This window comes from Podarcis bocagei (assembly GCF_964188305.1).
Source record: "Podarcis bocagei genome assembly, chromosome: W".
In the NCBI taxonomy this organism is placed as follows: Eukaryota; Metazoa; Chordata; class Lepidosauria; order Squamata; family Lacertidae; genus Podarcis; species Podarcis bocagei.
In genome coordinates this window covers 53,913,752-53,985,840 of record NC_138131.1, presented here as the reverse complement: position 1 = coordinate 53,985,840, position 72,089 = coordinate 53,913,752, and the positions used below count along the sequence as shown (strand labels likewise).

Sequence of the window (72,089 nt, the reverse complement as noted above, 5' to 3'; positions counted from 1 at the left end):
TGGGAGGGTGTAGGAGTGCAAATATCCAGAGATGTAGTGATCAGGTGGGATTGCTATGAGGAATTATAACAGATATAGGGTAAGCCATCTGTGTCAGCAATGAAAGCATTGCGTTGACTGGGTTTATGTTGGATTCTTAAGCCTTATCAGAGGGAAAACTGGCCACTCTCCAGGCACTCGGCTTAAGATCCTTGTTGACCTCCCCGTCTGCGTCTCCCGGCAGGATACAGGCTAGGTCACTATCGGCGATCCCACTCAGCGTGAGAGGGACACACCACTCCTCCCTCCTCCCTGCCTCCCTCAGGGAGGGGGAAAGAGACAGACAGAATTCTATTTACATCGCTTTATTTCTGTCTTTGCAGCAGTACAGAGAAACGCGTCTGCACTCATCAGACTCCAACAGTAGAGAGAAAAAACTCCACCCCTGTACTTCCAGTCCAGGTCAGATGACACTCTGAGCTAACATCCGGTGCTCAGAACAGTGAATAGACTGCCCCTTCGTTCCCATGGTACAGTCCCAAACATCAACATCCTGTTTTGCTTTGCAGCCACCTGCAGCTCGCTCTCACATTGCTGCTTTTTTCCTGACATATCATATTTTGATATGATTCTTGATCAATCTACACCCCTGCATCCCTGTTCCATTCCTCTCTTCCTCACATGTCACGTACACAGCAGTTGCTTCACCAGGCAGGCATCATGGGCCATAAAGATAGTGGGCAAGTTTCTTTGAAGCAGTTTCTTATATATTAATCTTAGGATGTTAATCTTAGGGCCAGGAAACAGATCTCACATGAAGGTGATAATGATCCGCTGTCCTCCTGGTCATCCTTCTTATCATATGTACTGATTGTTTATTACCTCCGGGGTTGCCATATGCTCTTTGTAGTTCTGTTCTTTGTTTACCCCAGAAATATTTGTGCTTAATTAGTTTTAGTAGTTTAACTTGTCTCCACGTGGGTTTGTGGAAATGCTCAGAAGAAATCTGATTGGTTCTTACGAACACTCTGTAAAAAGTTCTTTTGTGAATAAAACGGCCTGGGCCAGGGGCTGCACATGGACAGGCACAGAGAGAGAGAGAGACGATTTATATGCACCCTTCCCAGAGTCTTGCTGGTTCAAGCCTCTGTGTGTATTCTTATTAATCAGAGTTCAATCCTTCCTTTACTTTGCGAACGCAACAGGAGGGGTAGTAGGGTTGCTGGGTTTAGGGAGTTGACCCGTTTAATAGTGACATTGTATGGAGTTAACAGGAGGGCTTCATAACGGTTTAGACGTGGGTTTGAGAAGTGGTGGCAGCCCCTTAGAGCTAGAAGGGTTGAGACTGTGTGGGGAACATGTATTGTGATCTTATGTCCCAACACTGTCTCTTGAGCCTTTTGAAGGAGGAGTGCAGTGGCAGCAATGGCTCTCAAGCAACTCACTGCTCCCTTTGCAGTATTGAGTTATAGACTGTAATATGCCACTGGCCTTTCTTGATCTCGGAAGGGCTGGGTAAGAACTCCTGAGGCTACCCCCATTTGTTCATGAATGAATAGGTTGAAAGGGATGCGATAGTCCAGGAGGCCCAAGGCGGGGGCAGATCGTAATTCCCTCTTAAGGCTTTCAAAGGTGTTATAGGCTTCCTCTCCCCAAACCAGTTCATCAGGATGATCTTGGCGGGTCATAGTGGACTGGGGTTTAGTTATTTCGCTGTAGCCGGCAATCCAAGCTTGGCAGAAGCCTGCCATACCAAGGAAGCCTGGCAATTGTCTCTTTGTTTTGGGGAGGGGGATTTTGGTGACTGCCTCTATTCTGTCAGTTGCTAGGCTTTGGGTGCCTATCCCCAGGATATGTCCGAGGTATTTTACTTCCTGCTTGCAGTATTGCAGCTTCTTAGGGGACACCTTGTGTCCTTTATATGCTAGCTCGAGAAAGAGGTGTTTTGTGTCTAATTTACACGCCTCCTCGCTGGTAGAACATATTAAAATGTTGTCTACATAGAGCAGATAGGTAGACCAGACAGATGTACATCCTGTAAATCCTGGTGTAATATTGCAGAAAATATAGCAGGTGATTCCGCATAACCCTGGGGTAGTCTGGTCCAGGTTAGTTAACTAGGTCCCCAGGTGAAGGCGAAGAGGAATTGACTCTCAGGGGCTAGAGGGAGACTGAAGAATGCAGAGCATAGATCTGCAGCGCTGTACCATGTAGTTCCTGCCAGGAAGGGAATTTAGAAGGGAATTTGGGTTGCCCACCACTGTCTCAGGTCCTGAACAAATTGTTCATTCACCCACAAATAGCAAAGCGAAGTGTAATAAGGCTAAACAAAGCAAAACAGGTTGTTTTGGGTTCCATCTACATAGAAAGAAGAATCCTCTGTGGGCCTGAGGTGTTTGAGATGGCCTGAGCATTGCTTGCACCTGAAGCAGCTTGCACCTGAAGCAGTCCAGGCAGCTCCGTGGGACACGATTCAAGAGAAGCTCCGCAACCACTACGCGCCAAAGCCATCCAAGATTGCTGCCCGCCATGCGTTTTACCACCGGTAAAGACTCCTGAGAGGCAACGCGATCCCTTACAGGTGGGAGTTTCCCCAAGGCCTATCCTTTAACTATAAAGGAAAGAAAGTTAAAATTAAAACAATAGAAGACAACAAGAAGTTCCTGCACGACTACGGAGAGGACTTGCAGAAGGGAGCAGCAATTCCTTGGCCACCGTCACAGCCTGGTATAGTACCAACTCCCACACCCCCGGGTTGGGACGAAAAGAAGGACACCCCATAAAGAGAAACAACAGATTGATTCAGGATGTCTCTGCAGCTGTATAGTTGGAATATTCATGGAGCAAATTCCCCGGAAAAAAGAAGAAGGATCTTTCATATCTTGAAAAAAGAACACTTGGATATTATTTGTCTGCAGGAAACACATGTGACTAGACTCCACAGGAAAGTGTTAATCAACAAAAGACTAGGCCAAAAATTTATTTCATCAGATAGAGTTAAAAAGAGAGGCGTGGTGATCTATGCTAAGGAGAACTTGTCACCGAAATTTTTGTTTAAAGATGAACAAGGAGGAATTTTGGCAATTGAGATACAAACTCAAGGAGAAAAAGTTTTGATATTAGGAATTTATGCACCAAATGAGGGGAAATCGGAATTTTACAAGAAGCTACATGAGACATTGCTGGACTATCTGGATTATTCCAACATCATTATGATGGGAGATATGAACGGGGTGGTTTCTACCTATATGGATAAGTCACAAAACCAAAACTTAACCAAGGAAGGCAGACTACCAAAAACTTTTTTTGAACTAACCGACAATATGGATTGGATTGATATCTGGAGGACAAGAAACCCCTTAGGTAAAGAAGGAACCTTCTTTTCTGAGGCCCACCTGTCATGGACAAGAATCGACCAAATTTGGACAACTAGAGGGCTGGCTCCTAAGACTAGAAGAGTGGAAATCTGCCCAAAGACTTGCTCCGACCATAACGCTTTGAAAATGGAATTGAGACTTACTCCAGCCGGTTCCTTCAGATGGAAAATGAATGACAACCTACTAAGAGATCAAGAGATTGTAAAGAAGGCCCAAAAAACTTTAAAGGACTATTTTGAAATCAATTTGAACACCTCGGTGGAAAAGAGAACAATCGGGGACGCAAGTAAAGCTGTAATGAGAGGGTTTCTGATACAACAGAATACGATCAAGAAAAAACTCTGGAATGGAAAAAAGGATAAGATATTAGAGAAGATAAGAGACGGAGAGAAAAAATTGAGATTAAAACCAAAATCAAAAGAGATTCTAAGAGAAATTAAATTCCACCACCACCAGAAATTGACAAATCAAGAAGTGGAATGGAAAATTAAACAAATGAAACAAAGATCTTTTGAATCGGCAAATAAATGTGGGAAACTGCTAGCATGGCAGTTGAAAAAGAGACAAAAATTGAACTATGTTACCAATCTAGAGGTTGAAGGGAAAAACATTCAGAAACCAGATGAAATTAGAAAGTGTTTCCAGAAATATTTTAAAAAACTGTACACGCAAGGACCCGAGGAAGTGTTTGAGATGGATCAATTTTTAAAAGCAAATGGCCTACCAAAACTATCTCAGGAGAAGAGATCAATCTTGAACTATAGAATAACACAACAGGAAATTGAGGATGCCATTCAGAATATGCAGCTGGGCAAATCTCCAGGCCCAGATGGACTTACCTCCAAGTATTATAAGATATTAAAAAATTATTTGACACAACCACTAATGGAGGTTTGTAATCAGATCATGGAGGGAGGGAGGGCACCGGAAACGTGGAAAGAAGCTTTCATTACATTGATACCTAAAGTGGAAACTGAAAAGAATCAGCTTAAGAACTACCGTCCCATCTCACTCCTAAATGTGGATTACAAAATATTTGCAGACATTTTGGCGAGTAGATTTAAAAAGGTATTAAATGAAGTAATTCACAAGGACCAGGCAGGCTTTCTCCCAGGCAGACATTTGTTTGACAACACTAGGAATATTATTGACATTTTGGAACTTTTACAAACTAACATCAACACTAAAGCAGTGTTAATTTTTATTGATGCGGAGAAGGCCTTTGACAACATTTCCTGGAAGTTTATGAAGAAAAACTTGGAAGGGATGGGAGTGGGACGGGGGTTTGAAAATGGTTTAGAAGCAATTTATTCAGAACAAAAAGCTAAGTTAATAGTGAACAATGTGGTGACAGAAGAGTTCCAAATTGAAAAAGGAACACGGCAGGGGTGCCCTCTCTCCCCCCTATTATTTATTTCAGTCCTGGAGGTGCTCTTGAATATGATTAGGGAGGACTGGCTGGTACAAGGAGTACGGGTCGGAGCGAAACAATATAAACTGAAAGCTTTTGCAGATGATTTGGTTTTAACATTACAGGAGCCAGAATCTAGTACAAAAAGAGTTTTAGAACTGATTCAGGAGTTTGGTCGGGTGGCGGGATTTAAGTTGAATAAACAAAAAACCAAAGTTTTGGGAAAAAACTTGACATCTTCAGAAACAGATGGGTTTCAGAGGGAAACAGAGTTAAATGTGGTTAAAAAAGTGAAATACCTGGGGGTTAACTTGACTTCCAAAAATTTGAATTTATTTAAAGATAACTATGAAAAATGTTGGTCAGAAGTTTAAAAAGACCTAGAAACTTGGTCAAGACTGAAACTTTCCTTGTTGGGCCAAATCGCAGCTATAAAGATGAACGTATTGCCAAAGATGTTGTTTTTGTATCAAACCCTACAGATCTTGGACAGAGTGGAATGTTTTGGAAAGTGGCAGAAGGATATCTCAAAGTTTGTTTGGCAGGGCAAAAAGCCCCGAATAAAATTTAAAATACTAACTGATGCAAAAGAAAGAGGGGGGTTTGCCCTGCCAGACTTAAGGTTATATTATGAAGCTGCAGCCTTCTGCTGGATGAAAGATTGGTTGCTTTTAGAGAACACTGATGTCCTAGATCTGGAAGGTTTTAATAACTCGTTAGGATGGCATGCTTATTTGTGGTATGACAAGGTAAAAACCCATAAAATGTTCAAAAACCATATTGTCAGAAAAGCAATATTTATGGTCTGGACAAAATATAAAGACTTACTAGAAAGTAAGACCCCGAGGTGGCTATCACCAGTGGAGGCTAAGGCCCGAAAAAAACCCCAATATGGAGGCCGGTTGGCTGAAATATTGGGAAATAGTAGAAAAAATTGGAGATAATTGGAGGTTGCAGAGCTATGAAAAACTAAAGAATAAGGTGCAAGATTGGTTCCATTATGCTCAAATTCAAGAGGTTTTTAAGTTGGATAAAAAAATAGGATTCCAGGTGGAGAAATCGAAACTAGAGACAGAACTGTTAGAACCAAGGACCAAGGTATTATCGAGAATGTATAACTTGCTGCTTAAATGGAACACTCAGGATGAGACAGTTAAATCAGCCATGATAAAATGGGCTCAAGACATTGGGTACAACATTATGTTTGAAGACTGGGAAAGGTTATGGACCACCGGTATGAAGTTTGCGGCATGTAATGCCTTGAAAGAAAACATTATGAAAATGATATACAGGTGGTACATGACCCCAGTCAAGCTTGCTAAGATATACCATTTGTCTGATAATAAATGCTGGAAATGCAAGGAGGCTGAAGGGACATTTTTTCACCTTTGGTGGACTTGTCCAAAAGTGAAGGCCTTCTGGGAAATGATCTACAATGAGTTAAAAAAGGTGTTTAAGTACACCTTTCCTAAGAAACCAGAGGCCTTCCTCCTGGGCATTGTCGGCCAAAAGGTGTTAAAGAAGGATAGAACGTTTTTTATGTATGCAACCACAGCAGCAAGAATTCTTATCGCCAAATATTGGAAGGCTCAAGATTTGCCCACACTGGAAGAGTGGCAAACGCAATTGATGGACTATATGGAGCTGGCTGAGATGACTGCCAGGATCCGAGATTTGGGAGAAGAAGCAATGGAGGAGGATTGGCAAAAATTTAAGGACTATCTGCAAAAACTTTATAAGTTATATGAATTATAAGATTTCGCATGATTTTGAAAGGCTAGCTCCAGCAACGAGATTGGACGGTTTATGAAACTAAATTATATTAATGAAAGGACTAATGTTTAAAATAACATTTGTTTTTAGAGTAAATTGATAATAAGGAATTTAAACACAAAAAGCAACTATCTGAAAGTACAAAAGGAACGCATGAAACAAGGTTATAATTTGCTGATATTTTTATTGTTAAGAATGCATGGTGAGGGAGATGTGGGGAAGTCCGGTAGAAGATTGAAAAAAGTTCTGAAATGACGAATTTTTCTTTTTTCTTTTCTCTTTGTTCTTGTTTCTTTGTATAGCTGACTGTGTCTTTATCTGGAAAAAATTGCAATAAAAAATATTATATAAAAAAATATAATAATTTACACGCCTCCTCGCTGGTAGAACATATTAAAATGTTGTCTACATAGAGCAGATAGGTAGACCAGACAGATGTACATCCTGTAAATCCTGGTGTAATATTGCAGAAAATATAGCGGGTGATTCCGCATAACCCTGGGGTAGTCTGGTCCAGGTTAGTTAACTAGGTCCCCAGGTGAAGGCGAAGAGGAATTGACTCTCAGGGGCTAGAGGGAGACTGAAGAATGCAGAGCATAGATCTGCAGCGCTGTACCATGTAGTTCCTGCCAGGAAGGGAATTTAGAAGGGAATTTGGGTTGCCCACAACTGTCTCAGGTCCTGAACAAATTGTTCATTCACCCACAAATAGCAAAGCGAAGTGTAATAAGGCTAAACAAAGCAAAACAGGTTGTTTTGGGTTCCATCTACATAGAAAGAAGAATCCTCTGTGGGCCTGAGGTGTTTGAGATGGCCTGAGCATTGCTTGCACCTGAAGCAGCTTGCACCTGAAGCAGTTCAGGCAGCTCCGTGGGACACGATTCAAGAGAAGCTCCGCAACCACTACGCGCCAAAGCCATCCAAGATTGCTGCCCGCCATGCGTTTTACCACCGGAACCAGGCAGCGGGGGAGTCAATCAACAACTACACCACCACCCTGCGACAGGCTGCAATGCACTGCAAGTTCTGAGACTTAGACGATGCCCTGATGGATCGATTCGCCTGCGGGGTCCGGGACATCTGTCTGCAACAGTGTCTCCTCGCCAAACCAGACCTCACGCTGCAGAAAGCCATTGAGGAGGCCGTGGCCTCGGAAGCTGCTGATCCTCAAGCCAGCAGCCCACGTCTTGCTAGGAAGCCAGTTCCAGTGCATCATGAAGAGGCCAGCAGTGATGAGGCATCCTCCAGTGAAGACGATGACGTGCACCAGATAAAGCGGGAGCGCAGGAAGTTCCAACAGAAGTCCAAAGGTCAATCGGAATATGCCGGCTGCGGAGGCAACCATTCCCGTGCCAAGTGTCGATTTAGAGATGCCATCTGTCGGAAGTGTTCCAGAAGGGGCCACATTGCTAAGGTCTGCCGATTGGCTCCGTCCGGCACCCCCCCCCTTCACTGCCTCACAAGTCCAAGTCTTCACTCCAGTCCGCCAAGGAAAGCTGTTTCGCTCTCACCAACTGCCACTGCCCGTCTGGAACCACTATTGGCCAAACCGACTCGCCTACGCGACGCAAGCTAAACGTCACGGTGCTCATTGAAGGAGCTCCATGTGACATGGAGATTGACACTGGGTCTGCCCTGTCCATCGTGTCTTGGAGCACCATCAAAAGACTGGTACCCAGAGTGTCTAAAAGGCAACTCGACTCTCACCGTGTACACCTGAGAGACTACCAGGGAAACAACATTCCCGTGGTAGGCGTTGGCCGGTTCCAGATCACCTTCAAGGATTTTTCAGGCCTGCTCTGACTGGTGGTGGTCGAAGGTCAGCGGCCAAGCCTCCTAGGGCTAGACTGGTTTGATGGAAGTCACCAGCATCAACTGCATCTCTAACGCAGAGACTGAGGATCTGGTCAAAGACTTTGCTGAGGTTTTTGACGGCACTTGGGGCAATATACAGGTACGCCCATCTCCTTTAGCCTTGATCCACAAGTCGCCCCCATCAAGCTAAAGCCACGCCGGGTTCCCTTTGCTCTCAAGGCTAAGGTGGATGAACAATTGGACAAGCTGATCGCCCAAGGAGTTTTGGAGCCAGTTGACCACGCCAAGTGGGAAACCCCCATCATCACGCCTGTCAAGCCGGATGGGTTGGTGAGAATCTGCGCCGACTACAAGTGCACAATCAACAAGGCACTTCAGCAGCACGCTTACCCGGTTCCTATTGTTCAACACCTGCTGCGTTCCTTGGATGAGGGTAAGGTCTTTGCTAAGCTGAACCTTGCCCAAGCCCATCAACAACTGCCTGTCGATGATGCCACCGCTGAAGCCCCGACAATCGTCACCCACCGAGGGGCATTCTGTTGCCGCCGTTTGTAGTTCGGAGTAAATGTGGCTCCTGGGATCTTCCAAAGACTTATGGAGCGTCTCCTACAAGGGCTTCCGGGCATGGTACCATATTTTGATGATGTCTTGGTGTCCGCAGACTCACACCAGCAGCTGTTCGAGCGCCTCCACACCGTACTGACCAGGTTCCAGGAGGCCGCGCTCAAGGTAAAGAGGGAGAAGTGCCAGATCGCCGTTCGCAGGGCAGCAGTTGAAGAAAGAGCAAAAAGGGTTTTCTTGTGTGTGTGTGTTTCTTTGTGGCTGATTAGCTGTTCTCCCTGTGCAAAGGTCAGAGGGGGCAGGGTTTCTGTTGAGGCAGGTGATTAGCTGTGGGAAGAGCTTATCAGAGCTTGCAGGGCAGCAGCACGCGCAGTTTGATCCATCGTGTAGATTTGGGGGAGCTAGTCTCAAACGTTCGTTGGGGGAGACCTAGGGTTTTTTTGTGGGAGGAGTTATTTGTCCTGTCTTCACGCTTTTTATGATGGAGGACCGCTATAGCCACCCCCAATGACACATTCTCAAGATGGAGGGTGAGGGAACAGCTGCAGTCGCCTGCGGTTCCTGCGCAATGTTTGCCGTCTTGCCAAAGGTTGCAGGCAGCTTTACCTGTAGCAATTGCATGTTGATTGCCCTCTTAAAAGACAAAGTCCAGCAACTGGAAGAACGTGTAGCTACGCTCCAAAGAATTAGAGAGCTGGAGCTCTTCTTGGAAGCAACAGAGCACACCGTCTCCACCAAGGAGGAGACAGGGGACTCCCCTGAGAAGGAGGCTAGTTCACCAACACAGGAGCCAGATATATGGAGAAACGTGACTCAAAGAAGTAGGAGGCCCAGGGTTCGCTCTGATTGTTTAGAAATACACAATCGCTTTGAGGTCCTCTCCCCTAGCATGGAAGACGAAGAGCAGACTCCATTTGAGGATCTCTCCCTCATTACAGTCGATCAGGTATATGAAGACGAGCAGCAAAGTCAGTCCTCAGGGAATGTGCAGGCGACCTTGGAACGGACAGCTCACGGAAGAACCCCGACCAAACCTAAGAGGAGGCGTGTAGTGGTGATAGGGGATTCCCTACTGAGGGGAACAGAAGCAGTGATCTGTGGGCCTGACAAGATGTCTCGGGAAGTGTGCTGACTCCCCGGGGCTAAGATCCAAGATGTAACTGAACGACTGCAAGGAATCATAAAACCCACTGACAAATACCCCTTCCTCTTGGTTCATGTGGGAACCAATGACACTGCAAGCAATAGCCTCCAGAAGATCAAAAGAGACTACGAGGCCCTCGGCAGGAAATTGAAGCAACTAAATGCACAAATTGTCATCTCATCTGTCCTCCCAGTTGAACGACGTGGCCCAGGGAGAGAGGGAAAAATAGTGGAAGTGAACAGCTGGCTTCGCAAATGGTGTAAACAGGAACGGTTTGGATTCTTAGATCACGGACTGCAGTTTCTTGAAGATGGACTTCTGGCAAGTGATGGGCTGCACCTCACAACGGTTGGGAGAATAGGACTCAATTTCTTGACTTTAAGAAAGCCGACTTCATAAAACTTAGGGAAGTGCTGGGTGAGATCCCATGGACAGTAATACTAAAAGGAAAGGGAGTTCATGATGGCTGGGAGTTTGTTAAGAGGGAGATAGTAAAAGCACAACGTCAGGCAATACCAATGAGACGGAAACATGGAAGGTGCCTAAAGAAGCCAGGGTGGCTATCTAAAGAACTTTTAACTGAGTTAAGATTAAAAAAGGATGTGTACAAAAAATGGAAAAGGGGGGAAACCACCAAAGAGGAATTCAAACAAATAGCCAGCACGTGTAGACACAAAGTCAGAAAAGCTAAAGCACAGAATGAACTCAGGCTTGCTAGAGAGGTTAAAAGCAACAAAAAAGGCTTTTATGGGTATGTTCGTAGCAAAAGGAAGAACAAAGAAACAGTGGGGTCACTCAGAGGAGAAGATGGTGAAATGCAAACAGGGGACACAGAAAGCGCTGAACTCCTCAATGCCTTCTTTGCCTCAGTCTTCTCCGATAAAGAAAACAATGCCCAACCTGAAGAATTTGAAGCAAATGATTCAGCAAAGGAAACACAGCCCAGAATAACCAAGGAGATAGTACAAGAATACTTGGCTAGTTGAGATGCATTCAAGTCTCCAGGGCCAGATGAACTGCATTCAAGAGTATTAAAAGAACTGGCAGATGTGATCTCAGAACCACTGGCAGTCATCTTTGAGAATTCCTGGAGAACAGGCGAAGTCCCGGCAGACTGGAGGAGGGCAAATGTTGTCCCTATTTTCAAAAAGGGGGAAAGAGAGGACCCAAATAATTACCGCCCAGTCAGTCTGACATCAATACCAGGGAAGATTCTGGAGCAGATCAGCATGGATTTCTGAAAAATAAGTCGTGTCAGACTAACCTGATCTCGTTTTTTGACAGAATTACAAGCCTGGTAGATGAAGGGAACTTATTTTTCAGACTTATTTTTCAAACTTATTTTTCAGACTTATTTTTCAGAAATCCATGCTGACTATTGGTGATCACAGCATTCCTTTCTAGGTGCTCACAGACTGTTTGCTTAATGATCTGCTCCAGAATCTTCCCTGGTATTGACCAGATCTAAAATGGCTGTTGATCTACTCCAGAATCTTCCCTGGTATTGACCAGATCTAAAATGGCTGTTCCTCTTGTTGCTTCTCCCACTTTCTGGACAATGAAGTTGTCTGCAAGGCCAGTGAGGAATCTGTTTGACCTTATGCTCTTGGCTGAGTTTGACATCCAACAAATATGTGGGTAATTGAAGTCCCCCATTACTACTATCTCCCTTCCTTTTGCATGCTTGGCCATCTGTTCCAGGAAGGCATCATCTATGTCCTCCGTTTGGCTTGGGGATCTATAGTAAACTCCCACAATCAGGTCACTGTTATTCTTCTCTCCCTTAATTTTGACCCAAATGCTCTCACTTTGGCATTGAGGTTCTAAATCTTGGATCTCTTCACAGGTATACACATCCCTGACATATAACGCCACTCCTCCTCCTTTCTTGTCTGGTCTGTTTCTCTGAAATAGATTGTATCCCCCCATTATTACATTCCAATTGTGGGACTTATCCCACCAGGTTTCAGTGATGCCTATTATGTCATATTTAGTTTGTTGTACCAAGAGCTCAAGCTCATCTTGTTTATTTCCCATGCTTTGCACATTAGTGTACAGACATTGAAGTCCATTAATCATTCCCCCGTGTCTCTTATTTAAGGATTTTTTCCTCCCACCACTAGGTCTGCGTGCTGTTTGCTCCATTTGGTCTATGACATTTGGATGATCATCTTCATCAATTGATGGACTCCTACCTTCAGGAGCACTGTCTCCCTCCCCCACATTAGTCAGTTTAAAGCCCTCCTGATGAGGTTTCTGAGATTCTTGGCAAAAACATTTCTCCCAACCGTTGTGAGGTGCAGCCCATCACTTGCCAGAAGTCCATCTTCAAGAAACTGCAGTCCGTGATCTAAGAATCCAAACCGTTCCTGTTTACACCATTTGCGAAGCCAGCTGTTCACTTCCACTATTTTTCCCTCTCTCCCTGGGCCACGTCGTTCAACTGGGAGGACAGATGAGATGACAATTTGTGCATTTAGTTGCTTCAATTTCCTGCCGAGGGCCTCGTAGTCTCTTTTGATCTTCTGGAGGCTATTGCTTGCAGTGTCATTGGTTCCCACATGAACCAAGAGGAAGGGGTATTTGTCAGTGGGTTTTATGATTCCTTGCAGTCGTTCAGTTACATCTTGGATCTTAGCCCCGGGGAGTCAGCACACTTCCCGAGACATCTTGTCAGGCCCACAGATCACTGCTTCTGTTCCCCTCAGTAGGGAATCCCCTATCACCACTACACGCCTCCTCTTAGGTTTGGTCGGGGTTCTTCCGTGAGCTGTCCGTTCCAAGGTCGCCTGCACATTCCTTGAGGACTGACTTTGCTGCTCGTCTTCATATACCTGATCGACTGTAATGAGGGAGAGATCCTCAAATGGAGTCTGCTCTTCGTCTTCCATGCTAGGGGAGAGGACCTCAAAGCGATTGTGTATTTCTAAACAATCAGAGCGAACCCTGGGCCTCCTACTTCTTTGAGTCACGTTTCTCCATATATCTGGCTCCTGTGTTGGTGAACTAGCCTCCTTCTCAGGGGAGTCCCCTGTCTCCTCCTTGGTGGAGACGGTGTGCTCTGTTGCTTCCAAGAAGAGCTCCAGCTCTCTAATTCTTTGGAGCGTAGCTACACGTTCCTCCAGTTGCTGGACTTTGTCTTTTAAGAGGGAAATCAACATGCAATTGCTACAGGTAAAGCTGCCTGCAACCTTTGGCAAGATGGCAAACATTGCGCAGGAACCGCAGGCGACTGCAGCTGTTCCCTCACCCTCCATCTTGAGAATGTGTCATTGGGGATGGCTACAGCAGTCCTCCATCATAAAAAGCGTGAAGACAGGACAAATAACTCCTCCCACAAAAAAACCCTAGGTCTCCCCCAACAAACGTTTGAGACTAGCTCCCCTAAATCTACACGATGGATCAAACTGCGCGCGCTGCTGCCCTGCAAGCTCTGATAAGCTCTTCCCACAGCTAATCACCTGCCTCAACAGAAACCCTGCCCCCTCTGACCTTTGCATAGGGAGAACAGCTAATCAGCCACAAAGAAACACACACACACAAGAAAACCTTTTTTGCTCCTTCTTCAACTGCTGCCCTGCTAGGTCTGATAAGCTCCTCCCACAGCTAATCCCCTGCCTCAACAGAAACCCTGCCCCCTCTGACCTTTGCAAAGGGAGAACAGCTAATCAGCCACAAAGAAACACACACACACACACACAAGAAAACCCTTTTTGCTCCTTCTTCAACTGCTGCCCTGCTCATTGATGTTTTGTAATGTGTTCCTAATGTTGTACACCACCCTGAAATCTTTTGCTAAAAGATTATAAAAAAATTGAATTATTAATATTAATAATAATATTTCACTCATGCACTTGCAAAGAGGTTGGATAAAGTTGGCTGGAAGTGCTGTAAAAATGATACATGGAGCAAGAGCAGCAAACAAATGAGAGAAAGGGGGTCAGCTTAGTTCCCATCTGGTTTATAGAAGAATAGAATAGTGGGAAAACATTCCTCTTACAGGATAAATAATACATTGAAAAAAGGCAGTTTAGAGCCTGGTTCTTACGCATTCTTATTGTGAAGTGAGTGAGTTCAGTGAGTCTTCTTCCCAAGAAAGTGGTTTTTGGCTTGTGGTGCTCATCTAGATTAGGAGGAGAGAGCTAAGAACCAGCATTTCTCTTAGAGGAAATTCTGTGTATGTGTTGTGGGCAAGAGGCACCCTCAACCTTGAGACTGATGTGAAGTGCCATAATTTCACCACCAGCAGACAAGACAAATAACATATTTGCTGGCAGGAGACAAACTGTAGCAGAACAGAAATGGTGCTGCATGCAACAAATAAGAGGTTAGGATAGAAAACGATACCTAAGCAGCCCAGTCTCACTCTCCCTTTCATACATTGAATCACCTGGGTATGGAGGGGGAAGGGATGCACAGAGCTCATAAACATAATCAATGTAGCCTACATTTATCAATTGAGAGCATAATGAATGTGGTTTGATGATAGGCATGTTAGAAGGTACATTAGTCATCCCAAGCTGACAAAATCCAAAACTGCGATCTAAATTGGATTTATTTATTTACTTACTTACGCAAAGCAAGTAACATGTAAACAAGTTACATAGACTGCCCTATAAATTCACTCTTTGGAAGGCTCTTCAATATACACTGGTAAAACACAATTGTCAGAGCTGCTTCAAGATCCTAGCTCACAGAGGATCACGCTAGCCAGCGGTCATTAAGTAAAAGTCTTTATTGAGTTACAGTTTCCATTCTCAAGCTGCTGCGTGCAACTCTACGTCTAATGGCTAGATCGGCGAAGCTCCGTCTGAGTCTCCGCCCCTTGTACACCAACTTAATATCCTAGCCCTGCTCCACCTTTTCCGCCTGACTGCTCTCCTCTGGGTCCCTCTGCCCCCCGGGGTCTCTTCCTTCCGGGATTCTTCTGACGCCGACCCCCCGGAACTCCCTGTCTCCTTGCGCCGGGCTTTAGGACCTGGCTCCCTTTCCGGGCTGCCTACTGCGTCACTTTCCTGTGCATTTGAACTTGGCGCGCGCGCCCAACCTTCCACTTTCCGTCTGACCGTTTCTTCGCTCCCCGATGGAGGTGTGGCCACTCCTGACTCGTGCCCTCCCCCCTGTTGTGAGCTGCCAGCGCTTGATCCCTGGCGCTCTTCCTCTTCCCTGCTCTCTGGCAGTGACGCTGGTCCCGATTTCCAACTGCTCTCCTCTGAGTCCCCTCTGGCTCTATCTTCCTGGGGTGTCCCCCTAGGCTCCCCCCTTGCCCTGGCCACTGGTGCTCCTTTCTGTGAATCTTCTGATTCACTGGAAAGACTCGGAGATCTCGGGTCATCGTCATCACTCATCTTTTCTTCTGCCTCCTCCCCCTCGCTCTCTGTTTCCTCCCTTGCCCTTGCCTCTGCTCCTGAACCCCTGACATCCATCCCCCCCTCGAAGCCCCCCGTTCCCCCCTCCCCTCCTTCCGGTGCGGGAGCTGGGTGCTGCTGTGTCAGAGGGACGAACGTCGGATACAGTTCGCTTCCCGTGGCGGGCCTCCATCTGAAGTCTCCCGGTTCTTCCTCCCTGCTCTCGTCGACGACGGTCACCTCCGCTTCCATCTCTGTGCCGCCGTGCTCGAAACCAGGGTCGTCCCCGAAAACGTCCATGTCCGTCTCTCCCTCACTTCCTCCTGGCGGCGTTGCTCGTCCTGGACCTTCCTGCCACTTCCTGCGCCACTGCTCCTCTGGTCTATCGTCCCACCAATACGAGGGTTCTGAGGCAGATCCCGAGGGTGACCCCTCCGGGGAACGGGCGTCTCGTATCGGGTCCTCGTCCGAGTCGAACCCCCGGAACGTGCTGGCAGAAAGCGTGGGCGTGAAAAGCCAGTCGTCGAAAAAGTCTGCTGGCATTGGTCTATGTGGGAAGAGGGCATGAAACTCGTCTTTGAGCAGAGGTTCGTCCAAGGCGTAGCCCGGCACCCAGCTGTTCGCACTGGCCGGGGTGCCCTCCTTGGCGAGAAGGTATTCTACCCCTTCTTCCCCCCATCTGGAGTCTAAAATCTCCGTGACTTCGTTGATGCGTTCCTCCTGTGCCACTCCCGCGTGCCCGGTTCTTTCTCTGAGCGGACTCGGTGCCGTTCCGGGTTCCTGAAACCTGTGCGGTGCCTTGTAGGGAGTGAGCACCGATCTGTGGAACACCGGATGCATTCTGGAACCCTCCGGAAACGCCAGCCTGAAAGCCACCGGGTTGACCTGCTCTTCGACTTGGTAGGGCCCCAGTTGCTTATGCCCTAGTTTCTTCTTGGCCAACGACCTGGCCGGCACTGCGTGGGCTGCTAACCAGACCCAGTCTCCCACATGGATCTCTTCGCCAACCCTTCTGTGTTTGTCCGCTTGCACCTTGTATGCATGTTTGGCCAGCTCCAGGTGCCGCCGCAGCTGATCGTGGACCTCCTGCAACTCCGACGCGAACGCATCTGCTGTCTGCGGCTCCCCCTCCCCCATCCTTTCCAGTCCCGGGAAGGTCCTGGGGTGCCTCCCGTTGTTGGCGAAGAACGGCGTGACCCCCGTGGACACGTGCTTCGTGTTGTTGTAGGCGAACTCGGCGAGCGGCAGGTAATCCACCCACGTCGCAGGCTGTTGATTCGCATAACATCTCAGGTACTGCTGCATGATGGCATTGACCCGCTCCGCCTGCCCGTTGGTCTGCGGGTGTCTCGCCGACGCCAGGTTGATCTTGACGTTCAGGAAGCCCATCAGCTTCTGCCAGAAATTCGAGATGAATTGCCGCCCCCGGTCGGACAGAATAGACCGTGGCAGACCGTGAACCTTGAACACGTGGTCTATGAACAGTTTGGCGGTTTGCTCCGCCGTGGCCACCTTGGCACACGGAATGAAATGTGCCATCTTGGAGAACAAGTCCACCACCACCAGCACGGCCGTCTTGCCCCTCGAGCTGGGCAGATCCGTGACAAAGTCCAGGGCCACTCTCTCCCATGGTTCGACCGGAGTTTGCAGCGGTTCCAACAGTCCGGCCGGCGGTCTGTGCACCGGTTTGGCCCTCTGGCAGGTGTCACACCTCGCCACGTAGTCCGCGACCTCCCCTCTCATTCCGGGCCACCAGAAGTCCCTGGCGACTAATTCCACCGTCTTCTCCTTGCCAAAGTGCCCGGCAGTGGGCGCGTCGTGCAGCTGCTGCAGTACCTTGGCGCGAAGTTCGTCTCCCGGCACGTAGATGGCCCCTTTACGAATGAGCAATCCATCTCTCAGCTGGAACCCGTCGGTCGCTGCCGTGCCCCTGTGCACCTCTGCCATCTTTGCTTGCGCGAAGGAGTCATCCTGCAACGCTCGTCGCACCGCCTCCAGGTCCACTGTTGCCGCAGCGCACGCCCACACTGTTGGTGCGAAGATGTGCATGGCGGCCGCTGGCTTGGCGTCCTCCAGATATTGTGGCTTACGGGAGAGAGCGTCCGCCATGATGTTGGTGTCCCCCGGGACATACTCTATTCGGAAGTTGAAGTTCGCAAAGAACTCAGCCCAACGTATCTGCCTCTGGTTCAGGAATTGTGCCGTGCGCCAGTGCTCCAGATTCTTGTGGTCCGTGCAGACCTGCACCGTGTGCTTGGCGCCGATCAGGAAGTGCCTCCATGCTTTGAATGCTGCATGAATGGCCAGCAACTCCCTGTCCCAGATGGTGTAGTTCTGTTCGGACTTGCTGAGCTTCCTGGAGTAAAACGCTCCCGGCCGCCAAACCCCCTGCGGGTCTTTCTGCAGCAGGACTGCTCCCACGGCTCTGTCCGAGGCGTCTGTCTCCACCCTCATCGGCCTGCTGGGGTCGACATGCAGCAGCTGCTCTTCCGACGCGAAGAGACGCTTGAGTGCCTGAAAGGACTGCTCCGCCTGCTCTGTCCAGATGAACTTCTTTTTCTTGGAGCTAAGCGTGTCCGTGATGGCCGCTGTCTGCATAGCGAAGCCTTTGATAAACTTGCGATAGAAGTTCGCGAAGCCGACAAAACGTTGGACCTCCTTCCGGTTGCGTGGGCTTTTCCAGTCCAACACCGCTCGAACCTTGGCGCTGTCCATGGCGAGCCCCTTGTCAGACAACTTGTAGCCCAGAAAATCCACCTCCGTCACGTCGAATTGGCACTTCTCCAGCTTGGCGTAGAGCCTATGCTGCTGTAGCCTGCTTAGCACTTCTTTGACGTGTCTGTCGTGCTCCTGCTGCGATTCCGAAAAGATCAGGATGTCATCTAAGAAACAGACGCACGTCTTGTAGAGGAGCCCCGCCAACACGTGATGCATGAACGCTTGAAAAACGTGGGAGCCATTTTGCAATCCAAAAGGCATAACTCTATATTCGTAGGTGCCCAGAGGCGTGAACATGGCTGTCTTCCACTCATCTCCTTCCCGCATGCGAATGAGGTTGTACGCCCCTCGCAGGTCTAACTTGGTGAACACGCTGCCCTTCCGTACCTTTGCGAGGAGGTCGTCGATTCGGGGCATGGGGAAGTCCGATGGCTTGGTTACACTGTTCAAGATGCGATAGTCCACCACAAGTCTTTTTTGGGGCGTGTCCCGCTTCTTAACAAAGAATACAGGACTGCCCCCCGCTGCCTTGGACTCCCGGATGAAACCACGCTCCAAATTATGGTCTATGAACTCTTTGAGTTCCTGCAGTTCGTCCTCAGACATGGAATACAGCTTCCCTTTAGGCAGCGCCGCCCCCGGCAGCAGGTCAATTTTGCAGTCATATGGTCTGTGGGGGGGTAGCCTGTCTGCCTCCTTCTCGCAGAAAACCTCCAAAAATGCTGCGTACTTGTGGGGAATCGCTTGCAGCGTGCCTAGCAGCAGCTGTGACTCCTCTTCCTCTCCTTCCTGCCGGGGCACGATGCAGTGTTCAGCACAAAAGGAAGAGCCGAAGGTCAGCTGCCTCTGGTACCAAGCCAGCGTTGGGCTGTGCTTGTCCAGCCAACTCATGCCCAATACAATGGGCGTGTCCGATAGTTGAGTGACGTTGAAGCTGATGATTTCCCTGTGATTCCCAAGGCGCATCACCATTGGTGGCGTCTGCTTCACCACTTGCCCCCCTAGCAGCTCCCTGCCGTCCACCGTGACCACCTGCAGGGGCAGCGTGGCCGGCAGCAACTGTATAGCGTGCCGGTCGACAAAGTCCTGCCCTATAAAGTCCGCATTGCTTCCCGAGTCAATGGTGAGCGGCACGTCCATGGTGATTCCATTGGGCAGCTGGAGCGATGCGGTGAGCCTCACTACTGGTTTGGGCGGGAGGGGGTCCATGGGCTGTGAAATCTCCGGGGACTTCTTCACTGACACGTCTGGCTGGGCCCCAGTGCCTCTTCCTCCAGCCAGACATCGTCGTTTCCCTGCTGTGGTTCCCCTTGCTGCGTTGCTGCAGTTACCATTGCTGAGGCTGCAGTGTGCTTGTGGAGCCTCCGGGGACACTCTTTCGCCATATGCCCTGGATCCTCGCAGATGTAACACTTCCTGTTCCCTCTAGGAGGCTTCGCTTTCGCTGTTGTCGGTGCTAGGGCTCTGGCTGCTGACTGAGCCCTTGCACTTCCAACCTCCATAGGTTCCACCCCTCCTCCTGGCGGAGGCGTGGATTGCGCACGCGCTGCTTCTCTGGGAAGGAAGGAGGAGCCCCTGGCTGGTTCGCGCCCTCCACGCCCTTCGTCCCTGCTCCACGGACATTCTTCCAGCCGCACCCCCACCGCTAGCGCCCTCTGAACGATCTCCTGCGTGGTCCGGGGTCTCTCCCCCCTCGCAATGTCATCTTTCACAGAGCCGTGCAATCCCTCCCAAAACAGGTCTCTTACAGGAGCCGAATCCCTGTCCCATTCCAGAGCACTGACCAAAGCGAAAAAGCGGGCATGATACTGCCTTACGCTGGCCCTCCCTTGTTTCAGTCCATGTATCTGCTGCCGAGCAAGATCCACGTCAATGCTTGATAAAAAACACCCATCCATCGCTTTAATAAAGGCATCCGCATTTTGGAGCGCCGGATCCTTATCCCTCCACAAATTGCGCAGCCATGCTTTAGCTTCCCCATGCAAATGGGACATGATGAATCCCACTTTCTCTTGCTCATCTCTAAAGTCTTTTTTCAGCAGTTCCAGTGCGCACATTATATCTGCTTTAAAGTTGGGGTACTGCTGCAGGTTCCCATCGAAGTGAGAGACCAGACCGCCTGTTCGTCTCGCCAACCCAATTCCCTCCTGTTTGGGTGTCAGTTGCCCTTGCTTCGTAAGCATGTCCAACCTGACCTGGAGATCCCTGCAGGCGGCAGCTGCCTCCTCCTCTCTCTTCCTGGATGCGAGAGCCTCGGCATTCAGTTGTGACACTGCTTTTCTGAGTTCCTCTATCTGCTGCTCAGCCGTCATGTCGTCTGCCGTTCGTGAGCTAGCTAGTAGGCACCTGCTTCTCTCCTCACCTCGAGGCTGTAGATGCCCACAATTAAGAGACGGAGCTTACTGTCAGAGCTGCTTCAAGATCCTAGCTCACAGAGGATCACGCTAGCCAGCGGTCATTAAGTAAAAGTCTTTATTGAGTTACAGTTTCCATTCTCAAGCTGCTGCGTGCAACTCTACGTCTAATGGCTAGATCGGCGAAGCTCCGTCTGAGTCTCCGCCCCTTGTACACCAACTTAATATCCTAGCCCTGCTCCACCTTTTCCGCCTGACTGCTCTCCTCTGGGTCCCTCTGCCCCCCGGGGTCTCTTCCTTCCGGGATTCTTCTGACGCCGACCCCCCGGAACTCCCTGTCTCCTTGCGCCGGGCTTTAGGACCTGGCTCCCTTTCCGGGCTGCCTACTGCGTCACTTTCCTGTGCATTTGAACTTGGCGCGCGCGCCCAACCTTCCACTTTCCGTCTGACCGTTTCTTCGCTCCCCGATGGAGGTGTGGCCACTCCTGACTCGTGCCCTCCCCCCTGTTGTGAGCTGCCAGCGCTTGATCCCTGGCGCTCTTCCTCTTCCCTGCTCTCTGGCAGTGACGCTGGTCCCGATTTCCAACTGCTCTCCTCTGAGTCCCCTCTGGCTCTATCTTCCTGGGGTGTCCCCCTAGGCTCCCCCCTTGCCCTGGCCACTGGTGCTCCTTTCTGTGAATCTTCTGATTCACTGGAAAGACTCGGAGATCTCGGGTCATCGTCATCACTCATCTTTTCTTCTGCCTCCTCCCCCTCGCTCTCTGTTTCCTCCCTTGCCCTTGCCTCTGCTCCTGAACCCCTGACAACAATATTAAAAACAGCTCTCTCATTTTGCATTTCATTCTCAGTGTAAATAGAATAGTAGCAAGGAAAATAAATATTTATGGAGCTTTGTAAAAAAAAAAGGTAATACTTATAAAATTATAAAACTATTTCTTATATGAGCAAAAAGAGCATCTTAGCCTTCTTCCCAATAATCTTCTGTAACAGAAAGCGAATTAAGTGGTGGGGTGAGAAACACTTCACTAGTAATGCACACTGGAAGGAGGAAGGATAGAGAAAGGATTTTGCCAAGAACCAAGGCAGACCCCCTGTCTCACAAAGGAGGGCTATCTAGTCCCCCTCCCCAATTACCTGACCCTGGCATAGCCCAAACGTGTTCAAAGTTCATCAGAATCTCTCCCTCTGAAACAAGCTATTTACACCTGCTTCCTGACACTGTGTCACAATGGAATTATTTGGAGGTGGGTCTACCCAAAGGGGCAAGTCACCTCTGTGGCCTGTGAGTCCACCCTCACTCTTTGAGTAAACAAACTGGAGGTGTGCCATGAGAATACTCAGAGTGACGAATCCCAAGACTGAACTGTGGGGCTCTGGGTTTGTCGGTGGTGACCAGCTCCGCATTGTAGTCAGGGGGTCCTGGTGTATAGTTCTTGCTGGAGGAAGCAAACCTTTGGGAGATGCTGTAGGATGGCTGGTGGCACAGGTAAACATCTGGTTCAGGTATGGTATTCATTGCCGGGCCAGGCCCTCTCACCAGGTCTTTAGCATAGCCCCACACAGAGGCACTGGATGCCATTGAGAGGCAGGGAGCTGCAGGTTTGACAGGCAGCTTTGGACCCAGTGTCTGTGGAAGGGTGTATTGGTTGGGTGCTGGGTTTGGGCTGCTCACCCAGTAGTGCGTTCGAAGGCCCATAGTGTACGCTGGTGCATTCGACTCTTCAAGTGGGTGTATCTTCTCCACGTAGTACTCATTTGGGGCAGGCGTACAAGATATAACTGCAAGCCAAGAGCAGATAGGAGGTGACACCCCTCACTTGGTGCTCCCGACTGTCGAGCATGTGGATAAACCTGTGGATACTGTTGGGAATCAAGCCTTTATCAGGAGAAACTGGCAACTCTCCAGGCACCTGGCTTGATCTCCTGATGACCTCCCTGTCTGCATTGCTAGGTCGCGATAGGCGATCCTTCTCAGCATGAGAAGAACACACCCCTCTTTTCTGCCCCCCCCCCCGGCAGGGGAAAGAGATAGACAGAAACGTATTTACATGCCTTTATTTCTGTCTTTGCAGCGTTACAGAAAAACACGACTGCTCTCTTCAAACTCCAACAGCCGAGAGACAAACTCCACCTGTACTTCCTGTACAGCTCATATTACACTCTCAGCTAATTCCGGCGCCCTCTGCACTGTGAATTGACTGTCCCTCTGTTTCCCATGGAACAGTCCCAACATTCCCATTATGTTTTGCTTTCAAGCTACCAGCTCGCGGCCGCATTGCTTCTATATCGTAACATACTCCCCCATATGAATCAATGTGCGCTGCGAGCAAAGCGTGATCCAGAGAAGAAAACAAACAGTTGTTATACATATAACACTCCCCTGTTGTTTCAGTTCCACCCTTGGAACTACCCGCCACTGGTTTCCCCAGTGTACCTCTCTGGTAGTCTGACTTCCAAGGAATGAGTGCATCTGCATGACCTTGGCTAGGGAATGTAGTGTTACACTTAGCAACTCCCTGTTGTGTCTTTGTCTCTGACTTAGACACAGCTTCAACCTGTCTTGACTTGTCAACAATAGTAACACATGCAACAGCTAAGTTAGCAAACTCTTTTGAATACCTCTTGGGTGGTACACCCTTTGTAACTCTCTCAGACCTACATATGAGGTGCTGATCCTCTTTGCTCACTGGTTCAGTCTCAGGACTCTTTGGAGAACCAGTTCCAATAGTAAACAGTGGTTCATCCTTCATTTGTGAAGGTCTAGCCATTGTGTGAGATTTCCTCTCAATGACTGTGTCAACTGAGCTCTTTGAGCTATCACTGTCACTCTGAGTACCACTGTAATCAGTAAAATCATCATCAACATCTGAATTGTCCTCAGTGGGAAATGTGTGAACAATTACTCTCTCCTGTTCAGGAGCACTCTCTAGAAATTTTCTGAGAATCACCTGACCAGATTCAGACAAAATTACTCTGTAGAGACCCTTTTCATAACCCACAAAAATGCCTCTAGCATTCTTTACTCCACCTGGAGCTTCTGTCTTCACATGAGACCCAAAAACCTTAAAATGGGCAACACAAGGTTTTCTACGGAACAGCTTCTCAAAAGGAGAACTTCCCAAATCTTTTGAAACCTTTCTCAATCAAGACTAACAATAACACAATATCGACTCCGCCCAATACTCATGTGGCAAATGTGATCTCAGCAATTGTGCCTTCATGCCATTTTACAATTCTTTGTTCACTTGCACACAGACACTTCTGTTCCATGCTTCTGCAGAAACAGCAGTCTTGTGTCTTGTGCCTTATCCCTTTCTTATCCAGGAAATCCTGAAAATCCTGTAAAAGAAAAACTGGCTTTTCATCTGTGAAAAGACAATCAATGTTAGCATTATGAACATTCTTAACCTTGTCACAAAATTCTTTAAACCTTTCTAAGGCTTCTTGTGGTTTCTGCAATATATATACCCACACATAATGAGAGAAATAATCCACACACACAAGATAATATCTTGCATTGCCTCTAGATGGTGCTAGAGGACCAATCACATCAGCATACACTCGCTGAAAAGCTTTGATTACTTGCGTCGTCTTCTGGACGTTTTTTTTTGGGGGGGGAGTTATTTGTCCTGTCTTCAAGCTTTTTATGATGGAGGACCTCTGTAGCCACCCCCAACGACACGATCTCAAGATGGAAGGGGAGGGAACAGCTGCAGTCGCCTGCAATTCCTGCGCAATGTTTGCCATCTTGCCAAAGGTTGCAGGCAGCTTTACCTGCAGTAATTGCATGTTGATTGCCCTTTTAAAAGACAAAGTCCAGCAACTGGAGGAACATGTAGCTACGCTCCAAAGAATTAGAGAGCTGGAGCTCTTCTTGGAAGCAACAGAGCACACCGTCTCCACCAAGGAGGAGACAGGGGACTCCCCCTGAGAAGGAGGCTAGTTCACCAACACAGGAGCCAGATATATGGAGAAACGTGACTCAAAGAAGTAGGAGGCCCAGGGTTCACTCTGATTGTTTAGAAATACACAATCACTTTGAGGTCCTCTCCCCTAGCATGGAAGACGAAGAGCAGACTCCATTTGAGGATCTCTCCCTCATTACAGTCGATCAGGTATATGAAGACGAGGAGCAAAGTCAGTCCTCAGAGAATGTGCAGGATGTTAGGATATTTCCGTTCCACCTTAAAGGGAGCAGGCTTTGGGGAGTCACAGAGTCTGCGCATGTCCTGATCACAGGATGTTTTGGTTCAGATATTCCTTTCGTTTTTGTCAGATGGTCAGAGACGCTGACTGAGAATGGACGTGTTTTCTTTTGTTCTGTTCATGTTCTAAATAAAGTCTGTAAAAATGCTCTTCTGCTCTTCTGCGGTGCAAGCTTTTGACTGTGCTTTCTGCTGAAAGAGGGTGCACCAAGCCCTGGAATGTGGCTAGGAATTCCAAAGGCTTTGTGCCCCTAACTGTTGGATCCATTAGTGTCCATCATGAGCCCCCAAGCCGGAGTTCTGGACGTCCATCGGCCTCCCGTAGTCACGCAGATCCAACAGTTAGGGGCACAAAAGCCTTTGGAAATTCAGGCTGCATTCCTAGGCTGGTGCACCCTCTTTCAGCAGAAAGCACAGTCAAAAGCTTGCACCGCAGAAGAGCAGAAAAGCATAAAGTCTGTAAAAATGCTCTTCGGCTCTTCTGCGGTGCAAGCTTTTGACTGTGCTTTCTGCTGAAAGAGGGTGCACCAAGCCCTGGAATGTGGCTAGGAATTCCAAAGGCTTTGTGCCCCTAACTGTTGGATCTGCGTGACTACGGGAGGCCGATGGAATCTCCGAACTCCGGCTTGGGGGCCGTGATGGACGTTATCTCCCTGGCAGTTTCCCAACAACAAGGTTTCGGGCCCAGATTCATAGCACCTACAGGAGAGTAAAGCTGCAACAGACTGCGTTTGAGGTATGTTGGGGGAAAAGCGAAAGGAAAGGGACGCTTTTCTGTTTTACCTCGCAAGGAGCCTTTGATCTCCGGCAAGGCCTAATTGGCCTGCGAGCTGAGCCAAAAAGGCTTCGTGATTAATGGCTGCCAAGATAAGGAGTCTCTCGAGTTAAAATAGACTCACGGCTAATTGTAAAAGCTGGAATGGAGTTTTTCCACGCTTTTGAAGCTTCAGAGGCCACTCAGTGCCCAAAGGCAAATGCTGAATGCCCTAAGTTGGATGGGCAGAATTATGAAACCTGGGCAAAATGGTGTGAGAGTTTGCTGCGTCAGTTTGGGGTGTGGCATGTCGTTTCTGAGCCCCCTCCGGTTCCTCTGACAGAGAGATGGAAATCGCATGATTCGAAAGCGATAGACGTAATAGTCCTATCCGTATCTCTTGAGGAAATTAAGACGCTGGCTGGCAACACCACTGCACGTGGGATGTGGACTGCTTTGATGAAAGCTCACAAGCCAATAATCCCAGCCCAGAGTTTGACTGCATCGGAGGTCCTAGCTGTTTCCCAGAATGCGAATGAATGTAGGGATGCTGAGGGCACCGGTTGCAAGCTGCAGGGGGAGCTGACCGTCACGTCATCCCAGGCAGCATTCCAGCCTCCAGGGGGAGCCAAGGAGTCGGCAGCTGAGAGCTCTGGTTCTCGTGAGAACCAAGGCCATCGCCTTTGCAGAGGCCGGAAAGGCAAAGGTAAACACAGGCAGCCGCCTGCAGATGGCCAGGAGCAGAGGGAGGGTGAAGAGCCCGCGCAAGGGAAAAACAAAGCGTTGTTTGCTGGCTCAGCTTCACCAAAGGCTAAAGGCACGTCTGCTGACCAGAAGCAGGGGGGCAAGCTGCAAAAGCCCACACCAGTGGAAAACAAGGGTTTGCTTGCTGTAAGGACTGCTCCAACAGCCAAAGGCAGCTTTGTTGTTGATTCAGGCTGTACGCGCCACATTTCGAAGGATCGCCATCTCTTTATCTCCTTCAAGCCTCAGGAAGGTGAGATCCACCTGGCTGATGGAAGGACGTTGCAAATTGCAGGAGAAGGGACTGTGAAACTTGCAAGTCTGCACACTACCATCAGTAATGTACTTTTTGTTCCAGGAGCTGCAAGCAACTTGCTGAGCGTCCCACAGCTTACTGGGCGTGGTTTTCAGATTTCCTTCAAGAGGAGCGTCTGTGTCATCAGTAAAGGAAAAGAGGACTATTTGCATGCAAAGTTTATGGATGGTTTGTTCCATATATCTTATGATGACACTGCTGTTGTATCTAAGGCTGATTCTTGTTGTGTTGCACAAACTAACAAAGTTCTTCAGGCAGGTTGCATTCACGATGCACATCGAAGATTTGGTCACCTCTCTTGGAAGGCACTGGCCAAGGTGCCAGAGGTGGTTGAGGGTTTGAACATCAAACCCTGTAAATTTCACATGAAGTGTGTATCTTGTGCAGAGAACAAGGTGAAGGTTGCTCCAAAAGGCAAGGAGTCTAGCAGGCAGGCTTCCAAACCCTACCAGCTAGTACATGCGGACCTGGTTGGTCCACTTGCGCCCTCTTTAGGAGGAGCAAGGTACTTCATGATTCTGATTGATTCTTTTTCCAGGTACATTCATGTGTATTTGCTCGAACAGAAATCGCAAGCGTTTCCGAAGTTTAAGGCATTCTGTGCTTGGTTGGAGAATGTGCACGGTAAACGTATTTCTTCTTTGTTTACTGATCGGGGCGGGGAGTTCACTTCTCAGCAGTTTGAAGCTTTCCTGACTGAGAAGGGAATCCAGCATGACATGTCAACGCCCAGATCGCCATGGATGAATGGTCTTGCGGAGAGAGCAAATCAAACATTGCTGCAAGGAATAAAAACCTTGTTGCATGATGCCAATCTCCCTGATAAGTTTTGGGGGGAGGCTCTGGGGAATTTTGTTTACGCGTTTAATCGCAGATTGTCATCACCCATTGGTTGTACCCCCTATGAGAAGATGTTTGGCAAGAAACCCAACACCAAACACATGAAAATCTTTGGTTCGGACATGTGGGTACGCACACAACAAACCAACAAGCTTGGGAAGCGTGGGGCACATGGTTTGTTCATGGGGTACGAAAAAGGTGCATACAGGGTATGGATGACTGACTCTAAGTCCATTAAGTTCACAAGGAGTGTTGAGTACAATCCTAAGTGGGGGGAAAATGTGGGAATTTTCCAGAGTTACCCAGAGGAGGATGAAGGTGATGTCAAGCAAGCAGCTAAAGATGAGAAAGCTGCTGCTGATGATGATGAGGATGAAGATGATGATGATGATGATGATCAGAGTTCGGATTCCAGTTCAGTGGGCGGCGCTGCTGCTGATGTCAGTGAAAGTGATGACACAGCAGACTACCAGAGCGCAAAGGCCTCAGTCAGACCATCTGATGCGTCTGACAATGAACTGGAAGAACCACTGTTCACCATTGGTCACTTTTCTCCTAAGAAAGAGGAGATGAGTCCAGAAGACTTGCGTCTAGTACGTAGGTCTGAAAGGGCGACCAAGGGCAGACCTCCAAAGAGGTATGCTGATGAGTTTGCTAAGACAGCAACTGCTGTTCTTGGTAGCTCAGAGAAGGTATGGGAACCTTCAAGCTTCAAAGAGGTTCAGGAGTTAACCTCTAAAGATGCTGAGCCTTGGCTTAATGCCATGAAGGCTGAAGTTGATTCCTTGAACAGGAACCAAACTTGGGAACTGGTACCGGTAGTCCCAGGAATGAGACTGGTTGGCAGCAAATGGGTCTTCAAGGCCAAGACAGACCAGAATGGCAAGGTAGTCAGACACAAAGCCAGATTGGTTGCCAGAGGTTTTTCACAGGTACCAGGACAGGATTACCACGAGACCTACTCTCCCACAGTCAAATATGAGAGCATTCGGCTAATGCTCAAGATCGCTGCGGAGGAGAAACTGCATGTTACCCATCATGACATTAATACAGCTTTTTTGTACGGGGTTTTGGGGGAGGAGCTGTACATGCTTCCACCTGATGGGATGGAGATACAGAAGGGAATGGTCTGTAAACTGCGGAAATCCTTATATAGTCTCATGCTTCCACCTGATGGGATGGAGATACAGAAGGGAATGGTCTGTAAACTGCGGAAATCCTTATATGGTCTCAAGCAGAGTGCCAGGTGTTGGAACACAAAACTCACTGAGACATTGCTTTCTCTAGGTTTTCACCAGGGCAAAGCTGATCCATGTGTGTTTGTCAAGGAGGAGGGGCAAAACAAACTGTATTGTTTATGTTTTGTTGATGATCTTCTGATGTTTTGGAAGAATCAGGCATTTTACCAAAGCACCCTAGCTCAACTGAAGGAGCACTTTGACATGAAGGATCTTGGTGAGGTATCCAACTATCTTTCTCTGCAGGTGGAGAAGGACCAAGCAGGTAATTTTCTGGTACACCAAACACAGAAAATTGCTGATGTATTAACCAGGTTGAATTTGGTTGATGCAAACCCAGCAGACACACCGATGGTGACAGGTTACCAGGTAGACAGTACTGCTGAAGCGTTTTCTGACACAACGCTATACAGATGCATTCTAGGCAAGCTAAATTTCATTGCCAGATGTTCAAGACCTGACATAGCTGTAAGCTGTAATCTGCTTAGCAGACATGCCAACAATCCTACGGTTCAGGATTGGAAAGCTCTGAAGCGCATAGCCCGCTATTTGAAAGGGACTATGCACTACAGGCTGAGGTTCACCAGTCAGAAGACTGGAGGTCTTGAAATCTTTGCAGATGCAAGTTTTGGAAGTGACACCACGGATGGTACAAGCACTTCTGGAGTATGCTACATGTACAACCACTGCCTGTTTGACTGGTTGTGCAGGAAGCAGACAACAGTGAGCCTAAGTTCCTGTGAAGCAGAACTCAATGCTCTGTCATTTTCACTCATGGATTGTGAATGGTTGATGCAACTGTTTAAGGACATCAGAGTGTCTGTGAAATGTCCTGTACAAGTGTATCAAGACAATAGATCTTGTTTGGCTTTGCTGAACTCGGAGAGTTGCAAGCAGAGAACCAAGTACTTGCAGATTAAGCTACATCGTGCAAGAGAGTGTATTCAGAAAGGACTGATTCGGGTGTCCTACATGGCAGGAAATGAAATTCCTGCTGATCTGTTGTCTAAGGTTGTTAACAAAGAACAACTTAAGGTTTATGTACAAAGGTTGCAATTGGGTGAACCACAGGTACAACAGGTTACACGGAAAGGGGGAGGATGTTAGGATATTTCCGTTCCACCTTAAAGGGAGCAGGCTTTGGGGAGTCACAGAGTCTGCGCATGTCCTGATCACAGGATGTTTTTGTTCAGATATTCCTTTCGTTTTTGTCAGATGGTCAGAGACGCTGACTGAGAATGGACGTGTTTTCTTTTGTTCTGTTCATGTTCTAAATAAAGTCTGTAAAAATGCTCTTCTGCTCTTCTGCGGTGCAAGCTTCTGACTGTGCTTTCTGCTGAAAGAGGGTGCACCAAGCCCTGGAATGTGGCTAGGAATTCCAAAGGCTTTGTGCCCCTAACTGTTGGATCTGCGTGACTACGGGAGGCCGATGGAATCTCCGAACTCCGGCTTGGGGGCCGTGATGGACATTATCTCCCTGGCAGTTTCCCAACACAGGCGACCTTGGAACGGACAGCTCACGGAAGAACCCCGACCAAACCCAAGAGGAGGCGTGTAGTGGTGATAGGGGATTCCCTACTGAGGGGAACAGAAGCAGTGATCTGTGGGCCTGACAAGATGTCTCGGGAAGTGTGCTGTCTCCCCGGGGCTAAGATCCAAGATGTAACTGAACGACTGCAAGGAATCATAAAACCCACTGACAAATACCCCTTCCTCTTGGTTCATGTGGGAACCAATGACACTGCAAGCAATAGCCTCCAGAAGATCAAAAGAGACTACGAGGCTCTCGGCAGGAAATTGAAGCAACTAAATGCACAAATTGTCATCTCGTCTGTCCTCCCAGTTGAACGACGTGGCCCAGGGAGAGAGGGGAAAATAGTGGAAGTGAACAGCTGGCTTCGCAAATGGTGTAAACAGGAACGGTTTGGATTCTTAGATCACGGACTGCAGTTTCTTGAAGATGGACTTCTGGCAAGTGATGGGCTGCACCTCACAACGGTTGGGAGAAATGTTTTTGCCAAAAATCTCAGAAACCTCATCAGGAGGGCTTTAAACTGACTAATGTGGGGGAGGGAGACAGTGCTCCTGAAGGTAGGAGACTATCAATGAATGAAGATGATCATCCAAATGTCATAGACCAAATGGAGCAAACAGCACGTGGACCTAGTGGTGGGAGGAAAAAATCCTTAAATAAGAGACACGGGGGAATGATTAATGGACTTCAATGTCTGTACACTAATGCGCAAAGCATGGGAAATAAACAAGATGAGCTTGAGCTCTTGGTACAGCAAACTAAATATGACATAATAGGCATCACTGAAACCTGGTGGGATAAGTCCCACGATTGGAATGTAATAATGGGGGGATACAATCTATTTCAGAGAAACAGACCAGACAAGAAAGGAGGAGGAGTGGCGTTATATGTCAGGGATGTGTATACCTGTGAAGAGATCCAAGATTTAGATCCTCAAAGCCAAAGTGAGAGCATTTGGGTCAAAATTAAGGGAGAGAAGAATAACAGAGACCTCATTGTGGGAGTTTACTATAGATCCCCAAGCCAAACGGAGGACATAGATGATGCCTTCCTGGAACAGATGGCCAAGCATGCAAAAGGAAGGGAGATAGTAGTAATGGGGGACTTCAATTACCCGGATATTTGTTGGACGTCAAACTCAGCCAAGAGCATAAGGTCAAACAGATTCCTCACTGGCCTTGCAGACAACTTCATTGTCCAGAAAGTGGGAGAAGCAACAAGAGGAACAGCCATTTTAGATCTGGTCCTAACCAATGTTGATGACCTGGTTAGTGGGGTAGATGTGGATGGATCATTAGGCGCGAGTGATCATGCTCTTCTGAAGTTTACTATACAGCGGAAAGGAGCAGCCAAGCATACTAGGACTCAATTTCTTGACTTTAAGAAAGCCGACTTCATAAAACTTAGGGAAGTGCTGGGTGAGATCTCATGGACAGCAATACTAAAAGGAAAGGGAGTTCATGATGGCTGGGAGTTTGTTAAGAGGGAGATAGTAAAAGCACAACGTCAGGCAATACCAATGAGACGGAAACATGGAAGGTGCCTAAAGAAGCCAGGGTGGCTATCAAAAGAACTTTTAACTGAATTAAGATTAAAAAAGCATGTGTACAAAAAATGGAAAAGGGGGGAAACCACCAAAGAGGAATTCAAACAAATAGCCAGCACGTGTAGACACAAAGTCAGAAAAGCTAAAGCACAGAATGAACTCAGGCTTGCTAGAGAGGTTAAAAGCAACAAAAAAGGCTTTTATGGGTATGTTCGTAGCAAAAGGAAGAACAAAGAAACAGTGGGGTCACTCAGAGGAGAAGATGGTGAAATGCAAACAGGGGACACAGAAAGGGCTGAACTCCTCAATGCCTTCTTTGCCTCAGTCTTCTCCGATAAAGAAAACAATGCCCGACCTGAAGAATTTGGAGCAAATGATTCAGCAAAGGAAACACAGCCCAGAATAACTAAGGAGATAGTACAAGAATACTTGGCTAGTTTAGATGTATTCAAGTCTCCAGGGCCAGATGAACTGCATCCAAGAGTATTAAAAGAACTAGCAGATGTGATCTCAGAACCACTGGCAGTCATCTTTGAGAATTCCTGGAGAACAGGCGAAGTCCCGGCAGACTGGAGGAGGGCAAATGTTGTCCCTATTTTCAAAAAGGGGAAAAGAGAGGACCCAAATAATTACCGCCCAGTCAGTCTGACATCAATAGCAGGGAAGATTCTGGAGCAGATCATTAAGCAAACAGTCTGTGAGCACCTAGAAAGGAATGCTGTGATCACCAATAGTCAGCATGGATTTCTGAAAAATAAGTCATGTCAGACTAACCTGATCTCGTTTTTTGACAGAATTACAAGCCTGGTAGATGAAGGGAACGCAGTGGATGTAGCCTACCTTGATTTCAGCAAGGCATTTGACAAGGTGCCCCATGATATTCTTGTAAAGAAGCTGGTAAAATGCGGTCTTGACTATGCTACCACTCAGTGGATTTGTAACTGGCTGACTGACCGACCCCAAAGGGTGCTCATCAATGGTTCCTCTTCATCCTGGAGAAGAGTGACTAGTGGGGTGCCACAGGGTTCTGTCTTGGGCCCGGTCTTATTCAACATCTTTATCAACGACTTGGATGATGGACTCAAGGGCATCCTGATCAAATTTGCAGATAATAATAATAATAATAATAATAATTTATTATTTATACCCCGCCCATCTGGCCGGGCCTCCCCAGCCACTCTGGGTGGCTTCCATAAAAACCAAAAATACAGTAAAATATCACACGTTAAAAACTTCCCTGAACAGGGCTGCCTTAAGATGTCTCCTGAATGTCAGGTAGTTGTTTATCGCTTTGACATCTGCTGGAAGGGCGTTCCAAACTGGGAGGGGTGGCTAACACCCCAGAGGACAGGATCACACTTCAAAACGACCTCGACAGATTAGAGAACTGGGCAAAAACAAACAAGATGAATTTTAACAGGGAGAAATGTAAAGTATTGCACTTGGGCAAAAAAAATGAGAGGCACAAATACAAGATGGGTGACACCTGGCTTGAGAGCAGTACATGTGAAAAGGATCTAGGAGTCTTGGTTGACCACAAACTTGACATGAGCCAACAGTGTGACGCGGCAGCTAAAAAAGCCAATGCAATTCTGGGCTGCATCAATAGGAGTATAGCATCTAGATCAAGGGAAGTAATAGTGCCACTGTATTCTGCTCTGGTGAGACCACACCTGGAGTACTGTGTCCAGTTCTGGGCACCACAATTCAAGAAGGACACTGACAAACTGGAACGTGTCCAGAGGAGGGCAACCAAAATGGTCAAAGGCCTGGAAACGATGCCTTATGAGGAACGGCTAAGGGAGCTGGGCATGTTTAGCCTGGAGAAGAGGAGGTTAAGGGGTGATATGATAGCCATGTTCAAATATATAAAAGGATGTCACATAGAGGAGGGAGAAAGGTTGTTTTCTGCTGCTCCAGAGAAGCGGACACGGAGCAATGGATCCAAACTACAAGAAAGAAGATTCCACCTAAACATTAGGAAGAACTTCCTGACAGTAAGAGCTGTTCGACAGTGGAATTTGCTGCCAAGGAGTGTGGTGGAGTCTCCTTCTTTGGAGGTCTTTAAGCAGAGGCTTGACAACCATATGTCAGGAGTGCTCTGATGGTGTTTCCTGCTTGGCAGGGGGTTGGACTCGATGGCCCTTGTGGTCTCTTCCAACTCTATGATTCTATGATTTTATGATTCTATGATTCTACACACCTGCGAAAGAAATCATGTTAGATTCAGATGCATTACAATTTATGCAATCATTTTGATTAAAAGTCAACAAATACAGCCCATCTTTCTCTCTGGCAGAAAGATACAGCTCTCCATCTTTGAAGATTTTGCAGCTTTCTCTATCATAGGACAAAGTCAGTCCTTTCTTTGTGATCTGCGAAACACTCAGCAGATTGAACTTTACATCAGGAACCAAATACACATTGTTTATAGTCAAGTTCAGACTTTCAAGATGCACAGTTCCAAACCCGGTCGCTTTCAGCTCCTGGCCATTGGCCTGTTTCACAGTGAAGCTTTGCTTCTTAAATGTTGAAAACAGATCTCTGTGCGATGTCATGTGCTGTGTGCATCCCGTGTCAAGAACAAAAGCGTTCTCCGTTGAAAATGCGGCTTTTGTTGACAGCAATGCTTTTGCAGGTTTCTTTCTTTTTTTAAAAAAAAAAATTATTAGAGTTTCCAATTTTTACAAACAAAAAGAAAAAAGAACAAAAAAACCCAAAACACATAAATTTCACAGCTTATTTTCTCATAACATCTTTCCCCGACCTCCTCATACCTCCCCTTCTTGTATATCCAATTCAGATTATTCATACAGCAAATCCTTATCTCAAAGCATTACAGCTTAAAAAGAAAAAGAAGAAAAAAAACCTTATTTTCTTAGATTATTATAACTTTGAATAAAAGAAAACCATTTTATCAAATTCCTTTTACCATTACAGCTGAAAACCGCTTAACTTCAATCCAACATCATTCAACATTCCTTAATTTTGCAATATTTTTGTAAATAGTCCTTAAATTTTTCCCAATCTTCCTCTGCCGACTCTTCTCCCTGGTCACGGATTCTGCCAGCCATTTCTGCCAGTCCCATACAGTCAATCAGCTTCATCTGCCATTCTCCCAAAGTGGGCAAATCTTGCGTCTTCTAATACTTTGCAATAAGTATTCTTGCTGCTGTCGTTGCATACATAAAAAAAGTTCTGTCCTTCTTTGGCACCAATTGGCCAGGAGAAAGGCCTCTGTTTTTTTCAGGAAGGTATACTTAAATACCTTTTTCAGTTCATTATATATCATCTCCCAGAAAGCCTTAATCTTTGGGCACGTCCACCAAAGGTGAAAGAATGTACCTTCCATTTCTTTACATTTCCAACATTTGTTATCGGGCAAATGATAGATAGATTTTTGCGAGCTTGACTGGGGTCATGTACCACCTGTAAATCATTTTCATAATATTTTCTCTTAAGACATTACATGCCGTAAATTTCATTCCGGTGGTCCACAACTGTTCCCAGTCAGCAAAATTAATATTATGTCCAACATCTTGTGCCCATTTAATCATGACAGATTTAACCGTTTCATCCTGAGTATTCCATTTCAACAGCAAGTTATACATTTTTGACAAAAATCTTGGTTTTGGGTTCTAACAGTTCTGTTTCCAGTTTAGTATTTCCCACCTGGAAGCCAACTTTTTTATCCAAATTGTAGGCCTCCATTATCTGATAATAATGGAGCCAATCTCTCACTTTACTTTTTAATTTCTCGAAACTCTGTAATTTCAGTTTATCTCCTTCTTGTTCCGAAATTTCCCAATATTTCGGCCATTTGGCCTCCATATTGAGCTTTTTCTGGGCCTTTGCTTCCATCGGTGACAACCACCTTGGGGTTTTATTTTCAAGTAAATCTTTATATCTTATCCAGACATTAAACAATGCTCTTCTGACAATATGATTTTTAAATGCTTTATGTGCTTTAACCTTGTCATACCACAAGTATGCATGCCACCCAAAAACGTTATTAAAACCTTCTAAATCCAAAATGTCTGTGTTCTCAAGAAGCAGCCATTCTTTCAGCCAGCAAAATGCCGCTGATTCATAGTAGAGTTTAAAGTCTGGCAGGGCAAATCCACCTCTATCCTTTGCATCAGTTAATATTTTAAATTTTATTCTGGGCTTCTTGCCCTGCCAGACAAATCTAGAAATGTCTCTCTGCCACTTCTTGAAACAGTCCATTTTGTCCAAAATTTGCAATGATTGAAACAAAAATAACATTCTTGGCAATACATTCATCTTTATAACAGCAATTCGACCTAACAAGGAAAGCTTCAAGTTTGACCAAATTTCTAAATCTTTTTTAACTTCCGTCCAGCATTTTTCATAGTTATCTTTAAACAAATTTCCATTTTTAGCTGTCATATTAATCCCCAAGTATTTCACTTTCTTAACCACAGTCAAACCTGTTTCATTCTGGAACTTCTCTCTTTCCAATGATGTTAAGTTTTTCTCCAAAACCTTAGTTTTTAATTTGTTCAATTTAAATCCTGCCACCTGACCAAACTCTTGAATTAATTCTAATACTCTTTTGGTACTAGACTCTGGCTCCTGTAACGTCAAAACTAGGTTACCTGCAAATGCTCTCAATTTATATTGTTTAGCTCCGACCTGTATACCTTTAACCTGCCGGTCTCTTCTGATCATATTGAGCAGAACCTCCAGGACCGATATAAAAAGCAATGGGGAAATTGGGCACCCCTGTCGTGTTCCTTTTTCTATCTTAAATTGTTCCGTAACCACATTATTTACAATTAATTTAGCCTTTTGTTCAGAATATATTGCACCTATACCATTTTCAAAACCTTGGCCTACCCCCATACCCTGCAAGTTCTTTTTCATAAAACTCCAAGATATATTATCAAAGGCTTTCTCTGCACCCACGAATATCAAAACTGCTTTAGTGTTTATATTCACTTCTAACTTTTCCAAAATGTCAATTACGTTCCTCAGATTATCAGATAAATGTCTTCCCGGCAGAAAACCCGCTTGGTCCTTATGAATCTCTTCAATCAGTACTTTTTTCAGCCTCTTAGCCAAAATATCAGCAAAAATTTTGTAATCCACATTTAATAAGGATATGGGACGGTAGTTCTTAAGTTGAGTCTTTTCAGTCTCTGTTTTCGGTATAAGTGGTTCCTCTTCATCCTGGAGAAGAGTGACTAGTGGGGTGCCACAGGGTTCTGTCTTGGGCCCGGTCTTATTCAACATCTTTATCAACGACTTGGATGATGGACTCAAGGGCATCCTGATCAAATTTGCAGATGACACCAAACTGGGAGGGGTGGCTAACACCCCAGAGGACAGGATCACACTTCAAAACGACCTTGACAGATTAGAGAACTGGGCCAAAACAAACAAGATGAACTTTAACAGGGAGAAATGTAAAGTATTGCACTTGGGCAAAAAAAAATGAGAGGCACAAATACAAGATGGGGGACACCTGGCTTGAGAGCAGTACATGTGAAAAGGATCTAGGAGTCTTGGTTGACCACAAACTTGACATGAGCCAACAGTGTGACGCGACAGCTAAAAAAGCCAATGCAATTCTGGGCTGCATCAATAGGAGTATAGCATCTAGATCAAGGGAAGTAATAGTGCCACTGTATTCTGCTCTGGTCAGACCTCACCTGGAGTACTGTGTCCAGTTCTGGGCACCACAGTTCAAGAAGGACACTGACAAACTGGAACGTGTCCAGAGGAGGGCAACCAAAATGGTCAAAGGCCTGGAAATGATGCCTTATGAGGAACGGCTAAGGGAGCTGGGCATGTTTAGCCTGGAGAAGAGGAGGTTAAGGGGTGATATGATAGCCATGTTCAAATATATAAAAGGATGTCACATAGAGGAGGGAGAAAGGTTGTTTTCTGCTGCTCCAGAGAAGCGGACACGGAGCAATGGATCCAAACTACAAGAAAGAAGATTCCACCTAAACATTAGGAAGAACTTCCTGACAGTAAGAGCTGTTCGACAGTGGAATTTGCTGCCAAGGAGTGTGGTGGAGTCTCCTACTTTGGAGGTCTTTAAGCAGAGGCTTGACAACCATATGTCAGGAGTGCTCTGATGGTGTTTCCTGCTTGGCAGGGGGTTGGACTCAATGGCCCTTGTGGTCTCTTCCAACTCTATGATTCTATGAAATTTTGGTAGCAATTTCTCCTTTGCATATATCACCAAGCCTCTCTTTTTAACTTTGTCATACGAAATAAATTCTTGTCCCAATCTCTTATTAATAAGCATTTTCCTGTGTAGCCTCATTACATGTGTTTCTTTTAAACAAATCAAGTCCAATTGTTCTTTCCTTAATACATGAAAAACAGATTTCCTCTTCCGAGGGGAATTCAGTCCATTACAATTCCAGGTTAAAAGTTGCAGAGCCATGGTAAGTTACTTAGCTTTCCCTCCAACTGCACCGAGTTGTTGTTGTTCTTCTGTCGGTGGTGTGTCTTTCCCTGGGCCCGGGAATCCAAATGACAAGTTTGCTATGTCTAGAATTCCTTTTCCTGATGCAGTCAGCTCCTCTCCTGATTCCACTTCCTTCTGTAAGTCCTCCTCGTGATCTTTCAGAAACTTGTCTTTATCATTCACTGTCCTTATTCTTATTTTCCTTCCTTTGTATTTAAAAGATAAACCTTGGGGAAATTCCCACCTGAAGAGTATTTTATTTCTTCTAAGTAGGCCGACAAGATCTTTATAATAAGCCCTTATATCCAAAATGTGTTTAGGTATATCCTTGAAGGACTCAACAAATGAGTCTTCAATTTCCAAGGTTCTTTGGTAGTGCAGATTCAAGATTTTATCTCTTTCTTCTTTTGTTCTTAAGGTGATCAAACAATCTCTTGCTCTGTTCTTTCCTTGTCTTTTGCTGAGTCTAAATGCACTCACCATTTGAATTCATCTTTCCCTAGGTCTTGTTGCCAAAAGTCTGTGAATTCCTTTGTAAGGAAGTCTATCAAGTTGTCTTTCTCACTTTCAGGTACTGCTCTAATTCTTAGGTTTCTCTCCTTTCTTTGTAATTCAATCATAGAGAGTGTCAGGTCGTGATCCTCTAATTTCTTATATACCGGTGGTATCTTCTCTTGAACAGCAGTTGCAATATCCTTAGCTTCCTCTGCAATCTGTCGAGTCGAGGCTGATTCCTCTAATAGTTTTTCAATGGACTGTGTATTGGAGTTCACCTTGTTCCCCAGTTCATTAATACTTGGAGTGTTCAAATCTATTTTTGCTGAGGCCCCAGCTACTTGTTTATTTGTCTCTGCAACCTGTTTGGCTAATTTTTCCAAAGATGCATCAATTTTGCCAAGTGCCTGAGCCAATAGCTCTTCAGATGACATAGCTTTTGATTTTACTTGCGAAGCAGCAGCTCCTACTGTGCCTGCCGCTCCGGATGTTGAGGCCCTTCTCTGAAAAGTAATATCAGTCTTGTATTGTCTGCCGGATCTGGTAGTTTTATCCTGTATGCCACTCACCAGCTCTATCTTCCCTTTCCCATCTGCCATAACAAGCCCAAGGTCAGTCACACGCTTGGTGAGTTTGTTTTGCAAAGTAATTTTCCAGAGCTTGGTAACTTGATGACAAAATAGTTGTTACAACGTAGTCTCCTCTAGGGGGACACCCTTCCAACTTCACTATGCAACTGTTAAAAACAAGTATAGTTCTTAAAAGTTCCAATATCCCTCAAAAGCCAGAGTTTCAATGCTTTTAGAAAAGTTTCAGTGTCTCTAAAAAGTTACTTTATAGTCAAAGGCAGATCTATAAACACTGTATCTTTCTCAAAGTGTCAATATTCTTTACCCTTAACATGCAGACAATTCTTCCCACTGGTCGACCTTCCCTGTCATAGGCAGTCCGTTCCCAGATTTCCGAGACAGCAGAAATATATTTACACCCTCTTTTCTTGCAGGTAAAATAATGCTCGGTTCTCCCCCCTCCACTCCTGCAAACCGGAGGGGAGTCGTCTTTTTTGGTGCTGGATTTGACCTTTAAAAGTCGTCTTTCAGGGTTACAGCTTTACAGTCTCTTTACTTTAATCTATTTACAAGTCGGAAGAGGCAGACTTCCTGTTTGTGCCTTTCCCGTTTCGGTGCCAAATTAACTAAATTTTTCTTCCAATTACTTGCTTACTCCTACTCACGGGTAGTTGCTTTAGCTTCCAATTGTCCAGAAAGAAATCAGCGCTCTCCGCGCCACACACCCCCTTTCCGTTCCGGAGCCTTTAAAAAGGGGGGCGCAAACGGAGCCCGCCGAGTCTCCAAGTTCTCAGGCTTCCCCGCCTGAGATTTCTTCGGGCCCCGCTTCGCCGCAGCGGTCAGACCCTGTCCCCGTGGAGCCGATTCCCTCCGGAGCTCAGAGGGAATCCGCCATTTGTCGCTGGTGCTGACCGGAAGTCTTTTGCAGGTTTCACCTGGGACTTGGTACGACTTTTGCCTGACGCTTCAGGGGAGAGAATTGCACCCTGAGGCACTCCACACACCAAGGAGTGGCGCGATGACAATTCCCCCCCAAGCGCCACCCTCTGTCCCCGACCAGAGAGAAACGAGCGCAGCCATTGAAGGACTGTGCCCTGGATCCCCACGTCGGCAAGGCGGTGGTCCAGGAGTTCGTGATCGACCATGTCAAAGGCTGCTGACAGATCTAGAAGAATCAGCAGCCCCGACCCGCCTCGATCCAGCTGCCTGCGGAGATCATCTGTTAGGGCGACCAGAGCCGTCTTGGTCCCATGACCAGCGCGGAAGCTGGACTGGAATGGATCCAAAGCAGATGTTTCATCCAGAAACCTACCAAGCTGTTCAGCAACCGCTCTCTCAATCACCTTACCCAGGAATGGAAGATTCGAGACCGGGCGGTAATTGGATAGATTTGAGGGATCTAATGATGTTTTCTTTAAGAGCAGACGCACCACCGCCTCCTTCAGTTCCCCTGGGAATATCCCGGTGCCAAGGGACAAATTGATGATATCCCCCAGGGGGGGCCGCACCTCGTCTGGACACGCTCTAATCAGCCATGACGGGCACGGGTCAAGAGGACAGGTGGTGGGCTTTCCAGCTTGGAGGAATCTGTCCACATCGGCTGGAGATATCCGGTCAAAGTGGTCCAATACTGGACCAGAGGACAGTCGAGGGGCCTCCAGTTCCTTTATTGTATCCAAATTGGCAGGGAGGTCATGGCGGAGCAACAGGACCTTCTCCGCAAAAAAGCTCGCAAATGCCTCACAGCTGTGTGTCAGATTGTTATTTAAATTTGGCTGTCCTTCAAGGGATGTTAAAGACCGAATTATACTAAATAATTGCGCCGGGCGAGAGCTAGCGGATGCAATGCAAGCCGAGAAGTAAGACGTCTTAGCGGCCTTCACTGCCATCTCATAGGTTTTCATAAAAACCCTATAAGATGTTCTTGAGGCTCCGTCACGGGCACCCCGCCATACTCGCTCTAGCCGTCTGAGGTCCCGCTTCATTTTCCGAAGCTCCTCGGTAAACCAGGGAGCCCGGTTTCTGCGGGGTCGTAGAGGGCGCTTAGGTGCAATCTCATCGATGGCTGCCAGGAGCTGGGTATTCCAGCCCTCAACAAGCTCAGTCAATGAGTCGCCAGGGGGAGAAAGGTCCCGCAAGGCTTGACAGAATCTATCAGGGTCCATCAGCCTCTGCGGGCGAGCCCAAATCGGCTCGCCACCTAAGCAGGGTGGGGGTGGAACATCAATCCTGGCTTTCAGAGCATAGTGATCAGACCATGGCACCTTCATCGAAGGAGACATGATCACATCTATACCGGCGCCAAAGATCAAATCCAGCGTGTGGCCTGCTTGATGTGTGGGGCCCGAAACAAACTGGGAGAGCCCTAGTGTCGCCATGGAAGACACCAGGTCCAGAGCCTGTGAGGAGGGAGTGGCATCAGCGTGGAAGTTGAAGTCTCCCAATACCAATAGGTTGGGGAACTCCAAGGCCCAGCCGGCCACCGCCTCCAACAGGCCTGACAGGGTGGCTGCTGGTACGCTAGGTGGCCGGTACACCAGCCAGACAGCCAAGCTCTCCTCGGAGCCCCACACTAGGCCAACACATTCAATGCCAGGGATCAATGGCGATGGTAGAGCCCTGAAAGAACAATCTTCCCGGATTAATACTGCCACCCCTCCCCCCCGGCCCACAGTCCGTGACTGGTGGAGGACGGAGAAACCCGGGGGCGCCATCTCTCGTAAGGTAACAGTTACCCCTTCGCGCACCCAGGTCTCCATCACACAAGCCAGGTCAACCCCCTGCGAGGTAAAGAAATCTCGCAGGGTAGCGGTTTTGTTGCCTATAGACCTGGCATTGCACAACACCAGTGAAGGAGGTGAGTAATCCTTGCTCACCCTACCCTCGTCCCTCGGGATGGGGCGCAGATTGGAAGGGGTACGAGCATATCCGTATCTCAATCCCCTTCGCCTATAACATCTGCCCCCACCTCCATACCTCCCTCGCCCCTCCACGGTAGCAATCCCAAACCTCATACTAACCTCCATTTACAAATTAGAAAACAAAACAACCAAAACAATTATGCCCAAACAAAACCAATCCCCACCCCACTCGATGTCCAACCCCAAAAACAAAACAAGACGGAACAAACAAAAATACATAGATAAAAACCACCATTCACGGTGGTACAACAAAGTAAACAATAACAACACCTTTAAAACACCTTAAAATATATATAAACATCTTCAACATTTGCTGCAGCAGCACCAGTGTCCTTAAAGCTATTACGGGGGTGAGCCTGGGCCCCGCCCCCTAGGCCGGATGGAGTGAGCCTGAGGAGGGAGAGGCCTTCTCCGACACTCCGATGCAGCAGCAGCGATGTCCCAGACCCCAATGAGGCCTCTTAAAGCTGTGGCGAAGGTGAGCCTGGGCCCCGCCCCCTAGGCCGGATGGAGTGAGCCTGAGGAGGGAGAGGCCTTCTCCGACACTCCGAAGCAGCAGCAGCGATGTCCCAGACCCCAATGAGGCCTCTTAAGGCTGTGGCGAAGGTGAGCCTGGGCCCCGCCCCCTAGGCCGGATGGAGTGAGCCTGAGGAGGGAGAGGCCTTCTCCGACACTCCGATGCAGCAGCAGCGATGTCCCAGACCCCAATGAGGCCTCTTAAGGCTGTGGTGAAGGTGAGCCTGGGCCCCGCCCCCTAGGCCGGATGGAGTGAGCCTGAGGAGGGAGAGGCCTTCTCCGACACTCCGATGCAGCAGCAGCGATGTCCCAGACCCCAATGAGGCCTCTTAAGGCTGTGGCGAAGGTGAGCCTGGGCCCCGCCCCCTAGGCCGGATGGAGTGAGCCTGAGGAGGGAGAGGCCTTCTCCGACACTCACGATGCAGCAGCAGCGATGTCCCAGGCCTCAATGAGGCCTTTTAAGGCTGTGGCGAAGGTGAGCCTGGGCCCCGCCCCTTAGGCTGGATGGAGTGAGCCTGAGGAGGGAGAGGCCTTCTCCGACACTCCGATGCAGCAGCAGCGATGTCCCAGACCCCAATGAGGCCTCTTAAAGCTGTGGCGAAGGTGAGCCTGGGCCCCGCCCCCTAGGCCGGATGGAGTGAGCCTGAGGAGGGAGAGGCCTTCTCCGACACTCTGATGCAGCAGCAGCGATGTCCCAGACCCCAATGAGGCCTCTTAAAGCTGTGGTGAAGGTGAGCCTGGGCCCCGCCCCCTAGGCCGGATGGAGTGAGCCTGAGGAGGGAGAGGCCTTCTCCGACACTCACAATGCAGCAGCAGCAGCGATGTCCCAGGCCCCAATGATGCCTCTTAAAGCTGTGGCGAAGGTGAGCCTGGGCCCCGCCCCCTAGGCCGGATGGAGTGAGCCTGAGGAGGGAGAGGCCTTCTCCAACACTCACGATGCAGCAGCAGCGATGTCCCAGGCCTCAATGAGGCCTCTTAAGGCTGTGGCGAAGGTGAGCCTGGGCCCCGCCCCCTAGGCCGGATGGAGTGAGCCTGAGGAGGGAGAGGCCTTCTCCGACACTCCGATGCAGCAGCAGCGATGTCCCAGACCCCAATGAGGCCTCTTAAAGCTGTGGCGAAGGTGAGCCTGGGCCCCGCCCCCTAGGCCGGATGGAGTGAGCCTGAGGAGGGAGAGGCCTTCTCCGACATTCCGATGCAGCAGCAGCGATGTCCCAGGCCTCAATGAGGCCTCTTAAAGCTGTGGCGAAGGTGAGCCTGGGCCCCGCCCCCTAGGCCAGATGGAGTGAGCCTGAGGAGGGAGAGGCCTTCTCCGACACTCACGATGCAGCAGCAGCGATGTCCCAGGCCTCAATGAGGCCTCTTAAGGCTGTGGCGAAGGTGAGCCTGGGCCCCGCCCCCTAGGCCGGATGGAGTGAGCCTGAGGAGGGAGAGGCCTTCTCCGACACTCCGATGCAGCAGCAGCGATGTCCCAGACCCCAATGAGGCCTCTTAAAGCTGTGGCGAAGGTGAGCCTGGGCCCCGCCCCCTACGCCGGATGGAGTGAGCCTGAGGAGGGAGAGGCCTTCTCCAACACTCACGATGCAGCAGCAGCGATGTCCCAGGCCTCAATGAGGCCTCTTAAGGCTGTGGCGAAGGTGAGCCTGGGCCCCGCCCCCTAGGCCGGATGGAGTGAGCCTGAGGAGGGAGAGGCCTTCTCCGACACTCCGATGCAGCAGCAGCGATGTCCCAGGCCTCAATGAGGCCTCTTAAAGCTGTGGCGAAGGTGAGCCTGGGCCCCGCCCCCTAGGCCGGATGGAGTGAGCCTGAGGAGGGAGAGGCCTTCTCCGACACTCCGATGCAGCAGCAGCGATGTCCCAGACCCCAATGAGGCCTCTTAAAGCTGTGGCGAAGGTGAGCCTGGGCCCCGCCCCCTAGGCCGGATGGAGTGAGCCTGAGGAGGGAGAGGCCTTCTCCGACACTCCGATGCAGCAGCAGCGATGTCCCAGACCCCAATGAGGCCTCTTAAGGCTGTGGCGAAGGTGAGCCTGGGCCCCGCCCCCTAGGCCGGATGGAGTGAGCCTGAGGAGGGAGAGGCCTTCTCCGACACTCCGATGCAGCAGCAGCGATGTCCCAGACCCCAATGAGGCCTCTTAAAGCTGTGGCGAAGGTGAGCCTGGGCCCCGCCCCCTAGGCCGGATGGAGTGAGCCTGAGGAGGGAGAGGCCTTCTCCAGCACTCACAATGCAGCAGCAGCGATGTCCCAGGCCTCAATGAGGCCTCTTAAGGCTGTGGCGAAGGTGAGCCTGGGCCCCGCCCCCTAGGCCGGATGGAATGAGCCTGAGGAGGGAGAGGCCTTCTCCGACACTCACGATGCAGCAGCATAAGTCCGATTAAGGCTGTTAATAATCATGAAGCAGAATATGTCTTCCTGTAGAGGGAAATTGCATTCCGCCATCTGCTGGCGTAAGAATTTCATCTCTGTCAGATGCGCTTGTACATCTCCATCTGGCACTAGCCTTAGATTGGTCAGCTTTTCAAAATGCAGCAACGCTGAAGAACCAGCATCTCTTTGATGTATTCTACGCAGCTGTCAGAGCCGCTTCCAGGTCCCAGCTCACAGAGGACCACGCTAGCCGGCAGTATTGTACAAACTTCTTTATTGAGCTACAGTTTCCATTTTCAAGCCGCAGCGCGCAGCTCTACGTCTTAGAAGCTAGACCGGCGAAGCTCCGTCTGAGTCTCCGCCTCCTGTACACCAACTTAATACTCTAGCCTTACTCCACCTCTTCCGTCTTTCCTTTCTCCTCTGGGTCCCTCTACCCCCCGTGGTCTCTTCCTTCCTGGACTCTTCTGACGCTGACCCCCCCGACTCTTCTCCCTCCTTGCGGCGGGCTTTAGGACCTGGCTCCCTATCCGGGCTGCTTACTGTGCCGCCTTCCTGTGCATTTGAACTTGGCGCGCGTGCGCAGCCTTCAACCTTCCTCTTGACCGTTTCCTCGCTCCCCGATGGAGGTGTGGCCAATCCTAACTCCTGCCCTCCCGCTTGCGGCGAGCCGCCAGATCCCGATACCTGGGACCCCTCCCCCCTACTGCGCTCTGGTGGGGAAGCTGGTCCCGATTTCCAACTGCTGCTCTCTGAGTCCCCTCTGGTCCCTTCTACCTGGGGTGTCCCCCTAGGCGCCCCCCTTGCTCTGACCACTGGCGCCCCTTTTTGTGAATCTTCCGACTCACTGGAAAGACTCGGAGATCTCGGGCCGCTGTCATCGCTCATATTACCTCCGGATTCCTCCCCCTCTCTCTCTGTTTCCTCCCTTTCCTGTGCCTCTGCTCCTGAACCCCTGACAGCAGCGTTTGCCAAATCTCACGCACGCATTGCAAATTCTGAATATGCATGAGTTGATCATCTGAGATACACAGAATTATGGCCGTCCTGGCTCTCACATTCTGTGAATTCCAACCTGGCGTTGGTGCAGCAGGGATGGGGTTTTCAATCACCCCAAAAATCCTCTGATTCTGAAGCAGGGCTTTCATCTTTACAGACCATGAGGAATAATTGTCATTAGTCAGTGGAGGTGGGTAAGGTAAGCCTCCTCCCTTCTTGGCATCCATTTTGAATCCAAGCCTCAGCTCTCACTCTCGAGCCTGTAAAATTCCAAGAGTCTATTGGCTGTTTACTGCCTCACTTGGCAGTTAAACACAGGCTGTTTTGAAAGTCCTTTCAAGAGCAGTGAGATATTAGACAAAACAAACACTGTTTACCAGCCTCTCACAGTCCTAGCCCCTCTTCCGTTGTTGGCCGGTAACTTTCCACTTTACTGACGTTTCGTTGCTTAGCAACTGGACATTCCAGGCTTATCAAGACTCAGGTATGCGAAATATGTGGCTCTCTTTCAGTGCTGGTTTCATCCAAAAGCAGACACTCAGTGAACCGAAGAATGTCTCAATTCGCGTTCACTCTCACAGCCATAAAATTAGCATACTGTCAGGGAACTGCCATCGGAGCATCAGGTGGTGGAGGGACTCAGGCAGGATGAAAGAGACTCAACTGCTGAAGCAGGGACCAGCAGGGGGAGGAGTGGGTCTCTGAGGGAATGCGAGCAGGAGGGAGGGCTCAGGGAGGCTTCCAGCGAGAACAGTGGGGAGGTATCGGAGTCTCCCATAGGGAGACCCATACCTCGCAGGAAACTGTCACGCCGTGAGTCCAGGAGACGCGTTTCCGTTAAGGAACTTCTTTGCTGGAAACGCTTCCGCAGGCAGCCACTGTCGGACTCTACTAGTGACTAGAGCAGACATGTCTGAGGAGCTCCGTCACACACGGAGGTTTGTGGGGGCGCACAAACTCTGAGGGAGCACGTTTTCACGCACAAGCAGCTAATCAAACCCTCACAGCAGTCCGACAGTCTTTGTACGCTGCCTGTGCAAGAGAAGGCATCATGAGCGAACCAACCGGAACCGGAGGAGCAGGGGCTGGAGCTGGTCCAAGCTTGGAAGATAGATACCGAGCGTTGGAGGTTCAACTGGCCCTGCAGACGGCGAGGCTGGAGGAGAGAAGGGCTCAGGATGCAGACAAGAAGGGGAGAGCCACTCAATTCCCCAGAAAGGTACCAGGATTGGTGCAGAAATTTGGGGGGGACCCCAAGGACTACCATGCTTTTAGGACAGAGATGCAATATGCCCTTAATGTGCAGTTCGATGAGTTCCCTGATGAGGAATCGCGAGTTGCTTTTGTAATTGGGCATCTTGAGAAAGGGGCTAGAGACTGGGTTCGACCCCTAATGGCAACGCACAATGACATACTAAAGGACACAATGAAGTTCTTTCGTGCAATGGATATCATGTTTTCCAGCGATATTGAGGAAGGGGTGGTGCGCAGACAGCTAATGGCTTGTAAGCAGGGGAGTCGATCTGTCCGTGAATATTGGACTGAGTTTACCATGCTGATTCACAGACTGAGTTGGGATTTATCGGCGGCACCCGTTCAAATGCTATTTGAAGAAGGTCTTTCTTCGGGGGTGAAAGACGAGCTGGCACGGAGCCCCAGGGCGGAGTCTATGGATCAGCTGACCAAATCTGCGCTGACCATAGGAGCGCGGCAGGAGGCAAGAGCCTTGGAGAGGCGGGAAGGGAGAGGGGAACGTTGGAAGGAGTTCCGCATTCCAGACATTCCTGAGCCAGCTTTCCCGCCGGCAGAGCCGATGGAAATCGGAACAGCGGGCGCGCGCGCATTTTCAAAAACCAGCGAGGGAGCTAAGAAGGAGGGAAAGGGCCCCCGGAAATGCTATCTCTGCCAACAGCCAGGCCACTTTGCCAGAGTCTGCCCCCAGAGGAAGGAATGGCAAGGGATGGTGGGAGCTGTTGAGGGGGGAGAAGAAGGGGGAGCGGAGCAGGTAAAAGCCAACGCCTGGTTGCCACAATTGGGGCACTGCAGCCAGGCCAAAGAGCAGTGAAAGTGCCCGTGCCAGAAGCTCCTCGACCTGCTCTAGTGATTGAAGTGTCGCTAGAGCTGCAGAATGGGCACCCCCTAAAAATAAAGGCGCTATTGGACTCAGGCAGCTCCTGCAATTTTATGAGCAAGGAGTTTGCTGCTGAACACCAGATACAGACCATCCCTTTAAGCAACCCCCTGCAGGTGACCACGATTGATGGCAGGGAGTTGTTGGGAGGAGGAGTCCGCTTGCAGACTGTCCCAATGATAATGAGGGTGGCAAGGCACACAGAACTGATAGCGTTTAATGTGGCCACCCTGGGAGGCGCTCCCATTATTTTGGGAATGAGCTGGCTAGCTCTACATGATCCGCTGGTTGGCTGGCATCAAAGAGTGGTGTCCTTTGGTTCAGCACATTGCCTAGAACACTGCAAAGGGGAGAAGGGTTCAGTAGGGGCCCAAGCCACCCTAGCAGGGACTGAAGTAATGGGGAAGGTGAAGGTACCACCACAGTATGCAGATCTCAGCGACGTGTTCAGTGAGAAGGAAGCTGACCAACTACCACCGCATAGACCCTTTGATTGTCAGATCAATTTACTCCCTGGAGCACAGCTTCCCGTGGGCAAGTTGTATGCCATGTCAGACAGGGAAATGCAGGAGTTGCGAGGGTTCATTGACAAGAACCTGAAGAGAGGCTTCATCAGAGAGTCCAAAGCAGCAGGGGGGAGCCCAGTGTTCTTTGTGGACAAAAAAAATGCGGACAAGCCGAGACTTGTATGTGATTTTAGGCGGCTGAATGCAGTGACTGAACCGGTGGCGTTCCCTATGCCCAGAATTGATGATATTTTGACCATGGTGAGGAAGGGAAAGATTTTCACAAAGCTGGATCTAAGGGGGGCGTACAACCTGATACGCATAAGGAAAGGGGATGAATGGAAAACCACCATGTTTACCCCTTTGGGGGCGTTTGAATACCTCGTTATGCCATTTGGATTACAAGCAGGCTCCGCGTGTTTTCAATCTTTTATGAACCACGTGCTGGGCCCTTTGCTCTACAAGAATTGCGTTGCCTTTCTAGATGATGTGTTGGTGTATTCTGAGAATGAGGAGCAACATGTGAGAGACGTCAGAGAAGTGTTGAGCAGACTGCAAGCCAACAGGCTGTGGGTCAAACTGGAGAAGTGTCGGTTCCATACCAAGGAGGTGGAATTCCTGGGGTACCGCCTGTCAGACAAGGGATTGGCCATGGATCCCGGCAAGGTACAGGCAGTGCTGGAATGGAAAACACCCAAAACCAAGAAGGATGTGCAGAGGTTCCTAGGGTTTGGAAACTTTTATCGTAAGTTCATCCGCAACTTCGCCCATCTGACGGCGCCCATCACTGACTGTCTCAGCAGTAAGAAGAAGTTTGTATGGACGGCGGAGGCGGAGCGAGCGTTTGAGGAACTGAAAAGGGCCTTCGCCTCTGAAGAACAACTTCTGCATGTGGATTTACGAAAGAAGCTAAGGGTTGAAACAGACGCATCTGACAGAGCCATAGGGGCGGTGCTTCTTCTGCAGCCGGGGAAGGAGGAGTCGGAGTGGCGTCCGTGTGCCTTCTTCTCGCGGAAGCTGAACAAATCCGAGAGGAACTACACGGTGTACGACCGAGAACTGCTTGCTATTCATGAGGCGTTCCGGAGATGGAGGCATCTGCTAGTTGGTGCACAACATAAAGTGCAAGTGTGCACGGACCATAAAAATCTAGAGTACTGGAGAACGGCGCGAGTGCTCAACCAAAGGCAGTTGAGATGGGCCCAAGAGTTCTCCAAATTTAACTTTGAGATTTGTTATGTGCCAGGCCCAGAGAATGTTAGGGCGGACGCTCTCTCACGCAAACCTGAATATTTGGAGGGGGAGGGAGCACCCGAAGAAACCCATATCATTCCAGAGGACCGCTGGGTGTGTGGGGGGACTTTGGTGGGGCAAAGGGAATTGGTAGAGGGTACGGTGCAGGATGCATACGCCCAGGGGAAACTCAGGGATCTCAGAGGGGAGGAAGACAAACCCGGTGGTTTTGAAGAGAGAAATGGGGCATTGTATTATAAGGGAGCGTTATATATACCTGAAGGGGAATTGAGGGAGAAAGTACTCAAGCAGCTGCACGATAGCCCCACAGCAGGGCACTTTGGGCAACACAAAACCATGTGGCTGGTTACCAGGGAATTTTGGTGGCCCAAGGTCAGGGAAGATGTGCGGGAGTATGTGAGAGGGTGTGAACAATGCCAAAGAGCCAAGGGGGAGAGGCAGGCGCCGGCTGGTTTATTAGAACCACTGCCCACACCTGAGAGACCGTGGGAAGCAGTGGCAATAGATTTCATGACTGATCTGCCAAGGTCTAGAGGGAAAACAGCCATCATGGTTGTAGTAGACCTGTTAACTAAAATGGCCCACTTCATAGCCTGCTCACATGCGGTTACAGCAGAAGAAACCGCCAAATTGTTTGTAGAGAATGTGTTTAGGTTGCATGGCGCCCCCTTGAGGGTGGTTTCAGACCGAGGGAAACAATTTACTTCCAGGTTCTGGAGGAAGCTCATGAGCTTACTGCATGTAGAGGTTAATTTCTCGACGGCCCGTCATCCTGAAACCAACGGGCAGGCGGAAAGAGCAAATGGGGTTCTCCAACAATATTTGAGGTGTTATGTTAATGACAGAGAGAATGATTGGGTGGAGAAGCTGGCGTTGGCAGAATTTGCCTACAACAATGCAGAGAACGTGTCCACGGGGATGAGCCCCTTTTTGGCTAATCACGGGTGCCATCCCAGAGCCTTCCCAGGGGGGGAGGGGGAGAACTGGAGCGTTCCAGCTGCAGAACAGTTCGTGGAAGAAATGGAAGCGATCCATCGCCAGCTCCAACTCAACTTAAACAGGGCTAAGGAGGAATATAAGAGGCAAGCAGACAAAAACAGAAGGGAAGGTGAAAGCATCAGGGTGGGGGACCAGGTGTGGCTGTCAACCCAAGGGTTGCCATTCAAAGGAGGTTGTAAGAAATTAAGACCCAAAAGGCTGGGTCCGTTTGAAGTCATACAGCAGGTCAATCCAGTGGCTTTCAGGCTCCGGTTACCGAACCACATGAAGCTGCACCCAGTTTTTCACAGGTCGTTGCTGTCACCGTATAGAGGAGACAGTGAGGGGAGGGTCACTAGGGGACCAGCAATGGAGGAGAAGGAACACAGCTACCATGTAGCGGAGATCCTCGATTCCAGGTGGAAGGGAGATCAAGTAGAGTATTTGGTAATGTGGGAAGGGGAACCGGAGTCGGAAAACACCTGGGTTAGGGCAGAGGATGTCAATGACGAGGTTTTAATAGAGACTTTTCATCAGAGGTTCCCACGTAAACCTCAGCCTGTAGCGAGGTTCCGAAGGGAATACTTTGCCACCACCGACGAGGAAGAGGAGTTGGAGGGGTTCCCAGATTCTGAAGAGGAGGAGGATTCAGCTGGCCAGGACGACGATCGATGGAGAGAATTGTTCGAGACGTCAGAAGATGTGGAAGATTCGTTTCGGGGTTTTAGCCCTTCACCTCCCAGGGGGGAGGAATTGGGAGGGGGTGAGGGGGGCCCTGGAGGGGAAGTGGATGTCAGGGAACTGCCATCGGAGCATCAGGTGGTGGAGGGACTCAGGCAGGATGAAAGAGACTCAACTGCTGAAGCAGGGACCAGCAGGGGGAGGAGTGGGTCTCTGAGGGAATGCGAGCAGGAGGGAGGGCTCAGGGAGGCTTCCAGCGAGAACAGTGGGGAGGTATCGGAGTCTCCCATAGGGAGACCCATACCTCGCAGGAAACTGTCACGCCGTGAGTCCAGGAGACGCGTTTCCGTTAAGGAACTTCTTTGCTGGAAACGCTTCCGCAGGCAGCCACTGTCGGACTCTACTAGTGACTAGAGCAGACATGTCTGAGGAGCTCCGTCACACACGGAGGTTTGTGGGGGCGCACAAACTCTGAGGGAGCACGTTTTCACGCACAAGCAGCTAATCAAACCCTCACACATACCTTAGGGGTTCCGTTGCTCAGCAAAAACACCTCCTCCGGTGCTTCCATCCGCACGCTACCATATCTTCCTTATCTCCTTGCAGAGGATGAAGTACGCTCCATCAACCTCTCTTGTTGCTTTCATGGATCAAAACCATCCTCTGCTACCAGATGTTGGGAATCAAGCCTTTATTAGGAGAAACTGGCAACTCTCTAGGCACCCGGCTTGATCTCCTGATGACCTCCCTGTCTGCATTCCCCAGCAGGATACAGGCTAGGTCGTGATAGGCGATCCTTCTCAGCGTGAGAAGAACACCCCCCCTCTTTCCTGCCCCCCCCCCAGGCAGGGGAAAGAGATAGACAGAAACGTATTTACATGCCTTTATTTCTGTCTTTGCAGCGTTACAGAAAAACACGACTGCTCTCTTCAAACTCCAACAGCCGAGAGACAAACTCCACCTGTACTTCCTGTACAGCTCATATTACGCTCTCAGCTAATTCCGGTGCTCTCTGCACTGTTAATTGACTGTCCCTCTGTTTTCCACGGAACAGTCCCAACATTCCCATTATGTTTTGCTTTCAAGCTACCAGCTCGCGGCCGCATTGCTTCTATATCGTAACAGATACATCATATCCTACAGGAGCACAGGAGGAGGCAGGAATGATGGATGTAAAATCTGACAGGTGAGAAACATTGAGGCTTAAAGAGAAGGAGCAATCTGCCATGCAGGGTTTGTTTGTTTTTTAAGTTGCTGTTTTACTTGCTAATGTTAGGAGTAAAAAAACCCCACTTATTGATCTATTAGTAGATCCCAAACTTCCATTGATGTTTCTCAAACGAAAGGGAAAAGCATTCCCCATGTATTTGCTACAATACTCTGCTCCTCCTTGTAGATGACAAGCCTTGCATATTCTCTCTCTCTTTCTCTCTCTAAATTTGAGAATTCTATTTGTTCTTAAGCTGAATCATTTGTAAACTGTTGTGATTTTGAGGATGTTGGAGGAAGAGGCACTATCCTCCTTGCCTTGACTGAAAATCCCCCCCACTTTTAAAAATCATGGCATTGTCCTCCAATCTCCTCTTCTAGCAGCCTTTCCAACTAAGTTCATCACCTGTGGAGTTAACAGTGCACTGCTATTAATCTCTTCCATGACATCTTCCCTTGCAATTCACTGTCATTTACTGTTAATTCCATAGGTACCCTCCAGACTACTTCCTAGATTATGACTCTAAAGCAACATGACCCTCTTGTTTTCCCTTATGCTGTTTTTGGTGGCTCTCCTTTCTGTCCGTTCATCAGCCACATGCTCAACATCTTATGGTCCCTTGGCATCAGGAAGATGAGACTTCCAGCGTGATTGACCAGAATGCTGCAACATGATTGCTGGCAGGAGTGAGACCTTGTCAGCATATAACACCTGTGCTCAAAGATCTGCACTGGCTGCTGATTTGCTACCAGGCCAGGTTGAAGGTGTTACTATTGATATATATAGCACATGGAAGAACCCTTTGGCTAGAGGACTGCCCTCTGTAAAGTAGGACACTTAGACACCCTAATGGTAAAAAGTGTTTTTCAACCCAGTTGACTTGGTGGAACACCAATCAGGAAAACTATATTTCCCCCAGTTCCTTGAATGCCCCTTTATCCAGAGCAGCCCCACTCGGTCAAGGCCAATAGCTGGAAAGCAATAGGGATCACACACACACATGGAATGAATGGAGGGATGGATGGGCGTCACAGACACTTTTAAACTACACTTTGATATCACCCCAGACAATCTCCCACATCAAACAGCCCACTTAGGTAAGGTCTCTGTACATAGCTGGTTTTCCTGTCTGGTTCTTGACACCCCCTACTCAGAAATATTTTTTTTATCAAAGAGTGAATAAACTTTTACAGCCTATGGACAACACTCCCATGCAGTCAACCTTCCAGGGCCTGCAAACCAGTGGGGCTGGGACAAACAGTGAGTGTGGCTGATAAAAAAAGAGGGTGAGGCCACCTGTCTCTTTTTCATATGCTTCTCTCTGTAGTGCCAGATCTAGGGCAGTGCAGGCTGTTCCCCTGCTCAGGGTGCTGAGCCAAGGGGGCATAAAATAATAATAATAGTAATAATAATATTGGTAGTAGCAATAATAATAGTAATAATAATAATAATAATTAATACTTATATTCATGTGGGTACCTACTGAGAAACCCCATTAAAAAGCAACTGTACCAAAAGGAATTACTGTGGAAATAAAATATATTGGGGGAAGTGCCAAATTTTGTCCTCACTTAGAAAACCGTATTACCAAAGTCTACCCCTGCTCTCTGTCATTCATACACAAATCCACATGCATGCAGGTAAAAGGTAAATGTAAGGTAAAGGACCTTACATACATAGTCAAAGGCGTCTATGCGGTGTGGCGCTCATCTCACTTCAGGCTGAAGGAGCAGACAGCTTTCTGGGTCATGTGGCCAGCATTCTGGTGCACCGGGACACTGTGATAGAAGCCAGAGTGCATGGAAATGCCGTTTACCTTCCCCCTGGAGCAGTACCTATTTATCCACTTGCACAGGTATGCTTTCAAGCTGCGAGATTGGCAGAAGCTGGAACAGAGCAACAGGAGCTCACCCTGTCTCAGGGATTCGAACCACCAACCTTCTGCTCAGCAAGCCCAAGAGACTCAGTGGTTTAAGACCACAGCTCCACACATAATGCTCCCACACATCCATTTTCATGCATAACACACCTGCTCATTCACTCACACTCATTCTTTTTCATTCCCTCTCTTTCATGTTCAGGGATTGACCAACAAGCCTTCTTTGCACAAGGTGAGAAAGAAACATTTTCATCACAAAATTGCACAGATGCCACTCCAGCCCCATCTTGACCATCATAGTATCTCTCATCTTTCAACTTACATGCCCGCTTTCTCTCTTGCACCATGCGGAATGAAACTGGTCTCCATATCCCTAGACGGGAAATGCTTGGGTCCACATAGTAGCAGGGCCCAGGACTCTCCGTGATCGAGATCACTTGCAAAGGAAAGAAGAATTGTCTGCATGAGGCATGGTGTGGATTCTGAGCTATTTAGCTTGGTTGCAATGACTGACTTCCTATCCGATATCAATTAAAGGCACCCACTAGCTAGATAGCAGTGAATATGTTAAGCTCCGCCCCCCTGCACCTCCATTCCTGTTATCCTTCAACATGGCTTAAGTGTAGATCATCCTCTTCCCACTAAGGTCCACAGCTGTACAACTGAGAACCCTGATTTTTGTGCAACCATAATAATCAGCAGTATAAGACCCTCCAGCCCTTGCTGGACTACAACTCCTATCATTCTTGACCATGCTGACTGGGGCTGATGGGAGTTGTAGTCAAGAAACAACTACATTAGCCCCCTACATGCAGTGCCATTGATCCAGTTGGAATGGAAACTTTGGAAAGCCACCCAGCTCTTGATCATGGATCACCCAGGTCCCATCAACTGTGGCCCCGATAATTAGAGAGTCCCAAAAACACAGGTTGTCAATCTCTGTTCAAATGTTTTGCCAGCAAATTTAACAGTTGTTTAGCCAGCTTCACCCTGTGGGTCAGTTAATGCTGTTGGGAAAACCCAAATAACACAGAACCTAACTTGTCAGCATCTTACATCTTTCACTGGATTTCACACGCATTGTGTAGGCTGGCTCAGCATACTTGGTGAAGTCATGGTCCTTAATGCCAGTGAGAGGCTACCTACCATACTTCCCAGGTCCTGGCCCTGCAAGAGAACCACAAGGGGGGGGGAGGAGGAATAAAATAATGGGAAGACAACCCGGAACCATTAGCATTTGCAGATTATGAGCTGCCACACTGGGTAAAAGGGCAAAATGGAATAATATATTGTGTTGAATAATATATTGAATAATATATTGGGTTTTGGAGCTACAGCTCTCTAGGTGTTGTTGTTGTTGTTGTTTAGTAGTTTAGTCGTGTCCGACTCTTCGTGACCCCATGGACCAGAGCATGCTGGGCACTCCTGTCTTCCACTGCCTCCCGCAGTTTGATCAGACTCATGTTTGTAGCTTCGAGAACACTGTCCAACCATCTCATCCTCCGTCGTCCCCTTCTCCTTGTGCCCTCCATCTTTCCCAACATCAGGGTCTTTTCCAGGGAGTCTTCTCATGAGGTGGCCAAAGTATTGGAGCCTCAGCTTCACAATCTGTCCTTCCAGTGAGCACTCAGGGCTAATTTCCTTAAGAATGGATGTGTTTGATCTCCAGGTGTTGCTGCACTGCAACTCCCATCATCTCTGACCATTGAACCAGACTGGCTGGGGCTGATGGAAGTCCCACAACATACTTTTCTTCTCCCTCTGGTAAAATCTCGCTAGCCTTGGGCCAGGATATTTGCATTGCAATAGGAAGTGAGCATTACAAGGCACCTGAATTCTTCTGTGGCTCGGACTATAATTCAAGCCAGAGAAGATTTCCCATTTTACTCAACCACCTATGCTCTGCCTGTACTTTCCCAACCCCCTTCCTTCATCCCCTTTAAACAAGCGTTACCCTGGTAGGACAACAGCAGTGGTGACATACCAGCCACAGGAAAAGGAAAACAAAAGAAAAAAAATATTATTAGCCTGACTCCCTCCTTTGGCAATCTTCACAGAACTCTAGCCCAATGGTTGCCATCAATTTGATTTGAATAAATTTTATAATGAAATGATTTTAGAATGTTGTATTATTTTATTGTTGTTAGCTGCCCTGAGCCCAGCTTCGGCTGGGGAGGGCGGGATATAAATAAAATTTATTATTTATTATTATTTATTAACAAGGAAATATGCACTGTCTCGCATGCTAGCAGTACTCTTGGAAGAAAGTTCTGATGGTGACTGAGAAATGTAGATCAGTTTCCTTCTTTGGTTTCCACAAGAACAAAAAAGGAACCCTGATGGATCAAGCCAGCCAGCCACCGAGTCCAGCATCCTGTTCTCACAGGGGCTAACCAGATGCCAGAGGGTCTTTCAACAATGCTGTTGAACACATCCAGACTGGCAAAGATATGGGTACCTCTGTATTCCTGATCTCCTTCTCTCTCTTGCCCCATCTATTCCCACAGCTCACCTTTATACTTGGCACTGATGGACGCATACTGCTTCTTGATGGCCGGCACTCTGGCTGGATGCTTAGAGATACCAGAAAGACAACTAACAGGCTGAGCTGCACCTTTGGCTCTGGAAGTCGGCATTGGAGTGTGCCCACTGCAGTGGGGAGTCGTATGTGTCACCAGTGTTCTGGGGAATGAAAGTAAATGAATGAATGCAAGTCCAACCTGCAATAAAATGTTGCACCATGGAGTGTTGCAGCTCAGGGTTCCAGCTACTCCGTTCTACCCCACCCCAAACAGTATTCAATTTCCACTAAGTATGCTAAGTTCACATTGGGCTATTTGGGGAGGGGGGAGTGTTCTCCTCTGAGGGATCTTATCCTATCCTATCCTATCCTATCCTATCCTATCCTATCCTATCTTCAAACCTTGCCGTTTTCTCCAGGCTTGCTGAGCCCTCCGTCTTGCACAGATGGTGCTGTTTTGGCCACATAAGGACCATAAGTGCTAAAAGAATGGAGATTGCTGCTTGTTTATGTGATTTAACGGCATGTACCTAGGCCAGGGTAGCCAACATCCCAAGAGCTTGTTGGACTCCAACTCCCATCAGCCCCAGTCACCATGGGATGATGGGAGTTTTAGTCCAACAACAGACAGAGAAGAGCCCCTTTGCAGCCCCTGCACTGTAAGGGCTAAGGGAATGAGGGTGAATCCAGAGGTCTGTGTGCCTTTGTTTATTTAAACCAGGAATGGGAGGCTCAGCCCAGGAGCCACATGCCACCAACCAGACCTCTCTCTCTCTGACCATTAGCACTCTCTCCAGGTCACAAGCCTCCCTGCCCCTGCTTTGTGCCCTCTTCAAGTGCTTTTGCCTGGCTGGAATGTGAGAGCAAAGCCTCTTGCTTTCCTGGATGAAGATGGGGGCAGGGGTAGGTATAGAAACTTGGAGGGTATGTGGAGCTGGATTATAGCCTAATGCACAAAGAGTCCCTCCTGTTGCTCCACCCAGTTTTTGTATCTAACCCCATTCAACACTGGTACATGGCCCTCAGATGGTTATCAAATATGGCCCTTGCACTAAAAAAAAAAAGCTTATCGACCCCTGATTTTACTGCCCCCCCCCAGCCTGCCTTTCAACAACAAGGTCCCCAAGGCAGCTCAGAACAATTTAAAATGAACAACATGGAATGAAATTGCAACCATAAAATATAATTGCAAGCAGCTCAAGCAACAGTACCACGATCCCAAACAGCAGAAGGAAAACAATAGAAATGATTAATAGCAAAATAGCCATGTAGAAAACACACCAAAAGAAACATGCAAGGGGAACCAGCAGGCAGGAGTTGGGGAAATAGTTTCATGTGTGTTGATAGCATTAAGCAAAGCCCCAATAAACAGCGCTTAGTTTAACTATGGAACTCCCTCCCACAGGAGGCAGTGCTGACCACCAACATGGATGGCTTTTAAAGAGGACTGGATAAATTCACAGAGGAGGATAAAGCTATCAATGACAACTAGTCAGGACAACAGTGGAATTTGCTGCCAAGGAGTGTGGTGGAGTCTCCTTCTTTGGAGGTCTTTAAGCAGAGGCTTGACAACCATATGTCAGGAGTGCTCTGATGGTGTTTCCTGCTTGGCAGGGGGTTGGACTCGATGGCCCTTGTGGTCTCTTCCAACTCTATGATTCTATGATTCTATGATTCTATGATTCTATGATTCTATGATTCTATGACTATGTCCTGCTTCTGAATACCAGCTGCTGGAAACATGGGAGGAGAGTGCTTGGATCCTGCTTGCAGGTTTCCCACAGGCATCTGGTTGGTCACTGTGAGAACAGAATGCTGAACTAGATGCCCTTTGGCCAGATCCAACAGATTCTTATGTTCTTACGTTCTTATTTGTTCGCAGCAAAGCACACTCACCATTGATGTGTGGAATTTGCTGCCACAAGACTTGTTGAACCTAGGATAACTCAGTTGGTGCAGCATGGGACTCTTAATCTCAGGGTCATGGGTTCGAGCACCATGTTGGGTAAAAGATTCTTGCATGGCAGGGGGTTGGACTAGATGACACTCATGGGCCTTCCCAACTCTACAGTTCTGTGATTCAATGATGGACGAAAGGCTAGATAGGGATCTCCATCCTTTTCAGTAACATGCATTTGGGGACCCATTTCTTCATCATTGACCATATATTTGCATGGTGCAAGTATTGGTGGAAGTCCTGACCCACCAGCTGAAGACCTAGATGGCATTGAAGGGGGAGTATTTATTTAGCTAGTTGTTTTCTTACATTCATATCCTGCTTATATTTGGCATGAGTAAGCTGTCGCCTGCCCTTTTCCAGGTACCAAAATACTGATTCCAGACATTCCAAGTGTTGTAAATAAAAATATGCCCTTTTCCCTTATGGGGTATCCAAGAGCCCATATAGAGTCCTTACATAGGTTCCCTATTGGTAGGAGAAAATAACAGAGGCCAACCAGAGAATATTGAGAAGCAAAGCAGCTAGTAAGCTTGATCTTTATTGATCTGTTGCAACAGGGTACCCCCCTCACACGCAGGAGAGGAAGAGGACCCAGAACAATAGCCTGCAAGGCCTTATAAAGACTTTTGAAATTCCCCTTCTCTAGATCAGGACCACCCCCAGAAACATTATGCATACATCACAGAAGGGGTGTAACCTAAGACCACCCCTCAGATACATCCCACCTACATCACAGAAATTTAAATGTTGTTTTTCTCTTGTCCTTGTTTATCTCCTGTCTAGCAGGTTACTTGATTGGATTTTCTGGGGAGCCTGGCCATTCTTTTGTAGTGCTAAAATACTTATTTCCTGGGCCAGGTCACAGGCTCACACCTTATTCAAACACAGATTAAAGGAAGAGACAATGGGGAGGCTTTTCCAATTTTAACCTTGCAGAGAAAGGATTTGGTCAGTTTAGGAATCAAAATGGTTCCTGTGCTGATCTATGTATGTGCAGTTATGAACATTACTATATATCTAAAACCATAAAATTCCTACCACAATATTCCCCCCTTTGGGGCTAGAATTTTTCTTAAAAATTTTTGCCCCACAAATAATAACATCGTATGTTGTAAATGGATGTGTTTGTATAAATATATCATAAAAATAACACATGTTGCGTTTTGCTACTAAATTACTTGTGGCATTCTAACACTTTGGGAGAGACCATTTACTCAATAGTGTTCTATGCTTTACACCTAGCAGGAAGGTAAGGTCCACTAATGACTGAAAAGTGCAGTTTGCTTCCCCCCCGCCATTTTTGTGTTCTCAGGTGTCAAGGTAGCTCTTCTGTGGTCTCACACTGACATAGTGCTACAGCAACACATCTTGTCTGTTGAATCCCCTCAGGGCTTTCATTTAACCATGTCGCCTGGCATTCACCATAGCTGGCACAGGTTTTGGGCATCTCGTGAGGGAGAGGTCTTCGCCTTGGCCTTTAGCTATGGGATTTTATTATAGGCTGTGGTCTTGGGCTCATGAGAAGTTGCTCACTTGCACTTAAAGGACCAAAAAGCTAATTGCAGCCTGGATACACTTGCCCAATTCAAACTGAGTCCAATTTGAATTTATCTTGCCCCATGGTTCTCAAGTCTTCAAACCAATCTGTTAAAAGAAAACCATTCTTAACAAGGGCAGTTGTCCAAATAAGTCAATTTAAGTCTATAAGGAATCATTCCTGCTAAACCAAAGCATATCCACCTTCATGTACCTGGTGTTTTATGGATCCAGAAGTTTGTCATTGGCAAAAAGAGGTTTAACACATATTAAAATGGATAGGGAAAGTTGGCAGAGTGCCAGGTGGAACAATGTGGTTATAAATTGATCTAAACATTGGACTACACAATAGTGTGAGCTATTAGAAAGTATAAAATGCATGAGAATTCTCCATTGGTGTGTAAGCAATAAGACATTAAACATAAAAACAGTTACACACAAAAAAAAAATTGCCCCCCTTTGTGGAAATCACACTGTCAGACACATTTCAACATTCTTACATAATAACACATAATACAAAAAAAATAATAATTAAATATCTGTTACATATCTTGACACAATTGTGATCTTTTACGTATGTATCTTTTGAATCCTGGAGCACAGTCTTAAGGTTCAAGTGAAAAAATGTCCTTGCAATTCAACTCCTCCCCCCTTTGTCAGTTCAACCCCTCCCCCCTTTGTCTATAGCCTTTGAAAGAGATAACTGTGGGCACTTTGAAAACTCTGGTGTTGCAGGTCTTGTGAGTTGAGGGGTTGTTGCTGCTTTTCATCATTGCACATCTGTAGAAGTGATATCCTGTAAGGGGGCAGGGTTTTGGGGAGACTTAAACACAGTTAGACAAGGAAGGGGGAAAAGGCAAAAAGGATGTCCTCCAGTTTCCATGGGAAGCTGCAAATAATAAAAAATCTTAGCACATTAAGCATTTTATTTATTTCAATATTATTATCACATTTCCACATAATTACTGTTATTATCTGCTAAGTTTGTTTGCTTTCCTTCACTTAATTTTTGTTGTTGTTGTTCTTTTCATATTATAAAATAAAAAATTACTCCACATGTATAGAAAGAGAACTGTAAAAAATACAAAGGTTAAAAAATAAAAAGAAAGCAAAAAATTAGATTACCAGTTAGATGAAAACAGACTTGACACAAAGACATCAGATTTAGAAAAGAATTATTATTAAATAATACAAAGATATTATCAAAAACCGCACAGATTACTCCTGGACTGAAAAAATGGGAAAACAATGGGGAAAAACTTAAAATTCACCATGTGCTATCTGATAAAAGAACTTCATGAAACTGACTTTCAACATGTGATGAACATGTCCCCAAAGTAAAACACACACACAAAATGAGCTATGAGGAACCAAAAATAAATAAATGCTAAGACACACAATTAATAAGTAACCTGAAGTAATCTGTTTTGGCATTCTAACATCCCAAATGAAAATAAAAGTGTTTCTTGATGTGACATCATCAGCTGTAATGTTAATACTGGGAAATGAGTTAATACCAAGAAAAAATGAATGGCAATTTTAAAGTTGTGCAAGTACCTTGCACTAGCCAAAATGACAGAATTAATAAGAAATGCTCAAACAATGTTTGGTTGTGCTTCGATTAACTTCATAGACATCATGGAGAAACTGATTAAATAAGTCCAACCCTAAAATACAGGGTTCATAGCAAGATTTGTACTACCAGAGAGACACACACATACTTATGTACACAGACACAACTGGGGAAGAGACCACAAGCCATGCGCCTATCATGTACTAAGGAAGAGGAAAATAAAAGTACCCAACCCTTTTAGCAGATCTTGAAGCTAGTTTGAGTGAGTGTTTACTTCCTTAGACTAAAGAGTGAAAGTTCCTAGATAAATTATCTTTAAAGACTGAAGTGAACATTTTTCCTAAGATAGGGAGAGGATCTCTTATAAAGCATAGTTAAAACAACCATAGATTTGATTTAAAAGGAATACAAAAGTGACAATTTTTCCTGAACTTGCAGAGGAATAGTAAGCCTAATCTATGCCCCCCCCCCTTTGCAGTTTCCTTTAAAGGAAGCTTACTCGGGAGTAAATTTACCTGGCACAGAATAAGAAGGAGAAGGGGAAAAACCCCTGAAAGAGACAGAATGAAACAGGGGGGGGGGCATTTTCTAAGAAAAGAGGCCAGGACGTCTTATAGAGACTGATACCAGGAGCCTTACAATAACTCTTCTGTCCAACCAAATCAAAGTTAAAACTGCACTCACATATTTTTCTTAGAAGGAACACCATACTTTCATAGGCATATGCTTAATGAAATACATACACTGCATTTTAGCTTGAGAGAGCAGTTGGCTCAACTAGGCTTTTGCAGCAGAAACATTAGGTTAACTAGAAACATTAGGTTAACTTAGACTGGAACACAGATGTACTCACAAACTCAAAAGTTACAACACAACATTTACCATTAGACTTAAAATCACCCTCCCCACTGAAACTAGAGAAAGGAGGTGGGGTAATCCTCCTTTCAGAACACAAGTAGCACGTATACAGGATTTTACCACTTGGGAGGAAAACTCTTTTAGAGCCTCTCTCAAATAAACATTTGCACACTCCATTCTCCATTTTGTCTTGTTTTTAAGACTGATAAGGTTCAACATGGCTTCCTTAGATTTAGAATTTGGAGCAAGCTTGCATTCTTATTTTAGATGGCACATTTAAGATAAGCAGCTGCTGGATGTTACCTAAGTACAATTTAAACACAGGAAAAACGTTTCTTAAACACAAATTGAAGGGGACTGTCAGAGTCCAGGCGGGAAGTAAGCACCAACTGGGCTTCTTTCACGCCAGGGGTCTGGGGACTATTTTTCTTTTGACTGAGGTGCACCCATTTTCAATTAAAAGGGTTTTGGACCTGGGCAAAACTCCGAAGGGTCCGGAAAAGGGGAAACCTGGACAAAAAAACTTGGGGATACCTGGACAAATCTCCGATGGGAAAAACCTGGGGATACCTGGACAAATCTCCGAGGGGGAAAACCTGGGGATCCGAGGGGAAAACTTGGGAAAACCTGGACAAATCTCCGAGGGGAAAACCTGGGGATCCGAGGGGAAAACTTGGGGAAACCTGGACAAATCTCCGAGGGGAAAACTTGGGGATCCAAGGGAAAACTTGGGGATACCTGGACAAATCTCCGAGGGGAAAACTTGGGGATCCAAGGGAAAAAACCTGGGGATACCTGGACAAATCTCTATTCTACAACTCACAGCAACCTCCCTGCCTTTTACAATCTAACTCAGAGTCCCTACTGAACGCTTGCACACTTGCAATGCCAGATTGAGACTCTGGAATATGAAAGATGGAAAGGAATTCAGCGCCCTTGCGTTCTCTGTTCACAGGTCATTTCTAACAAAGATCGCCATGGCAGAGGTGCGGCTGCGCTGGAAGTTAGTTTTCAGTGCAGAAGAAATTGCACAACCTTTCTGGGCAAAACTCCGAAGGAATAGGTTGGCATAAAGAATTAAGTGGAAGAAATCACACACAACCTTTGCCTGGGCATACTCCGAAGGGCTAAGGCTGGTGTTGAGATCGAGGGGACAGAAAGGAGTAGAAGGCAATTTTTTCAAGAGTTAAAGTGAGGAAAGAAGTAAGGATTTGAGAAGTATAGGTTTGCTGTGGTTTGCAGAATCCCACCCCACTACCCATTTTTCCTACTCATACTCACTTCGCAAGCGCTGTCCTGGTGATTCCGGGATCTCTTGACTGGTTGTTTAAGGCCGGCCTGATCAAGATTTGCTTCCTCTGGTTAGCCCCGCTGAAACCCCAAGTTATTGCCAGACCCTGGGACCGATGGAAGACTGGTTATTCCTCCTGGCAAACTGCCTGGTGCGCGCTGGATAACCAGTCCTTCCTCGCTTCCAGAATCCGGGTAACCAAAAGTCCCTTCGTGCGTGGTCGCCATCTGTTGTAAATAAAAATATGCCCTTTTCCCTTATGGGGTATCCAAGAGCCCATATAGAATCCTTACATAGGTTCCCTATTGGTAGGAGAAAATAACAGAGGCCAACCAGAGAATATTGAGAAGCAAAGCAGCTAGTAAGCTTGATCTTTATTGATCTGTTGCAACAGGGTACCCCCCTCACACGCAGGAGAGGAAGAGGACCCAGAACAATAGCCTGCAAGGCCTTATAAAGACTTTTGAAATTCCCCTTCTCTAGATCAGGACCACCCCCAGAAACATTATGCATACATCACAGAAGGGGTGTAACCTAAGACCACCCCTCAGATACATCCCACCTACATCACAGAAATTTAAATGTTGTTTTTCTCTTGTCCTTGTTTATCTCCTGTCTAGCAGGTTACTTGATTGGATTTTCTGGGGAGCCTGGCCATTCTTTTGTAGTGCTAAAATACTTATTTCCTGGGCCAGGTCACAGGCTCACACCTTATTCAAACACAGATTAAAGGAAGAGACAATGGGGAGGCTTTTCCAATTTTAACCTTGCAGAGAAAGGATTTGGTCAGTTTAGGAATCAAAATGGTTCCTGTGCTGATCTATGTATGTGCAGTTATGAACATTACTATATATCTAAAACCATAAAATTCCTATCACACAAGCATAAGTCTGACCCTTCCCCCCGGAGAACCACAACTGTGTCCACCCTAATCCCAGAGCCCTTCAGGACAGAGGAGCAGAATGAAGGGAGCACCACCTCCAGAGCATGAGACCAGGCCTGATCCCTCACCCTGAGCACTTTGGAGGGGGTGGGGAATAAAACTTAAATACAGGGCACAAAAACAATGCCTTTTGTCATCTCCTTGTAGTGGCATGGTCTGTGGGGCAGCATTTGGAGAATACAAACAATTTCTTCTGTGTCTTTCTAATTCTCTGGAGTTTCTAAGAGAGGTGGCAACTGGCCTTTGCATTGCTATGCTCCCTAACCCTAATCATGCTAATACACAGCAAACAAAGGTCTTAGGATTTCAGTTACCAATCAAAGTAGCAATTGGTTGTGTCAGTCACCCATACCGCTGATGCTGCTTCTCTGGATGGAATGGAAATCTGGATGTAGATTTCAATAAGGAGTGGGGATGTTACTCAGCTTTCCAATTCCTCCTCTACCCCCTCCTTTTTGGAACATAAACAATGCCTCATGTCGCAATTCACTCCCAGGTTGCCCAGGCGATGCTGATGCAAGTGTGGAACCAGACTTGTTTATTTCCATATTACCATGGTTCTGGCAGAATACTCTCCCTCTCCCTCCCTCCCTCCCTCTCTCCCCCCCCTCTCTCTCTCTTTGTGTGCTGCTAATACAAGTCCTCCTTCCTTGCAAGTTACCAGCCCGGGGGGGGGGGGAGCCACAAGCCCAAAATACCACATTTTGTTTCATAAGACCCATGGGCATAGCTAGGGGGGGGCAGAGGGCAGCTGCTCCCTATCAAATAAAACAATAGAAATACTTAACTGACCAATCATGTCATTTCTGCCCCGCTAACAAAAGTCCTCGCTATGCCCATGCTAAGACCATGTTCCCCATTCCTTTGCCTTCATATGATATAGTATTCATTGATTTTTTTGGTTCCATTTTTTCGTTTTATTTGCAGCATTTGTATTCTAACCTTCCCCCATTCCCAGGAGCTCAGAGAGGGGTGTTTGCACAGGCTGCCTGGGCAACAATGACCACATCCCAGTTAAAATGAAACAAAAAGTCCAGAAAGCATAAAAAATGAACCTCAAAGCAAAAGAGAATGTTTCTCAATATGAACAGAGGGATGGAGAGGAAATTCAGTTCCCTTAACATGAAACTGACCCAATTCACCCTTCCTTAAACAAGAGGCACACTGAAACGCAGCTTTCTTTTGAAATTTGCACTTCTTGGAATTTTGCCACATGGTTCTCCAACAAAAAACAATGTGGACATACTGTCAGGGAACTGACATCGGAGCAGAGGGGAGAGGCGAGGCTCCCGGACTCTGCAGGAGAGGGGACAAGTAAGGGAAGAGAGAGAACGTCATCTGGGGAAGGAAGTCCAGGTGACACCAGGAAGAAGGGAGAGGCAGAGAGCAGCTCGGACGTGAGGCTCCGAGACTCTTCCAGTGAAGTCAGTGAGGAGGGTGGAGGACCACCACTCGGCACGCCCACTCTGCGCAGAAGGCTTCCGCGCAGAGAGGCGAGGCGAAGGTTGTCCGTTAAGGAATTATTATGCTGGAGGAAATTTAGGAGACACTCACTCACGGATTCTGCTAGCGACTGAGCAGCAGCGCAAAGGGCTGCTCAGTCAGAAAAAGACACAACCACACCTAAGCAGTTTGGAACGGCTGGAGATTTACACACAAGCAACCCCATTTCCCGTGACACATACGTTAGGGAAAAGTGTGCATCAAAAATACATATATTTGTGGCAATAACAAACAGAAATGTAGTAGATAGGTAGCCGTGTTGGTCTGCCATAGTCAAAATAAAAAAATTCATTCCAGTAGCACCTTAAAGACCAACTAAGTTAGTTCTTGGTATGAGCTTTTGTGTGCATGCACACTTCTTCAGAAATGTGTTATTTTGGGGAAAATTGCTTGGAAAGAAATTAGGGGAAATGAGAACTAAAATTGTGTGTGTGTGTGTGTGTGTGTGTGTGTGTGTGTGTGTTTATTGGCTTATATAAACAAGAATAACATTATACAAGTTTTCTCATGTCATTAGTATGTCACAAAAATAGCATAATAATTGTGGAAAAATATCTGCAACATATGTTTCATTATTAGTGATCAGTGTATAAGTTCTTGGTTTATGAACTGGTTTAAACAATTAGGAAGAAGAAGAAGAAGAAAAAGACAAAAGAGGGAGAGGGGTGGGGTCGGGTGGTTATGCTTCTCTTATTCTACTTACCGCATTTTTCGCTCTATAAGACACACTTTTCCCTTCCTAAAAAGTAAGGGGAAATGTGTGTGCGTCTTATGGAGCGAATGCAGGCGGGAGGCTCTGCTCAGTGCTCCCTTTTATTAGCCGTGTGGAGCTTGTGTGCGGCTCTTGGCTTTTCCCCAGGGAAAGAGCGCTTCACAGGCTCTTTAAAGGGAGCACAGGTCTTGGGGGAGCCTTAGCCATGCGCAAGTTCTCCCGGGCAACAGAAGCCTTCATCCCGCTGCCGGGGGCTGCGTGTGGCTATCCCAGAAGCCAGGACAGCAAGCGGGATCACTGCGATCTCGCTTGCTGTCCTGGCTTCTGGGATTCAGAATATTTTTTTTCTTGTTTCCTCCTCCAAAAACTAGGTGCGTTTTATGGTCTGGTGCGTCTTATAGAGCAAAAAATATGGTAGTGTGTGTGAGGGGTTGTGTCAGCATTACTTGTATGAGTTCTTTTACTATTCACTTGTATGGGGAATTATACTTAAAATTATATAGAACACAATAACTATACAGTGGTACCTCGGGTTACATACGCTTCAGGTTACAGACTCTGTTAACCCGGAAGTAGTACCTCGGGTTAAGAACTTTGCTTCAGGATGAGAACAGAAATTGCACGGCGGCAGTGGGAGGCCCCTTTAGCTAAAGTGGTGCCTCAGGTTAAGAACAGTTTCCGGTTAAGAATGGACCTCCGGAATGAATTAAGTTCTTAACCCGAGGTACCACTGTATATGAAAATGAAAAATGGATATGTAGGTCAACATTTAATTACCCTAGAATCATTTTATCCAATTCATCCGAGCAGAAGCAACAACCACTGGACAGATGATCTTAGGATTCAACATGCTAATTTCCAGCAGTGTTCTCAAACTTGCAATTGCCAGTAGTGTGGCACCTCTGTTTTTGGTTCAATATAACAATTTAAACATTGTATATTTGTCTATTAAGGGTTTTTCCCCAAAGCTAAGTACAACAAAATAAAATACAGATACAGAAGTATGCAAAGGAACACAAACGAAACACAAAAATTTCCTTTGCTGGGGGCAGCATGGAAGAAAAAGAAAAATTGATGTCCTCAGAAGGCATGTAAAAGGTGAGTTCAGGTAAGTGCATCAGTTAGACAAGCCATAGGTTCTGAAAAACCATGGGTACAATTTAAAAAACCTACTTTTTTCTTACAACAGTCTTCCAAGGTAGGCCAGTATCACTTTCCTAACATAGCAGTGAGGTGACTGAGACTGAGAGGGAAGGTTCTTGCATCAAGTTACAAAATACATAAGAAGCTGCCTCGATACTCGCTCAGAATATCTGAATGGAATTAAATCTATCTATTCCGAACAATTCGCTAGATTAATAATGACCGCTCCCCGCTTAAAATGGGGGGCGCCCTTTGCGTGGACGCGTGCAGCCCCTAGATCTGGAGCGGCTCCAACAGCATAGGCTTGGCTTTGCCTTCCCTCAGGTGGGATACCTGGAGGTCTCCACCTACCTCAGTCAGTTGTCCAATCCCACCTGGGGGAAGCGTTGCCAAGGAGACCAGGCCAGGTAGGGGAGGGATTACCTGCCCACACAATAGAGGGAGGATCTTACCTAGGAATCCACACTTGGCTCCAGAGCTTCTCCAGGAAGGACGTCGCTGGACTTCCTCGCTCCAAAAGGTAAGCCTGGGGCCTTTGCCCCCCCCCCACTAGAGGGATCCCAAGGGATAACGGGGGTAATGGACTTCAGGATACCCCTTCAAAAGGGGATCCTTTTCCTTAGGTGGGCCCTGATGCCCTGGGGTGTTGGGTGGTGGCACGGGGGCCCCTCTAGCTGCCCCCCCATGCCTGCGGGGGCGTGTGGGCCGCGGGGGGGGGAGGCAATGCCACGCGCAGCCCCTTCCCTTCCCCCGCCAGGCCTGGCGGCCCTGGGGTGCGGCGGGTGGTGGAGGGGGGTCCCCGGTCACCTCCCAGGGCCTTGGTGGCCCCCAGATGGCCTTTTCTAGGCCGCAGGGAGGCCCGCGGCGTTTCGTGAGGCCTTACTAGGCCTCGGGGGGGCTCCTCCGTGTCCCCCAGCCCTGGAGCCTCCCCCGGGCGGCGGGGGCCTTCACGCCGCCCCCGTGATCGCCGGGGGGGGCCGCGGGCCCCGCTGTTGATTTAAAGCAGAGTCTCGTGCCCAGCGGAAGGATGAGGAGTATGGGCTGCATACTCTATATTGCTTTATTTACAGTTCAAAGCTGGTATATTACAGAAAGACATCTTGCCTCTGCCGGAGCAGAAAAGCATCCTCTCGACAGCTCGGAGAGAATCACACAGTGAAAAACAGGAAACCAGTGTACGTCACATCCAGCTTCCCTTTCCCGTGAGAAACTCCAACAGTACAGACTGTGGAATGTAAACACCTGTCTCGTGACAAGCCCTTTCGCTGCACAGTGAAGCAAAGCAGAAACCAACATCCTCCCCCTTTCTGTGAACATCACTGGGCAGCGTGTTCGTACAATATCAGTACAAACCCAATTTCTGCACATAGGTACAGTGTTGATCCTTTGATATAATCTTGGACAATACATCAGCAGGAATTTCATTACCTGGCATATAGGACACCGTTACGAGTCCCTTCTGAATACATTCCCTAGCATGCTGCAACTTTAATTGCAAGTGCTTCGTGCTTTGCTTACAACCTTCCGAATTCAGCAAAGCCAAGCATGCTTTGTTGTCCTGGTAAACCTGGATTGGACATTTGACAGGAATTTTCATATCTTTGCACAATTGTACTAACCATTCACAATCCTTAAGTGAATAAGACAGTGCATTCAGTTCAGCTTCACAAGTACTTAAGCTAACTGTTGTTTGCTTCTTGCAAGACCAATCAAACAGACCCTGATTGTACATGTAGCAAACTCCAGACGTACTTTTCCTGTCTGCAGTGTCACTTCCAAAACTTGCATCTGCAAATATCTCAAGACCACCAGACTTCTGATTGTTAAATCTCAGTCTGTAATGCATAGTGCCTTTCAAATACCGCGCTATGCGTTTCAGAGCTTTCCAATCCTTGACACTAGGATTGTTGACTTGTCTGCTTAGCAAATTACAACTAACAGCAATGTCAGGTCTTGAACATCTGGCAATGAAGTTTAGCTTGCCTAGAACACTTCTGTACAGTGTAGTGTCAGAAAACGCTTCTTCAGTGTCATCTACCTGATAACCTGTTGTCATCGGTGTGTCTACAGGGTTAGCATCCATCAGGTTTAGTTTGCTTAACACATCAGCAATTTTTCGTGACTGGTGTACTAGAATGTTACCATCTTGATCTCTCTCTATTTCCAGAGATAGGTAGTTGTTTACGTCACCAAGATCTTTCATGTCAAAGTGCTCTTTTAGTTGAGCTAGGGCGTTATTGTACATTGCGACATCTTTCCAAAAGAATAATAAATCATCAACATAAAACAAACAGTACAGTTTCTTTTGCCCCTCCTCTTTGACAAATACACATGGATCAGCTTTCCCTTGCTGAAAACCTAGAGAAAACAATACTTCAGTGAGTTTTGTGTGCCAACACCGTGCACTTTGTTTGAGACCATAAAGGGATTTCTTCAGAGCACAAACAAATCCCTGTTTTACCTGTACGCCATCAGGTGGAAGCATATAAAGTGATTCATTCAGAGATCCGTACAGAAAAGCTGTATTAATATCATGGTGACTAATGTGTAAATTTTCCTCTGCAGCTAGCTTGAGCATAAGCCTAATGCTTTCATATCTCACTGTGGGTGAGTAGGTCTCGTGATAGTCTTCACCTGGTACCTGTGCAAAACCTCTGGCTACCAATCTGGCTTTGTGTCTGACTATCTTGCCATTTTGATCTGTCTTCGCTTTGAAGACCCATTTGCTTCCAAGCAGTTTCATTCCTGGAACTACTGGAACTAGTTCCCATGTTTTGTTCCTTTCTAAGGAATCAAGCTCAGCCTTCATGGCATTTAACCATGGCTCAGCTTCCTTTGAATCCAAACCCTGGATTTCTTGGAAACTTGAAGGTTCAAATACCTTCTTGGAGCTTTTAACAGCTGTTACTGCTATTGTAGCAAACTCATCAGCAAATCTCTTTGGAGGTTTGCCTTTTGTGGCTCTCTGTGACCTACGAATTAGCCTTAAGTCTTCAACATTCTCCTCTTCCTTCTTAGGAGAAAAACGACCTATTGTGAACAATGGTTCCTCCAATTCTTGATCAGAGCTTTCAGAGGGTCGCATAGAGGCTTTCGCACTCTTGAAATCCTCTGAATCACCCGATTCAGTTTCAGATTCAGACTCAGAATCTTCATCAGTGGGTTGTTGTGGTTGCTTTTGACTATCCTCAGTCTTATCACCGTCATCAGGATAACATTGGAAAATTCCCACATTCTCCCCCCACTTTGCATTGTACTCAACACTTCTCGTGAGCTTTATTGTCTTAGAGTCAGTCATCATTATTCTGTAAGACCCTTTCTGATAACCTAGAAAGATACCATGCAATCCACGCTTGTCTAACTTGGAGTTTTGTGGTGAGCGAACCCACATGTCCGAACCAAAAATCTTCATGTGTTTGATGTATGGCTTCTTGCCAAACATCTTCT

The 72,089-nt window shown here is 47.5% G+C and overlaps 1 pseudogene across 1 annotated transcript; it reads right to left on the bottom strand.

Annotated features, from left to right (window-relative positions):
- Positions 1-21,509: 21,509 nt before the first annotated feature.
- Positions 21,510-65,748, bottom strand: LOC308578009 (protein CIMAP1C-like; annotated as a pseudogene). Its single transcript has 5 exons — positions 65,637-65,748; positions 57,115-57,284; positions 55,659-55,769; positions 54,925-55,038; positions 21,510-22,259 (listed from the first exon to the last, which is right to left on the bottom strand). The product of its transcript is annotated as a protein CIMAP1C-like (transcript).
- Positions 65,749-72,089: the final 6,341 nt, after the last annotated feature.